Raw genomic sequence first — 58,073 nt, forward strand, 5'->3', positions numbered from 1 at the left:
CAAATCACAGTGGCTGTTTTTGCTCTTTCAGTAATGACTCTCTGTTCTTGTTCTTCTGGGCTTAGGGGTAGTAGCTAGCAATTTGCACATACATTTTGAAGTGCTCACCACTGGTACTGTTCCATGCCAATACACTAATACAGTAATTAATATCACATATGACCCCAGGTTAAAGCAAAACAAAGCTTAAGACCGAGACTGAAATTGGGTTATTTGTATTTTGGAATCATGTGCATCTTGAGAATGTAAAATGATATGCCCACTGAGAGAACAGCAAGGCGGTTCCTCAGAAAACAATTGGAATACGATGTAATGCAGCAGTTCTGCTAGGTATATGTGCAAAACTGAAAGCAGGTTCTTAGATACTTATTCACCCCATTCATGTGACATGATTTACACAAAAATGTAGAGGTAACCCAGGTATTTATCGATGGATCAATTTTGGTTTTGTGTTGCTTTAATAAAATACCTGACACTTGGGCCAATGAGATGATGACTTAGAGGGTAAAGTCACTTGCTCCCAAACTTAACAGAATACCACTAACTCTCCCCACCACCCCCCAGAACAAGGTTTCTCCGTGTAGCCTTGGCTGTCCTGGAACTCGCTCTGTAGACCAGGCTGGCTGTGATGAACTCAGAGATCCACCTGCCTCTGCCTCCCGAGTGCTGGGATTAAAGGCGTGCGCCACCACCGCCCTTTTAAGTTGTCCCCTGATCTCCACTCCACACATGCGGTGGCAAAGTGTTCACACACACGTAATAAATAAACACAAAATATCTGAAACTGGTATTTCATAGAGGAAATGTTTATTTTAGCTCATGGTTTTGGAGGCTAAGAAATCCAAAGTTCAGGCAGCTGTGCCTGCATGGCAGATGACAGCATTTAGTGGGGGCACAGGAAATAAGAGCAGCTTGTGCCCAACAGGCTAAACACATAATGTGTGTGGCTTCAATGACAACCTGCTCTTCTGAAACTCCTTAGTCTAGCAAGATTTAACCCACTCTTGAAACCCAAGTAGGCACTCCTCAAAGTTCTAATGCCTCTCAATACCATTCCTTTCATTGGGGGCCAGGCTTCTAGCACGTGAACCCTTGGGGGACAGGATATCTAAATCATAATGAAAGGATCAGTAAATGTGCTGCCTAGTAGGATATTCTTCCTTTAAACGGAGGAAATTCTGATTTAGGCTATAAGAAGAATCAGCCCTTAGGACATTATTCTAAAGTGAAATATGCCATCACAAAAAGACAAATACTGTATGCTTTCAATTACAGTGGGTAGAGTAGTTAAAACCCACAGGCAGAAAGCAAGACCGCAGTGGTCAGGGGATGGGGCACGAAGAGGGAGGTGCTCTAGTTTCATTCCTGTGGCTCTGACAGAATACCTTGATAAAAATCAACTGACGTTAGGTCAAACCCAGGTCCTCAGTCATGCTTTCTTGCCAAGCACCTATATGTTCTGAGTTATCAGCTTAGTCCTCCATGTTCTTAGCAGGTCTTTGTTGGGGAAAGAAATTTGGCATGCTGATCTTAAAATTCCTATAGAAATCCAAAGGCTACAGAATGATCAAACTAACACACACACACACACACACACACACACACACACCAGTAGACCTAATGCTATAGCTCTCATATAGAGAGCCAAGGCAATCAATACAGTGATACAGCAGCCAAGTAGATCAACAGAATACAACAGAGTCCAGAAACAGAATCTAAACTAGCTTCTGCCAAGGTCCAAGGTAGCTCAGCGGAAGAACTGTTCTCAGCCCATGGGTATTCTTCAAAACACACTTCCTAGTGACCCAGCGCTTGCTGGACTTCCCCTGGTGCTCAGGTCATAAGGGTTTTCTTTTGGACAAAGAATGCAGCACTTAAGGTCCTAGGGATTAGGACAAAGATGGTGGGGAGGGGGCGTTTTGAGGTGACTGGAGATAAGCGTGAACTGGGAACCACGAGACCATTCACCGATGCCTCCTGTTAATGGAAAGTTCAGATGTCCCCAGTGTTCACGTGAGACCTGAAACCAGCGGCCATTCCATCACTGTTAACACACCTACCAATCCTTAGGCACCACCTACCTTTACAACTCTGGAACAACCTTCACCGTGCATGGTTCCCAAGGTGGGTCTTACCAAACTTTCCTTTAGAAAAAGAGATTGCTTGCTTTCATGCAGCTCATGTGGTGCTGCCTGTTACTCTGCCAAGACAGCTTTTGTCCAGTCCATCTGACCACGCTTCATCCTTCACACTCAAGGACTCAGTGACTCTGAACCTTTCCAACTTTTACTTCCTGAAAGCAGCAGATGATGAGTCATGCTTTCAGAGACTGAGCATCCAAATTATGGTCTCCAGGCTGTGTGCTCAGTTCGGTGGTAGAGTGCTCACTTAGAATGTGAGGCCTTGACTTAAAAATCATAGAACACAAAGTTCTCAACTTAGTTCCTTATATGCCTTTACTGATTGAGAATTAACTTCCCTACTGATCTAGACCCACTGGAGAATTATAAAGGAAGTCCACTCTTTGAAGAAGTCTAGATGAAGTTAAGAATTTGAACAGTGAGATCAAGTCATTATGAGTGAGGGTCCAGTTTGACTTTCATAAACCCTGATATGGACCAATTCAGCCAATATACATACCGTCTCTTCAGTTGGTCAATAAAACGTTCCCTCTTGTCTTTGACTAACATTCTGACTTTCCAGGGCCCTGACAACAACGTCCCAATGTCAGCAGGAAATAATTACAAAAGAGAAAACACCACCCTTGTTTTCCCCCCTGGAGTGTTAGATCAAAAGGGAATTTCTTGTCATAGGGAACCTGAGATAAAGTAATAACTGGTCCCCATTCTCATTTCCGAGTTCCTTCAGGATAAGGAACTCTGTCAGCCATCACAGGGCTTTTGGCCCTTGTGCTTCTGCTAGTTACTTTTGGCTCTTATATCACTGATGTCTTAACTAAATGATTCCTGTCTGGGTACCACTAAACTGAGGATAGAATCCCAGTATCCACCCCTGCACCCATGACACACTTGCAGATGGCAAAAACTGAGTAAGGGGAAGCTCACTTTGCCATTGATAATGAGAAAACTCTTACGTTCTGATCCAATTAGTCTCTGATATGATCTACTACCCTGGTGATAAAGTCTTTTACCAAAGATTGGAGATGATATACAACTCAAGGGGGGTAGGAAAGGACCAAGCAAATGCCATTAACAGGCTGCTCAGTCTTTTCTCAGAGATCAGATCTCAATTTCAGTTTCCTAAGACTTAAGCAAGCAGTTTCTGGGAGGGCCATGAACAAAAGACATAGTCCTTGCTCTAGCTCCCTTTCTGCACGTACTGACTACTCAAAGTTCAGTAGTTTACTGTCTGGGACCCCTCACCAACTTAGAGCTATGTGCATGAGTCAAGGACAGAGCGTGGACCACTGAGCCAGCCCCCACAGTCAGTACATGCTAGGCCAACCAGCCCCCATGGCAGCTCAAGGACAAAGCGTGGGACTTATCCTGGACAGCACCCAAAATGATAATTGTAAACCCCAACCAGTAAATTCAAAGGTTACATACCCTCACCCAATTAAAAGAGAACAGAGATTTTCAAAAATAAAAATAAACCACCCATGCCAAACCCCCAATCCTCCCAACTGCCCAGAAGGGCTTGTGGTTTTTGCCTTTAAATAGCTAGCCTCACAAAGAAAGAGCAATCCTCCCTGCCTCACTGTATTGGGTGTAGGAACGAGTTCCCTGTCTAGGCTTGTATCTATAAAATAAATCATGCTGTTGCATTCTGGACATCCACGGTCTATGGTGGTATTTTATTTGTACTTAAATGTGATTTTAATTGTATGTTTAAATAAAGTTGCCCAGGGGTCAGAGCTATTAGAGCCATAGCAAGAGCGTGGTGGTGGTGGTGGTGGTGGTGGTGGTGGTGGTGGTGGTGGTGGTGGTGGTGGTGGTGGTGGTGGTGGTGGCAGCACACGCCTTTAATCCCAGCACTTGGTAGACAGAGCTAGGTAAATCTCTGTGTTCAGGGATACAGTCAGCATTGGAGACACACGCCTTTAAGACCTGGAGGGCTGTACTTACAGGCAGTGACAAGGCAGTCACGTATTTGGGTTTACAACCAATGAGAAGGCAGAACAGAAAGACTATATCAAGACAAACACACAGGAAGTGGGTCTCTTTCAGAGAGGTAGGACCACCACAGGAGGAAGGGTAAGGCTTTAGCTCTGAGCTCTTGGCTTTCTCTTTTACATTGGTTCTGTGTTTCTTATTTAATAAGACAGTTGGTTACATCTACAACGGGCTTCAGTGGTCTCTTTGGGGTCATGATCTGGGCATAACAATACTCACACCCAGATAAGAGCTTTCCTAGAAATTGGGCACTTCCCTTTGTATTTCACTGGCTGCAATTTTGTCACTTAACATTTGCTGCAAGAAATAGTTGTGCTCACAGCTATCAAGATCAAGATAAGGGAAGGGAGGGTTTCAGGGCACTGGCAATCTCTTCCCAATGATTAGCCTAATCTAAGTGAGCTTTCACTTCCATAACATATCCAGCATGTTGCTATCTTCCAGTTGTATCCACTTGAGCGGCAAAATGTTCTGTCAGTGAGTGCTGTATTGAACAGGAATACGAAATGAGATCAATTAATCCTACAGTGTGTTTACTGGGAATCTTGACAGAAATAACTAGAAGCAAGCATCCTCAAGATAACCCTCCCACAGAATAGCAAGGAGGAGAAAAAAATCATTTCTCAGTAAAAGTCTTAAGAAACACCCTATCAGTTAGTGATCAAGATCAATCAACTCAGATTTGATGTAAGAACTGTCATCACAGAATTGTAGTTTGAGCTCTCTAACTCTGGCCTCCATTTCTTTTCTGCTGGTTTCTATATGGCATGAGGCAAGGATTCAGTTTCATTCTTTTGTATTTGGACATCTTTTTCCAATCTCATAAACTTGGCCATTCTTTGTTAAAATCATTTTACTGGGTATTTTGACATCTGGACTTACATCACTATCTGAGGTTCTTTTGCTTCACTTCATGACTAACTAGGGTGAGCAGCTTTCCTAGAGGCCTTAAAGCAATACAGCCAACTAAGCGTTGTTTATAACCTTCAAAATGGTGAGCCAAAGTAAATCTTTCCTTTTTATTCTCAGGTATTTTGTCATGAAAAATGATCAAACTGAATCACTTTCTAACTTCCTTTTTGGATTACATATTAGCAATGTGTAGGAACAGCTGACTTTTACCTTTTATTAGAGTGATTAATTCACTTAATGGCTCTACCAGTTTCTTTTAATTTATGATTTCCTAAGTGAGATTATGTAAGTTGTAGGGTTTTTTTTCTTCCTTTCAAATTTGAATGAATTATCTTTCTTTTCCTTAATTGCTCTAAATATAGCTGGTACCTTTTAGGCAAGAAAAAAGTTAATCTACCTGGAATTTTTAACAGATTTTTGAAATGTACTTAGGAATGTAGACTTACCTCTTTCAAAATCTAATGTCACAGAAAGTATACTCTAGTCTCTAAAGAATGAATGCAACCACATAAGCATCCCCATGGCAATGGTAATCAGACTGGTCTTAAACTACAGTTTAAGTGAACCTCTTGCCTCCACCTCCTGAGTGCCCAAGCCCACAGGCACTTGCCATTGCATCTAGCAGGCCAACAGCATTTTAATGTATACACTAGTATATGAAAGAACACCTGTATTTGTTTTACATTGAGTTCTTCCATCCATCCATCCATCCATCCATCCATCCATCCATCCATCCATCCATCCATCCATCCATCTGTTTGATGCCTATGCAGCCTTTGTTGTCCCAAAATACTGAAGACCAGGTTGGCCTTGAACATGAGGCAATCTTCCTGCCTTAAGAGCTGGGATTATATAAGGAAGAACGATGATGCTTCGCTGTCCTATCTTTATTCAGTTTTTAAAAACTGAAGAAGGGGCAGTAAGATGGCCCAGTAGATAGAGGCACTTACCATAAAGTCAAATAACCTAGTTTGATCCCTAGAATTCATGTAAAGGTGGAAGGAAAGACTCCACAGAATTGTCCTCTGACCTCCACACGTGTGTTATGATGAATACACACTCACACAATGTTTTTCTAAAGTAAGAACTAAAAACAAATTAAGTTTTCAACTTTAAAATTTATTATACAAGATGCACAATGAAAGGATACATCTGAAATAAATTATAATAAACTTCAATAAAAACTGTTAAGCATAACCCTTTTTGTTTATTTATTTATTTACTTGTTTTCAGATAGTCTCAAGTAGCCAGCCTGGCCTCAAACTTACTATGTAGCTAATGGATGACCCTGAACTCCTGATCTTCCTGTCTCTGCCTCCAGGGCTGAGATCACAGATGTACACAATCACGCTCAACTTAGACAATATTATCTTTAGCAATATGGACATGTTCAAATGTTATTGGTGTTTGGCATTTTTAATAGGTATATAAGGCAGCATCTACTAATTAAAGTATCCAAATTACTGAATCTTAAAATCTTTTAAATATACATATTAATACAACTATACTAAAATCTAAAAACTCTTGAGCTAGGCATGTGCTTAGTGTACACTGGGCCCGGGGTTCCATCCTTACCATTACCTCACCAACAACCATAGCCTCTCTCTCTTTAGTTACCATTTTCTATTCCTCTCAAACAAGCTTTCCAACAGATGCTGTTCTGCAAGCAAAGGTTTTCATGTCCTACCAAATGTGAGTGAACAGAAGCAAATGGTTTCAACTTTAAGAAAGAAATGTATTTTTGGTATCAGTAATACAAAATTTACATTATAGTCATATATGCATATAAAAGTATTTATAGAATATAACCTAAATACAATGGTAGAAAGATCAAGAGTTGTCAAATACAAAAACTAGTCACTAATCCATTTGTTTTGCATGTAATTACAAAGTAAACAGTAAGTTTTAAATCTTTATTAACCCAAATTAGAATTATAAAAATCTGAAAATATTAATTTTTATATTCAGTACAGAACTGTATTTGAGGCCCCCTTGCAGATCACAATTTGAATTTTGGCAGATGAGAGAAAGGCATTAAAGGGAAACAAAGACAGAGATGGCAAAACTACAACAGATATAATTCTGGTCTGACACAGCAATCTACTAGGAACGGTCCAGTTAAAAGTGCTTCAGCTAACAACAACAAGTCCAATGCTGCTAAATTATTACTAAATGCCACAAAACATTAATTACCAAAATAGCTTAAGATCTGGCCAAACTTGAAACAATATTACTATTGTTACAGTGTTTTGCTCAAACAAACATCCAAGACTTATCAGTTATCTATAGGGACCAAGTAAAGACAAGTTGGCTCTCTTTATTTTTGAGAAAGGGTCTTACTATGTCACCAGATTGTGATTCCAGATGTGCATCACCATACCCACCTTAAAAATTTATCTTAGGGGTAAAAGTGGTACATGTACATAAATATCAGGAAATTTAAAATACTTTTACTATTTTAATCTTTTCTTGAGGATGCAAGATTTCATCTTGCATTAGTTATGTAGACAGATCTGAAGATAATTAAATAGGAATTGAATATAAAAATACTTGAAGCAATGGCATCATGATTTGGAACAACTGAAGTTTTCTACTGCTTGCTCCATTTTCTATGTAAAAGGCAGAAAAGAAAAGTAGTTAAGTTTCAATACTGAAAAAAGCTAAAAACATAATTTCATTTTTTAAAAAATAACCTTAAGAATATTAATTATTCATGTAAATATCTAGTAAGTTATTGGTACACATATAGACAATGTAAACAATAGTACTCTATACATAGCATGTACATATCCTAGTATACTAAATACACGCACCCCCTCCCCATATACTAGGTGGGTATATGGCAGGTTAACATTTTATAATTTATAGAAATGTAAAATGACTGGTAACATAAGTAGCCTCCAACATTTATTTTTAAAAATTAATATTCCTATACCTTCTATAAGGACCAAGTAAAGACAAGTTGGCTATTTTTGAGAAAGGGTCTTACTATGTCACCAGATTGTGATTCCAGATGTGCATTACCATACCCACCTTAAAAATTTATCTTAGGGGTAAAAGTCTATTTTAAAAGAAATTACTGCCAGGCAGTGGTGGTGCATGCCTTTAATTTTAGCACTCAGGAGGCAGATCTCAGCACTCGGGAGGCAGAGCTAGGTGGATCTGTGAGTTCGAGGCCAGCCTGGTCTACAGAGCAAGATCCAGGACAGGCACCAAAACTACATGGAGAAACCCTTTCTCAAAAAAAAGTTACATATCTACATTAAAATACACAAAATATTTTTCAGTTTTATTGATACTATGGAGCTATTGCTTATTATAAAGCCAACCTAGTGAAGTTCTAGACTTATGATACACGAAGCTTGTGAATCCATAATCTTCATTAAAAAAATGGTCTTTGAGACAGTTTTTTTTGTAGCCAAGCTGGCCTTGAACATGCTATAGAGCAGAAGATGATCCTTCTGTTTACACCCCAGATATTGGGATTACTAGTGTGTCACTGCACCTTGGTTGGTTTTTAAATTTCTATAAGTTAAAGGCTTCAGTCACTATATGGTGTTTAGTTAGCCAGGCATGGGGGTGCACACCTTTAATCCCAGCACTGGGGAGTCAAAAGTAGGTGGATCTTGAGTTTGAGTACCAGACAATTAGTGCTACATGGAGAGACCCTGTCTCAAAATAAACAACAAAAACAGTTTTAAGTCAAAACTTTACCTGGACAAGTGCCGTTTTGTCATAGTCCCTGCGATGCTCATAGATACACTGGCTGATTACTGCATACAAGTTTTCCAGTTGGACTATATTATACTCCTGACTTTTTTTAACAACAGTCCTCAAAAGATTCTAAAAGAAAACAAGGATTTAGATGTGCCAGATTAATTCCTTGCAACAAGATTTTTAATTCTGAATGCTTAGCGAACTGTTATAAAGGCAGCATGTGGGCAGACTAAGCCACTGCTGAGACATTTCCTTCATTCTGTGACACCAGCCTTGGCCCTGGGGAACTCGTATTATCCCCAAACTACAGCATAAGCTGCTCATTTCAACTATATGCACAAACTCCTCCAGACAAATAATAATAATAAAAAAAACTATTTATTTATGGTATGCTATGTGCATGCCTACTGCCCAGAGGCCAGAAGAGGGCGCTGGATCCCAGGGGACTGAAGTTAAAGGCATTGGTTAAGCCACCATATGGGTGCTAGGGATTAAACCTAGGTCCTGAAGAGCAGCCAGAGCTCTTAAAACTCTGAGCCAGCTCTCCAGTTCAGAAGAGCTTTTTCTGAAGGACAAGGAAGCTACAAGGAATCTGTAAGTAGCTAATCTACTACTAGCCTGCAATCCAGCGTGTGAGGAAGAGAAAAATGCCTAGTGAAAGCATTATGATTTCAGCTTAACATACTTTTAACCGTTTATGGTCCACAACAAGTGAGGGTGTAGGCTGAGAGAGAATCGCCAGAGCCTTCTCCACGCTGATGAGCTGCTGCTGTTCCACCTGGGAACGTCTAGCTCGAGTCATTCGCAGAATACACATTTCTAAAGTGAAAAATCAAACAATTATTATTTGGTTCACAACCATAACGCCTAGGGCAAATAATAACTACATTAATAACAGAATTGTGGAGGCTCACAAAAGTTTCCTAGTGAGATCTGAGCTTGCTTTACCCAGCAGGGCTGCATTAGAAGACTGCTTGACCAAGTGCATGGTTTCCAGGTGATTGAAGGGTCTACACTAGGCTGAGCTGGGGGAGGTCTTTTGCTCCACCCTTGGCATCCTGTAAATAGTCCTTTAAAAGAGACAGAGGGGTGGGTGGATAGGGATCCAGGCCCTCCTGCGGTTATCTAGTGTTTCTATCTATTTCTCCCCCTCTATCCTGATATCTGAATCTCTTATCCCTCACTCCTCAAGAGTATCCTTGGGTAAAATGTGGGAGTCAGTCTCCCACCTGCCTCCCACATGTACTTAGGACACAAGCACTGATTCTGGGTTAATCTTTTTGTTGTAAGATTATGACATGCCGAACTGTGGGTCAATAGCTGTGGAGTCCCCATGGTACTGGACTAGGCCCTCTGGATAGGCAAGATAGTTGTTTAGCTTGACCTGTTTAGGGGAACCCCAGGCAGTGGTATCAGGACCAGTCCCTGGTGCAGAGCTGGCTTTTAGGAGCCCCGTGCTTATGGTGGGGCACCTTGCACAGCCTTGGTGTGGGGCTTGGACCTGCCTCAACTGAATGTACCAGGCTCTGTTGACTCCCCATGGGAGACCTTGCCTTGGAGGAGGTGGGAATGGGTAGGGTTGGGGAGGGGGGGGGGGCGGGAGGAGGGAGGTGAGGGGAATCTGTGGTTGGTATATAAAATGAATAGAAAAATCTCTTAATAATAATTAAAAAGAAAAAGAAAAGATTATGACATGCCATTTACATTAAAAAAAAAAAAAAAAAAAAACCAAACAGCATATAGGTATAAGAAATATTTAGCTGGGCGTGGTAGTGCCTGCCTTTAATCCCAGTACTCAGGAGGCAGAAGCAGATGATCTTTGAAACCATTCTGGTCTACAAAATAAGTTCTAAGCAAGCTACTTAGTAAAACTTTGTCTTAAAGCAAACAAATAAATCCCGCCAGAACCAAAACAATATAAGAAGTATTCTTCAAATTGAATATTCAGGGCATTCTGCAACAAGTACCTTGAAACGCGTTGGATGGCATCACTCTCTCTCAACAATTAACAGGATACTGATTACTAAAGAAGTTAATATTAAGCTGGGCACTGGTGGTATAATCTCTTATTTGAGCAATTTTTTTTTAGGACCTTGAGCACCGAGTTGACTCATTTAGTATTCCTTTTGTAGCATAATGCTGGGAAGAAACAGTGTATGCATCTTTGGTTCCCTCTTTCCTCATCCCCTCCCTTTATGCACGGCTTCTCTTCTCTTGTGCAGTAGTTTGCTCTAACACTGTGGTTGCACTCAATTTCATGAAATTTTTTGAGATTTTATTTGTATTATATGTATACATGGGTGTTTTGGTTTACTAGCTGAAAGGGTAAGTAAGTTAATGCTATTTTTCTACTTAGGTAACATTTGTCCTTTTGAAAGACATCAAAAAACAATGAATTGGTATGTATGGCTTGTTTAGGAATTGAGTTTTAAGTGAGACTTACCTTTTGATTCATTTTCATCAGCAATGTCTACAACCTGAAAGCTAGAATCATCTCCATTGCAACCAACTCTTTCTTTTCTCAATTCTGTACACTCTGTAGTGTGATTAGATTCTTCATGTTCATTCTCAGTATTAGAGGTACTTGAGTTATGTTTCAAGTCCACGTTGCTTTCAGAGGCATGTTGCTTCTCCTTTTCTTCCATGGAAGACTCTCCTATATTTCCAAGCTCAGTGGGTTCTGCACTTGTATGTTGACTTTCCTCTGTATCACTGATTTGATTATTCATAGCAGTTTGGCTATTGTCTTTTGCTTGTGAAAGTTTCCTTCGCTTTATTCTGTTACCTACATGCCACTTTGACTTATTACGAACTTTCCTCTTCAACTGAGCTTTAAGGAATGTAACAAAAGAAAAAAAGATAAAGAACATCTAACAATTTTCTAAATTTTAAGGAAGAGTTTAAAAAGAGAAAAAAAAATCAAGAACCACAGTACTTTCATATGGTTGGAATACAGACAAAGTAAAGTACCGTGACAAGATAGAGAAGTGGCCTGGTGGCAGGGGCACATGCCTTTAATCCCAGGAGAGGCAGTGTGAGTTCAAGACCAGCCAGGGACACACAGAGAAATCCTAAAACCAAAACCAAACCAACAACATAACAGCTGAGCAGCAATATGTGATATAAACTGAATACCTGAGAGGCAACACTTAAAATAACCTACACTCACACTGCTAAGACATACCGTCCACATTCGTAAGCATGTTATGCATACTAATTCATTGGAATTTCACTTCTGTACAAAGAATTTCACTATTCTGTCTAAGGTGACACAGTAAAACCATGCTTCATTTGTCTTGGGAAGAAACTCAGCAGAAGTTACAATGGGAGAATACAGGGTAAACCTGAAAGACTACTACAGAAACAGACTTAATAGGCCTCGGAAGATAGCTGAGTGTTTGGGTGGTAAGAGCAGAACTTCAGCACAACGCCAAGGCTTTGTAGCTGAGCAACTCTCTGTATTTGCCAAAATGTATATGGAAAAGAGAAGGATCTGGTTATTTTACAGTTTAGTTGCTTGATATCAGCGAAATAGATGTAATTTACTGCATTAATAAAGCAAAGTGCAAGACAAAGGACACGGGGAGTGGATGGAAGAACTTCACAAATGAAGATTACTCAAGAGTCCTTACCAGGAGTGCTGCAAGCCACAGGAGTACAAGGTGCCTTTAGCTTTTCATTCTGCTCTTGATCCGACCTTTTCTCACCAGCAGGAGTAGAGTTTTGCTTTGGCATGACGTGGTAATAAGATGGTGCATATTTGGAGGAGCTACAACCTTAGACAGGATTTGGAAATTATGTCCAGAACTCAAAATCATGCAAAGAATGAAAGGATTTATCCAAAGCATCATCTTCAGATGCTCAAGCATTTCCCTACCTCTTTTCTTCCTAGATTCCTGAATTTCTTCACAAAGCTGCTCAAAGTCTTCATCAAGCTCTTCTTTAATTATTGCATAGGCAGTGTCTCTTAAAGCACAGGCTCTATGCCTAATAAGACGATCTGAGAAATTAGGAAATATAATTCTTAGTATTTTTCCAAAAGTAGACTTAATACTTTGGGTAAAGATAGTAATCATTACAATTCCTTAACTTCATACAACGAATACTAGAACTTTTATATTCTGGTTTGGGTGATAACTTAAAGATTTGGATATCTGATTCAATATAGCAGACAACACCCAAAACATTTTATTGCTGTGCTCTATTAAGATTCCACACCCCTAATCCCAGCACTCAGGAGGCAGAGGCAGGTGGATTTCTGTGAGTTCGAGGCCAGCCTGGGCTATAGAGTGAGTTCCAGGAAAGGCTCCAAAGCTACGAAGAAACCCTGTCTCAAAAAACCAAAACCAAACTAAACCAAACCGGAAAAAAAAAAAAAAGATTCCCCCATAATATATCAGAAAAAGGGAGAGGGATATATAGTTCAGTGTGCTTTCAATTATTTTAAGGAACTCTTCAAATATACTTTTAATGCCAGCATAGGAGACTGAAAAGGTGAAGCAGGTCACTCTTAACTGCAGCCAGGTCAAGTTAACCTGAGCTACACCATATTAATATTAACATGGGACTAGCATTCTTTAATCCCAACCCTGGGAAAGCAGAGGTAGGCAGATCTCTGAGTTTTAGGCCAACAAGGGCTACACTGTTAGACCCTGTAACAAACTACCCCCAAAAAGAACAAAAGAAACTTTTTATAGTTACCTACATAAAGCATTCTAATTTGTAAGTATCACCTTTTAGAGGTCTAATGATAGTCCAATTAACTCTCTCTATATAGGGACTTATGTACGTATACACACACACACACACACACACACACACACATCTTTGGACACACACTTTTAATATTACTATTACTATTAGGCAAGCATTATACTCTATTATTTATGTAATATAAATGTATCCAAGCATAATAGCACATGCCTGTTATCCCAGAACTTGAGAGGCAGAGACAGGATTACCCTAACTTTGAGGCCAGTCAGGGCTATCCCAAAACAGCAAAAAAGGTATGTTTTAACTAAAAGAACATTTTGAGAGGCTTGAGAGATGGCTCAGTTAAGAGCACTGACTGCTCTTCTAAAGGACCCAGGTTCAATTCCCAGAACCTACATGGCAGTTCACAACTGTCTGTAACTCCAGTTCCAGGGGATTAGACACCCTCATACAGATATACATGTAGGCAAAACACCAATGCACATAAAATAAGGGTAAATAAATCATTAAAAGAAAACTAAAAAAAAAAAAAAAAAAAAAAAAAGCTTTTAAATCTTAAAAAGGAATACTTTGAAATCCATTCTATTAGTGTTTATCTTTCCACTTTCAGAAAGCATAAACAAGCTATTTTGTCTCATTAGAGTAGTGGTTCTCAATCTGGTGGGTCACAACCTCCCCCCCTCCAACCCACAGGGGGTTGCATATCAGATATCCTGCATATCAAATATTTACATTACAACTCATAACAATAGCAAAATTACAGTTATGAAGCAGCCATGAAATAATTTTATGGTTAGGGTTCACAACATGAGGAACTGTATTAAAGGCTAAGAACCATTACATTAAAGGATATATTATGTGGTTAATATTTGGGGACTTCAGTGGAAAAAAAAAAAAAACAGGCATTCAAATTCTACCATTATCCTTTCCTGGCACTGTGACCCCAAGCAAAGTTTTTTTTTTTTGGTGGCTGCAGAGACAGCTGTGGGTGCTGGGAACCGAACTCTTATATTTTTGGTTGTGAGCCTAGCCTTTAACGGCTGAGCCATCTCTCCAGCCTGCAAGCAAAGCTTTAATCTTCCTAAACCATACCTTTCTCAGTTGTAGAATGGGATAAGGCTACTGTGAGAATTACATGGTATTTTTAAAATGTAAAATATTAATATAACACCTGACTTTAAAAACCAACCAACCAACCAACCAATCAACCATCAACTCTCATTAAATGTTAGTAGCCCCCACACCACCCCCTGAAAAGGAATTCACTAATGCTCACCTCCAGGATCTCTATCTGGATTGTATTCTAAAGCATTACTACAGATTAGATCAATATCCCTCAAATAGTCTTTCACAGTCAGATACTTATGTAAATCAATTTTACTGATTACAGATGAAAGGTCCATTGGTTGCTTTATTACAGTGACATAATCAGGCACCTAAAATTCAAGCAAATGACCAAATCACTTAGTACAGAGGAAATAGTATAAATAAGGGTACCATATTTATATGAATACTTTCATTCTATTTTAACCTATTTCTGCATTATATTTACTCCTATTCTTGGTCAGTTATATTCTCCACTAATATCCACCATTTCTTTCCTTATGCAACTGTCACCCATCCTTCAATGTTGACTTAGAAAGAACTCTGCAAACTATTGTGACACAAGCCTGTAATTCCAGCACTCAGGACACTAAAACAGGAGGATGTTGAGTTCCACAGTAGCCTAGACTACACGGCAAATTCCAGGCCAGCTTGGACTACAAAGTAAGTCCCTGTTTCAAAAACCAAAAAGCCTGACTCTAAGCTAAATTTTCATTCTATAAATAATGGTAATACCATGTGGAATTAAAACATTCTCAAATTCCTTTTGTCTAGCTGCATATAAAAGCTAACTGTTAATTCTCTGCAACAAAGGAAATATATTAGACAGTTCTTAAAGTCTATATATACTCAGGACATTAGTTCATATGTCCATATAGAGAAAACAAGTTCAGGACAGCAGGACACCTACATGAACTATTCAAACTTTCTGCTTTTCTATCATTACGGCTTAAACATATTTCATCCAAAGAGGAAACTAGTACCTCATCAGGGTCAACAGGCTTGGTAAAGACTCGGAATCGCTTATCAATAGCAAGCCTATGTGTGACATTTCTTAAGAAAATCCTGAGTTCTCTAAACGTGTCTTCTTCTTGTTCCTCCAGCTGTTTAACTTCTTCTGCTGTCAGCGGTCTTGGTTCGGGTGGTGGTGCCACTGGGAGCACCTCCAAGGCCTGCAGAACTTCACAAGGATGGAAGAGTTTAGTTAACAGCCTCCCAAAAATGGGGGGAAACAAGTGACTCAATGCAAACAGAACAAGGCCTGAGGGTTATTTTCCTTACAACTGATAGGAAACCAAACATTTAGAAAAATACTGCCACAATCTCTATCCCTACACGCACTCCAGAAAAATTTGCAAACTTGAAAATAAATTATTCCTAAAACAAGAATATTGTAACTACAAAGTCTTTAGTTTATGGACTAATGAAAAAATATGTGATGCTCCAAATATATCAAATTTTAATTTCTTTTAAGGAAGTAAGACAATGAATACACAGGATTAAAAGAAATAAGAAAGGGGACTGGAGGTAGCCCCATGACCTGAGTTCCAGGAGTGACCTATGCATGCACACACACAATAAACAAATAAAAAATAAATTAAGCCGGGCAGTGGTAGCCCATGCTTTAATCCTAACATTCAGGAGCAGAGGCAGGCAGATCTCCATGAGTTTGAGGCCAACCTGGTCTACAGAATGAGTTCTAGGACAGTCAAGGCCACACAGATAAAGGCTGTCTTGAGAAACCAAAAAAGAAAAGAGGAGGAGGAAGAGGAGAAATGAGGGGAGCCCTTTCTTAAGAGCTCAGCAGTTAAGAGCATCTGTCGATCCTGCAGAGGACCTGGGTTCACTGTCAGCACTGATATCCGTAACTCTAGTCCCAAGTTAAGTAGCTCTTTAAGCAGCAATGAGGGATAAAGATAGAAGCTTTACAAGAACCAGAAGTGAAACTGTGATGCTGTGTGTATTTTAAGGATAGTTTTTGTTTTGTTTTAACAGAGAGGTGGTGGTAGTACAGGGAAGAACACAGTACTAGAGGTGGAGAGGTGGCTCAGTGGTTAAGACCACATCCTGATCTCACAGGGGATCTGCACTCAGTTCCTAGAACTCAAATCAGGCAGCTCAAACTGCTTAAAACTCCAGCTCCAAGGGATTCAACCACCCTATTTTGGCCTTCACTGGCACCAGCTCTCATGTGTGTATACCTCCAGACAATTAAAAATAAATCTTTAAGAGAGAAAACATAGTTCCCAAAATGAGCCTGGAAGGGCAGGTTGGGGCTATTCTATGAAACATCTTATGTGCCTTAAGTTTTAGTCCATTTTACCAGGAAGAAATAGTAAACATGTCACCCTCATAACTGAGGGTTTGAGTTTGTGCTATCAGGTAGATGTCAATTATATTAGCTATTATTTAGTTCCATTTTCTTAAAAATTATTGTCTATTAGCTAAGATAACTAACCTGCTTTCTTTTTTGACACAGGAGGCTTTGCAGCTTGTTTTAAAATTAAGTCTTCAAAAAATTTGGTCCGTTCTTCTTTATCTGGCAACTGGACATTAAAAATTTCTCCATAATCATGGGTAAACAACTCTTGTACCTTAAAAAAAAGTAACACATACATAATATACATATATGCAAACACACAATGTACATTACTACACTTAATCCAACAGTATGTTAAACACATATTTCTAATAAAAAAATGAAATATAAGTCTTTTAAAGGAGACAGAGGCCCGAGAGATGGCTCAGTAGTTAAGAGCAATTGCAGCTCTTTCTGAGGACCCAGGTCTGATTCCCAGCATCACCATGGCAGCTCACAACCATCTGTACCTCCAGTTCCAAGGGACCCAATGCCCTCTCCTGGCCTCTTTAGGCACTGCACACATGTGGCACACAAACATGCAAGCAGGCAGGACACCCATACATACAGAATTAAGTACGGATATACGTGTGCTAGATTGGTAACTAAACATCAGATCATCTTTAGAATTCAAGAATCCAACTAGAATATAGTAACTGTTGTTATAATTTATATAAATGGCTTACTGAGGTTACTCAATTAACTCTCACAACCTAAAGTAAGATGTTAAGACATGAAAAGGGAATCAATGTTCTAAAAGAATACTGACTCAAAAACAACTATTGCTGAAAAGTGGAGGAATGAAAAATGGTTCAACAATTGTGGGAAACAACATGGTTTTACAAAAAAATTACTATGTGATCAAACAATTCCACTTCTAGGTATACATTCAAAAGAAATGAAAGGGACAATGTAAAGATATCTATACACCAATAACTGATGGCATTATTCACAAAAGCCAATATTTGTAGACAATAGAAATGTCACTAGGTGTGGTGGTATGTGTCTTTGATCCTAGTACTCTGTGAATAGGACAGCTTGGTCTACATAGGAATTCCAGCCCAGCTAGGGCTGCCTAGTAAGAAAGCCAATGGTTCTAGAATTGTCCAAGAGTTCCTTCCAGTTCTTCTTGGCACTAATTCAGAGCACATCATTTCCATCTTTCAAATTCACGTACAAATTTAATTATTACCTTTATCAGCCTAATCCCACTGCAGTGTCATGTGGGGATTCATAAAATTTTCTATTTCACTGATGACATTATTTGCAGTCCATGATGAGTTATGAGAATCCAATAGTGTTCATCTATGACATAGCTATCCTACTTGTGAGCACTTTTCTTTTTTAGGTCATAGGGATTGAAGCCAGGGACTTGGGTATGTTGTATTCAAGTGCTCTATCACAGATAAGCCCAGCACTTACACCATCAAGGGTAAAAAATGAAACACTATTCTTATACACATTATGGTCTAATCATATGAATCAATGAACAAGAAAGTTCAAAGCTGAATGATTTATTTATACCCATACAAATTATTCATTTACAAATAAACAATTTTGCCAGGTGGTGGCATCACATGCCTTCAATTCCAGCACCCAGAAGACAGGTGGTCTCTTAAGTTCCAGGTCAGCCTGATCTACAGAGCAAGTACCAGAACAGCCAGGGCTACACAGAGAAACCTTGCCTTGAAAAAAAAACAAAAAACAGAAAAAAACAAAAAACAGTTCCTCATTCTGTGCCACACCCTTACAAAATGTACTGAAATATATTTCACTGAATTTACGACACAAAAATGGGAGTTTGAACAGAAGTACCCTCTATGAATGAACAATAATACTGCTCCCAGAAGATAAAGCAGTAAAATGAAAATCTCAGTGCCAGACACACAATATCTCCCTACAAATTATTTATTGGTCAGGGAGGCCTCAAAGGAACAAAAACAAACAAAACCCCACAAACCGTGGCCATTGCTCTTGGTTTGGTTTGTGTACCATAACTAGATGATAAGACTCTACTGCTGAAGACATCACTCAATTAAGTAAACATAAGACATCAATGTCAAAAGACAACAACCTGAACACTCTTAGGAAACTCTACTTACTGGCTATCTTACATAGTGCCAGAAGGTGCTATACAGGCAGCTAAGGGAGAAAACCATAAATAGTCTTCTTATCCAGCACTGGACCAACTACAACACTGACCTGATAGCAAGATGTACCCACTGACACAATAGTGACATGATGGTTATGGGGTTAACCCAGTAATATCTGAGTGGATAGAAGATCTGCTCTACAGAAGAGATTTAGTGTCTGGTATTGTAAACCTGATCAAAAGCCTAGAATTGAAAAGATCATAGGCCTTAGTGGGGAACTTACTATTGTTTTGCTAAACAGCTATGTTGTCAAACTGCATTCTAAACATTCATGTCTATACCTATAGATTTATACAGCTCTCAACTTCAGTCAGAGAAGCTTTATACGGTGGGTAGATCTTAATGCACAGATTCATACCTAGTCCAAGTGCTGACTGTAAGCAACTGAGTATTCAGCTACAGATGGGTCATCATTCAATGCTCAGGGAACCGGAAAGAAGAGGAAGTGCAAAGAGCCTGCATATGGGGAGAACTATGAAATGCTATTTTGGGGCATGATATAGCAGTTGCACACAACAACTCAAATAGATGTGGTCACCTGCTCATCGAGCAAGAATGAGGGAGGTACCTCTGAGGCTCTCCCTATTGGATAAACTATTAGCACTGGATGGCTGTTGAGGGTCATCTTCTTTTGAGAAGGCCAGTGGAAGGCTGCTCATGCCTTAGTGGATGGTCACACATCCACGTATACATGAACATCAATAATTAGGCTTAGAGGGTCAAGTCATGAAATTGAGAAGTAGATGAGGTAGGTGGCAGGTAATAATAGGTGGATATCATCAATATACATTGCATAAATGCATGAAACTTTCAAAGAATAAGAAATAGTTAAAAAAAACCCAAAAAAATTTTTGCTAGAACTATAGCTCAGTGGTAGAGTATGTGGTTAGCATGTACTAGGCACTCTTTGATGACTGGCACTCCCTCCCCCCAAGGGAAAAAAAACAAAACAACAACAACAAAAACAAACCCCAAATTCATACTTGTTGCCAAAAGTGTAATTTCATTAACTTCAATGCTTCTCACCAAGAGACAGAAACAGGCAGATTTCTGAGTTCAAAACCAGCCTGGTCTACAGTTCTAAGACAGCCAGAACTACAAAGGGAGACACTGTCTCCAAAAAAAAAAAAAAAGAGAGAGAGAGAGAGAGAGAGAGAGAGAGAAACAGAAAAAAAAAAAAAAAAACCAACCAAAATAGTTAACCTATCACCAGGGATTGAACTTATAACTCATTACAAGATAACAAACAAGAACATGCAACTCATAAAGGAAGATTAGTTAAATACTGATTAATTCAGAAGACACATTGAAGGCCAGTGGTGGTGGCACATGCCTTTAATCTCAACACTTGGAAGGCAGAGGCATGTGGATCTCTGTGAGTTCCAAGCCAGCCAGGGTTATACAAAATAACCATCTTGAAAAACAATAACAAAAAAAGAAGACACAGAGGGGCTGGAGAGATGACTCAGAGGTTAAGAGCACTGGCTGCTCTTCCAGAGGTCCTAAGTTCAATTCTCAGCAACCACATGGTGGCTCACAACCATCTATAATGAGATCTGGTGCCCTCTTCTGGCAAACAGGCATATTGTATACATAATAAATAAATCTTAAAAAAAAAAAAAAAGACACGGGGGGGCGGGGGTAGGGGGGTGCTGGAGAAATGGCTCAGTGGTTAAGAACACTGGCTGCTCTTCCAGAGGTCCTAAGTTCAATTCCCAGCAACCACATGGTGGGTCACAACCATCTGTAATGAGATCTGTTGCCCGCTTCTGGTTTGCAGGAATAATTGCAAACAGAACACTGTATACATAATAAATAAATAAATCTTAAAAAGAAAAGAAAAGAAAAAGCACGTTGGAATGTAAATATAGCAAAACAGTTTGTCATATAACACTATTTCTGTAACAGAAAAAATATGTATCTCCTTACCAGACATGTTCATTCTTAACAGTGAGCACACAACACAAACAGCTAACAATGGTGTGTCTGATAAGACTATTTCTTATGTTTCATTTACTTCAGTAGCACTAGAAATTTTACAGTGTTTTTATTTTGGCATAAGAAAACTTAAAGAATAGCAAATCCCCCCCATAAATTACCTCTTCAGGCAAAGCAGAATATGGTTTGTCAGAAGTGGCAAGTAGTAAAACTGGAGCAAATGAAGGTATATTCTGTAATAATGTCATAAATGTGGCTTTGAGTGTTGGTCCAACTATTTCCCACCACAAGTGGATATGTGGGACATAGACTATGCTGGGTGCTGTTCTCTTAGCTTCACGAATCGTCTAATAAAACAAAAAATACTTGGTTTTAAAGTCAGCATATTAGTAATACTAGTACCCAAACAACTTCCCAGAATTTTCACATAAAACCTTCAAATTTTTCGAATGCTTCTTTCGAAAAAACTCTCACAACTCTTTAAAAATGTTTAATAAGAGGTCATTTAGGGAAAAACAATTTATTCAAGCACCTAGGAAACAGGCCAAGAAAACTACAAGACTATTCTGCTGTATAACCAAGGTTAAACAAGTATACAAATATAAAATAGTTTTAAATTCACCAATTAAATCAAACATATCAACAACAGAAACACTTGATAAACAAATAGAATATTTGTGGACTGACTAAGGAACAGTCATTGTCGTAAGAACTTCAATTCTCATCGGGCGGTGGTGGCGCACGCCTTTAATCCCAGCACTCGGGAGGCAGAGCCAGGCGGATCTCTGTGAGTTCGAGGCCAGCCTGGACTACCAAGTGAGCTCCAGGAAAGGCGCAAAGCTACACAGAGAAACCCTGTCTCGAAAAACCAAAAAAACAAAACAAAACAAAACAAAACAAAAAAAAAACTTCAATTCTCACAACAGCCAAATTATATCACACCTTGCAAACAGGAAAAAATGAAGTAGAGAAATCTAATAACTCACCCAAGGATGTGAGAAATAAAATATATACTATTTAATAACTAACCAATTATACAGCTCTATTTTGTAAGCTTTAAGTCAGTTTTTTTTTTTTTTTTTAAGTTGAAGTTCAAAACCAGAGTCAACTCTGAACTTTATCTCTGAATGACTGCTTTATAACTTGTTGGCTGGAAAACAACTTACCTGGGAACATGTCTCTTCAGGAGATGTAGTACTGATGCCAAAAAGAACAGGAATGTCTAATGTATATACAGTAAATTTTTCCAAAGCATGGATGACAGCTGGTGCCAAGTGAGAACTCTGTCCAAATCCTGGTTCTCCCACTATTAATAATCTTGGTCGAAAAGACATAGGTTGGTAACAGGCATTTCTGAAAAAAATTAATAAGCTGTATTTTGGGGAAAAATGTAAATGTTTCCCTTAAATTACAAGTCTTCAGAAGTCTTGCTCATTTGGCTAGCTGATTATAACATGGCTGGGTTTCTCACAATGACTGTGCCAAATTTAAGAATACTTTTACATCATGACAGCTACAACACATTTTGAATTTTCTTCTTTTTTAAGACAGGGTTTCACTATATAGCTCTAGCTGTCTTAGAACTCGATAATACAGATGAAGCTGGACTCAAACTATTAAGAAATCCATCTAACCCTGTCTCCCAAGCGTGGGATTAAAGGTGTATGCCAACACACCTAGTCAAAATTTGTTATTTAAAAAAATTTATGTGCATGAGTACTGAATGCATGTTTGCACCACTTGGATACAGTGGAGGCCAGAAGATGTTGTGTCCCCTGGAACTGGAATTACAGATGGTTATGAGCTGCTATGTGAGTGCTGGGAATTGAACCTAGGTCCTCTGGAAGGGCAGCCAGTGCTCTTAACTGCTTAGCCATCTCTTCATCATCTATCAAATTTTGATATTCTTTAATGTGTGCACATGCGTGGTGCAGGCTAGAGGACACCCTCAGGTGCCATCCTCAGGAACACTAACTACCTCCAGTGAGACTGAGTCTCTCTCTTACTGGTTTGGAGTTCAGCAATTAGGTTAACCTAGGTGGCTAGTGAGTCCCAGGGATCCTGGCTCCCCAGTACTGGAATTACAAGGACACACCACCATTCTCTACAGTAGGTTTTCATGTTCAAAATGCAAGCACTTAACCAACTGAACCCTCTTGCTAGCTCTGATTTTAACTTAAATAAAAAGCTGATTGGCTAGCATTTTTTACCTTGTCAAACAAATTTCACTTATTTTTATGAAATTTACATACCAAAACATTCATTTGCAGAGAGAACATACCTATTTAAATGAAGAAAATTTAAATTTTCTTTTGCCTGATTAAAGGGTTTTTGAGAAAGTCCATTTTCATACACCGATGGTATATCATCATCACTGTATGCCAAATCACTTTCTAGCAAAGGGCAAGAAACATCTACAAAATAATAATAATAATAATAATAATAATAATAATAATAATGTCCATTAGTAATATTTCTTTGTCATACTTTCTTTCTTTCAATGGTCAATCAAGTTTTATACCTGAATTTAAAGGTTTGCTGGTTCCAACTTCTACATGTGGAAATACTTTCTGTAAGGCTTCTAAGATCATATGAACAGTATTTTGCAGCAGTGGTTTCACAATGGCAGACAGTGCCTGTCCAGGTGATGTCACAGCTCTCTGGGAAGCTGGTATTATCTTCTGCATAGCAGTCTCAAAATCCTTAGCTGAGATATTAATTGAAGAGAGGTCCAACTGTAGCTTCTCACTGGTGGTATAGATCTGTGGGTACCGTCGACGCAGGGCACATAAAGCAGCTTCGGCACATATTGACTTAATATCTGCACCACAGTATCCTATCCCAATCAACCAAGCAGGGGGAAAAAAAGCAAAACTCTCAAGAAAAATTTAAAAATTAAGTCTTATATTAGTAAAATATTTACAAGGAACTAAAATTTCTATAAAGTGAACTTAAATGGCTTCACCATATTAGTAACTTGTGAATGAAACATGCAAGCACTAAGTATGGGATAAAGGTTAAAAGCAAGAATTCTGTTGTTTTTCTTTGTTTGTTTTGAGACAGGATCTCACTGTAGTTCTGGTTGGTCTGAACTCTCCATGTAGGACCAAGCTGGCCTCAAACTCACAGAGATCTACCTGCCTTTGCATCGGGAATGATGGGATTAAAGATGTGTGCCACCACATCTGGCCAAAATCAGAGGAAGCTCAGATTCTAGTTTGTCATTTACTGTGTGATCTTTCAAGACTCACTTATGCTCTGCAGGGGATTCTTCACCTGTCAAATAACAATACTGTCTAATTCACAGGGCTGTCACTATTTTCATGTCTAATTTGCTTTCAAATTCCTTCAATGATCAATTGGTTCATTTTTAAAAAGATTTATTTTAATATATCTATTTAATTATGTGGAAGGTGTGTGCATTTATATGAGTGCAGATGCCCATGGAGGCCAGAAAGGGGTGTTATATTCCTTGGAGCTGGAGCTATAGAGTGAGCCACCTGACTAAGGTTCTGGAAATAAAACTAGAGACCTCTGAAAGAGCAGTATGTACTTGTACCAACTGAGCTATTTCTCTAGCCCTCAATTTTCTCATCTTTATATTTTAATTTTTTGAGACAAAGTACCATTACATACACATAGCTGACCTGACACTCACTATACTTAAGATGGCCTTAAACTCAAGCCAACCTTGCCTCAGTCTCCCAAGTGCTAGGGATACAGGGCTATGTTGCTACACTTGGACAACTATCTGTACTTTAATGTCTAGGATCTTGGAGGTTAACACATGCCACAAAGGAGATAAAAACAAATGAACCATGCTCTCTACAGATCAGCTTCCTTCCTTCCTTGCAGTCAAGGATGACCATAAACTTGCAGTATACCTTCATCTCCCACTGCTATCACTGCATGTGTGTGAACCAGCATCTAGCTAAACCTGTTGCTTTGTTGCGTGTGAATATGGATATGTAGAGGTCAGAGGATAACTTTGTGGAGCCAAGTTATTCTCTCCCATCTTCAGGTGTGCTCCAGGGACTGAACCCAGGTCACCAGGCTTGAGCTGCAAGCAACTTTATCCACTAGGCCATCTCACCAGCCTTTTAAATCTAAACTTTAAGGCAAGACCCAACTTGCTTCATCTTTGAAATGAACACAGCATTTTTCACCTGTGTTCAAAACAATATTTACCAACACAGTTTTCTGCTAGTTCTTCTAAGAATATGTCCAGTGGTTTTGGATTCCAATCTCTTGTATGAATCTTCAGAATCTCTTTTCGAGCCTGTGGGGGGAGTGGTGGTGGTGGAATAAAACCTTCAATTTTAATTTTTTACATCTATAATCAAGTTACTCCAATAAGAAATGCTTCAATTTAAATTACTTTTAATTATTTAAAATTTCAAAGTAACCAAAACTTAATATAAATAGAAGTATGAGGCCATGAAAACGAGGAGAAAGATGCACCTGTAGGCATTTAACAAAATTAAGCAGATTTCCATTTAATGTGCCCAAGTTATATTCATCACTTTAAGTAAATTTAAAAATTAAGAAGTATGTTCATCCTGGAGTACATTAAGAATTAAGAGTACTGACAGCTCTACTCAGTTTCATTGTTAATACATATTTTTTAATTTAATTATATCTGTGAGTAGGTATGTGCACCTGAGTATAGCTGCTTTTGGATTCAAGAAGAGGGTGTTGGATTCCCCAGCTGGAGTTACAGGTGGTCCCGAGCTACCTGATGTGGGTGCTGGGGACCTAACTTGGGTCCTCTGACAAAGATGTAAGTAAGCACTCTTAACCTTGAGCCATCCCTCCAGCCAGCTCTATTCATATTTTATTACATACTTCTCAAAAGCATTACATTAAGTGCCTTTAGCCTAACTGCAGTACAATGGTGTTCAGGAAGAAGACAAAGCTAACAGGCTGGCTAGGGACTCATTAAGCTACTGAAGTTTAACTGACAACATCAAGGATATACAATATCAATTTTATTATATTATAAAATTATTTATAACAATTTTAAGAGCAGTTGGGGAGGGAGACATGCTTAAATAGATTACCTCTATTGACTTATTTTGAACAATCGTGATACAAAAACTAAAGTCTTCAACTTCTTATTCTATCAGAACTTGTTATTGGGAGTGGAAAACAGCTCAGTGGATCAAGGCACTTGTAATCAAACTTGATGAGCTGAGTTCTACCCACCAGACCCACAAAGCACAGGGAGAAAACTGACTCTAAGTTGTTTTCTGACCTCTACACCTGCACTGTGGCACAAACACTCCCTGCCTATCCCCCTACCCCTGCCATATAAAGGGATGTAATTGTACAAAACTGTTAAAAATAAAAAGTATTTAAAATTTCCTTACATCTTTATCAGGTAGACTGAAAAGGAATTCTCTGTCAAATCGACCAGGCCTTCGTAAAGCAGGGTCTATGGAATCTAGTCTGTTCGTAGCACCAATGACCACAATTTCTCCTCTGCTGTCCAAACCATCCATAAGAGCTAACAGTGTTGAAACAATAGAACTAAACATAAAAATAAGAAAATAAATTAGTAGTACTATGAACAAAGAGTCTATCATCACTCAGTAATATTTTTTTGAAAAGGTTTAATGTATAAACGTGCAAATGAATTTTCTTATAGAACCTAGCTATTTTTCAATGGAAAAAGAATCAAAACACAGGGTGTGGAGGTCCACAAAGGTTTCCTAGTGAGATCTGAGCTTGCTTTACCCAGCAGAGCTGCACTAGAGGACTGCTTGACCATGTGTGGGTTACCAGGTATTCGGAAGGGGTCTGCACTTGGATGTGTGGTATGCTTTGATCTAGCAAGGAGAGGTCTTTTGCCCTGCCCCTTGGCGTTCCTTAATTTAAAAAAAAAAAAAAAGGCCATTAGAAGAGACAGAAGGGACCAGTGGATAAGGATCCAGGCCCTCCTGAGGCTCTTCTGTGTTTCTATCTGTTTCTCTCCCCTCTATCCTTCTATCTAAATCTCTTATCCCTCACTCCTCAGGAGTACCCTGGGGAGAAAGTACCACAACAGGGAAACTGGAGAGATGGCTCAAGGGGTTAAGAACCCTTGCTGAGAAAGAGGATCTGAGTTCCAATTCTCCAGCACCCATATAAAAGCCAGGTACCACTGAGTATGTTTACTACCTCAGCATGGTGAAGCAAAAGACAAGTAAATCACCAAAGTTCACTGGCTCACCAGTCAGCCTAACCAAGCAGTGAGCTTCAGGTTCAGTGAGAGGACCTGTCTCAAAACTAATGTGGGGTGAGGAGATGGCTCAGTAGTTAAAGTGCTTGCTTTGCAAGAACAAAGTTGGAGTTTAGATCCCCAGAACACACTTAATTGCCAAGCTGAGTGTGGCAAACTTGCCTGTAATTTCTGTCTCATAAGGTTAAGACATGAGATCTCCACAAATTGGTTAGTAACTAGCCAAACTGGTGAGGTCTAGGTTAAAATGACCTTGCTTCAATAAATAAGGTGAAAGAGCATTCAAGATGATTTGCAACATTAACTTCAAACTTCCATATGCATCCCCAAACAGCTTGTCTACACACATGCACTTACTTGAGCACACACGTGCAAACACTCAAAACAAAATACAAAAACTGTGAAATGGAAAGTGAAAGAGGAATAACTCAACATGAGTGCACACAAGCACCCATGTGCTCATATACACCAATTTTAAAAATAAAAACAAATACACTGAAATCAAGGGATGGTGTGTGCGCTGTTCAGGTGTGCAGTGTTTACCAAATATGTGCAAGGCTGTGTTCAATCCCCAGGACCGGGGGTTGGGGGTGGGGGGTGTGGGGGTCGGGGTGGGACTGAAATAAACTGACAATATAAATAATCTTCAGAGCCACAAATGGACCCCAGATGTAATTTATACAGCATATATCACAGGGAAACTTGAAAGTTCCAAATCAAACACTATAACATGAAAAAAAATTAGTACTTTTATAGAGGACAAATTACCTAAAAATTATAAAACATACTCACATGTACATTGGCAAACCAAGTAGACTATACATACACACATGTACATAGACACATACACACAATATACATGAAACACTTGAAAATTATTTAAAATAATCATCAATCATTTGGGTGGTGGTAGCACATGCCTTTAATTCTAACACTCAGGAGGCAGAGGCAGGCCAGTCTCTGTGAGTTTGAGGCCAGCCTGGTCTACAGAGCGAGTTCTAGGACAGCCTAGACTGTTAAACAGAGAAACCAGGTCTCAAACCCTCCCCCAAAGAAAAACAAAATCCAGATAATTTGATATTCAAGACAGTTTAAAGCATCAATACAGATAATGACTTGGTTCTAACAAGGAATTGATTATTGAAAAGCATAGGAAGCTGTTGGTGTAGCTCAGTGGTAGTATCTCCTAAAAGGATAAGTACAGCCTCTGACACATCATTCCATTTAAGTACTTCATGAAAGTAACTTCCACTTTACCCCAAAGTGAGTAACAATACTCCTGTATTATCTAATACCCAATATTTTTCAGTTCCCCCACATCTTTCGCTATAGTGAGAATCAAGCCTCTTACCTTGTGAATGTTAGGCAAGCTCCACATCGATGAGCTATACCCCAAACCCCTAAAAGAATATTTCATGCTTGACTTGTTCAACATAAGATCTGTAAGATCCACACACCTCATCTGTACCTCAAATCCATACATAATAGTTCCCACTGTACATTCTCCTCCTCCACACCATTTATTTGTTGAAAAATAAAGTCATTTGTGACCTAAAATTTGCTTCCTATGTTCTGGATTGGGCTGACTGCTTGCTGATGGGGTCATTTCAACTAGTCTTTTATTTTTCATATTCTCTTGTAAACCAATACCGAGACCCCAGTAGCCCTGGCTGTCCTGGAACTCACTCTGCAGACCAGGCTGGCCTCGAAATCAGAGATCCACCTGTCTGTGCCTCTTGAGTGCTGGGATTAAAGGTGTACACTACCATGTGCAGCTCAGTTTTTTTCCTTATCTTTAAAATGAGGTTTGGTATTCTTATCTTAAACCAGTAGAATCACTCTAGAAGAATTAGTTGGTTGCCGGGCGGTGGTGGCGCACGCCTTTAATCCCAGCACTCGGGAGGCAGAGCCAGGCGGATCTCTGTGAGTTCAAGGCCAGCCTGGGCTACCAAGTGAGTTCCAGGAAAGGTGCAAAGCTACACAGAGAAACCCTGTCTCGAAAAACCAAAAAAAAAAAAAAAAAAAAAAAAAAAAAAAGAATTAGTTGGCAACATTTAAGATATATTTAAATATCGAGCATAAAACTTGAGAAAGAAAAAACTAATTCTTAGGTCTCAGTTATAGACAAGCTAGAACTACAGATAACTGGTTATGTCAGCCACATTCTATACCACAGCCTTGTTCTGATCAATGGCCTGTGAATATATGTTTGGATCATAAGTTAAATCTTCTGTAACCAAGATCTTAAAACTACTGATAGTAACCTGATTCTCAGAACAAGTCCACTTTCTAAAACATACATATATGTATTTGGGTTTCTTTCACCATTTAATACTTATCTTTGTATAACATCAACACAACTCAATCAAGTTTTACCTGTGAATCTGATCTTGCCTGCTAGATCGTACTGGAGCCAGACCATCGATTTCATCAAAGAAAATAATTGCTGGGCGCATTTGATAAGCCTGAAAGAGGGTTCAGCAGTCCTGAGTTATCACAAAGAGCTTCAAACAGATTTAATACAAAGCATTTCAATCTATTTTCATTCAAATTTGTTATGAATATAGTTTATAAATTGGAATATATACCTTTTCAATCTATTTTCATTCAACCTTGCTTACCACAATTTGCCATTTATAATTACTTATAAGACAAATATAAATTCCAAAAACTGTTTTTAGAACTATACATACATACATCCATTATATTAACATAATTTTATTTGCATTTTCAACTGAAAACAGCCAAAATATTCCAGTAGTATAGTTACTGGACACAGAGAAAAATTTCATTATTGACCATGGAAACATATAATAGAGGACAGTGTTAAATAGAAAAATATTACTCAATAAAATGCCAAACTTAAAAAAAAAATAATCAGAGCTGTGTACTGCATACAAGGAGTGGGATCAGTCCAAGAGAGAATTTTCAAGATGTGAACTCCCAGCTTCCTGTCTCTGCCACCTTGCCTGCCACCTGCTGCTGTGCCTCCCCACCATGATGGACTCTTATCCCTTGAGAACCGTAAGCCCAAATAAACCTTCATCCATTTAAAAAAAATAAAATTAAATTATCCTTATACATTTGAATCTGCAGATTAAAATCTGTATAGGTAAATTTTAATATCATACCTGATCAAATAGCAATCGTAGCTGCCTTTCAGATTCTCCAACCCATTTACTCAGACAATCAGCACCTTTCCTCATGAAAAAGGCCACTCTTTTATCCCCTTGACTGCACTCATTGGCAAGTGCTCTAGCAACCAAGGTTTTTCCAGTTCCAGGTGGACCATAAAACAAACAACCTCTGTAAAACATGTTCAACATTTTTAGTATTAAAGGGTAGATACTGAAACAAAAATTAAGAACCAATTTCATAACCACTTTAATTAGTTAATTAAAAATATTAAACCACTGAAATAGTTTCATTATACAAAGTATAGGTTTAAACTCTGGAAGTTAATACCAATACAATATAATTAATACAGAAACTAAATAAATCCCTTTATTTGAAACATTGTCCTTCACTACTAGATCATTCACATATGTATATTACATTACCTTGCATATGTAATTATACAATACAATCATATAATTCTCTCTTGATTTTTATGTGGAGGGGATAGTATTTCAAGGAGGAATATACAGAAAACTGGTGTGTATTGGCTTACAAAATTACTAGTAATTACATGTGTGAGAAGAGGATAACTATGGAGCTGGTTCTCTCCTTCCACCTTTACAATGGTTTTAGGGATCAAACTTAGGTTGCCAGGCTTGTGATTAAGAGCACTTGATGCTCTTCCAGAATACCAGAGTTTGGTTCCCAGCATCCAAGCCTGGTGGATCACAACCAGTCTGTAACTCCAGCTCGTGACTGAATGACTTCTAGCCTCCACAGACACCCCACACAGGTGGCACACACTCACACATGCACATAAATAGAGAATAATGTTAATAAAGGAACCAGCAACTAGCACTTTAAAAGGAGTTAGTCAGCAAAAAGTTTAAGAGGACAGGGGGAATGGCTTAGCAAGTAAAAGCACTGGCTACATAAGCTTGAGCATCTTAGTTCAAATCCGCAGAACACATGCAAAAGCTGGTTGTGGTTCTGTGTACACCTGCAATTCCAGCGCTGTGGGGGATGGGTACAAGGACTGCTGGAGCTTCTGGCTGGCAGCCTAGCTCCTAGCTTCAGATTCAGTGAGAGGTAGTCTCAAGAGAATAAGGTGGCAAGTATGACAGCAGACACCTGACACCTGCCTCCGGCCTCCACACGCTTGCACGTGCATCCGCACCCACACACCCACTCGCTCACACACATCTCTTACACATACATAATTTAAGTAAAAATGTAAAGCTCTAAGAAGCCAGAGAGGCAACAGCAGCACAGCACACATTACGGCTACAGTAAAGACAGATTTAGGTTACCTTGGGGGTTGAATTTTAAACTTTTCAAAGACTTCTGGATAAAGTAAGGGAAAGACTACCATCTCTTTTAGTGCTGCAATATGACTGGAGAGGCCACCAACACTATCAAATCGTACCTGGAATGAAACAGGACACAGGTCTGAGTTAAAATTAAAACACCGCCCTATATCTTCATAACATTATCCCACAATCAACTGATTAAGACTTATAGTATTCCCAAGATTTTTTTTTTTTAATGTTTATTTTCTATGAGTCACCATGTGGATTCTGGGAATCAAATTCAGGTCCTCTGCAAGAGCAACAATGCTCTAAAGGCTGAGCCATCTCTCCAACTCCCCAAAGATTTTTGTTTTTAAAATGTATACAAAGATTTAAGTTTCCGATAAAAAAAAAAAAATCAGTTTTTTTCTTTTAACTTAGAACAAAAGTAAAGTGAACGAAATTACACTTGAGGTAAAGCGCAATCTTTAAAATACTCACTGAAGAATCTAGCTGCATTGGATCAACATCAGCAAGGTTTGCTCCAATTTTCATTCGGTCTTTATAAATCCCTCTTATTTCATCTTTCCGAAAATTTAGTGGAAGGCACCTATTTAAAAAAAACTCATGTGTGCGTGCATACACACAAATATATAAAGACACACATCAAATCACCCTCCTCCCTAAATTCTATATTACAATATTATTTTTCTTATTAAAAAATGTTTGGCCGGGCGTTGGTGGCCCACATCTTTAGTCCCAGCACTCGGGAGGCAGAGCCAGGCGGATCTCTGTGAGTTCGAGGCCAGCCTGGGCTACAGAGCGAGTTCCAGGACAGGCACCAAAAGCTACACAGAGAAACCCTGTCTCGAAAACTAACTAACTAACTAACTAACTAACTAACTAACTAACAAACAGGTTTGGGGTTAGGGGAAATGGCTCAGTGGGGTAAAGTGCTTGCTGCCAATGTGGAGGACAAGAGCTAGCAATCTCCCAAATACATAAAATCTGGGTAGAAATAGCAGGACAAATGTAATCTTGGGGTCCTAGAAGTAGAGATAAGGAATCCTGGGGCTAGATAGTTAGCCAGACTAGTCCCACGACTGAGCCCCAGTTCAGTGAGAGACGCTGCCTCAAAGTGGAGAGTGACTAGGCAACACACCCAGTGTCAACCTTCAGATTCTAATGAACACATGGAACTGGAGTAACAGACCACTTGTGAGCCATCACGGGGTTGCTACAGGGCTTGGTGGTAGGTGCCTGCAATCCCAGCACTTGGAAAACCAGGGGTTCAAGATCCTAAACTACACAGAGCAAGTTCTACACCAGTCTGAGCTATGTCAGGCCTTGTCTCAAGAACAATAAACAACCAACAATCAACCAACTAACCCAACCTTCCTGTTTCAAACATTATTTTCTGCTCTGAAAATACTTTATTATTAGAGTCCAATATTGTATTCATTCCTACCCACCTAGCTATGAGAACAATCTTGAATTGGCTAGCATGTGGACTTAAACTACAATTGAAAATAATCAAATATTTCAATTTCAATGTAGAATTTTCCAATAAGTTAAAAAAAATACATTTAAAATGAAAAAAAAAAAAGTCATTCCCTCAAGCCAATGTTCACCAAGCCAACATTAAATAAAGTCTATTACAATCCCCTTTACCATCTTGGTGTCTGTAGAGGCATGCTAGGAACATGACTTCTAAAGGGCTGTGGTACAAGACCATTTTGGTTGGCTGTAAGCAAGGGCTCCAGAACCAAAAAGAACACATGGCTCTTTTTAAAATTGAAGGTGTTTATGCCTGAGATGAAACTGAATTTCTACTTAGGCAAGAGATGTGCTAATGTGTATAAAGCAAAAAACACAGCGAGTCCTGGAGTCAAATCTTGGGTAAGGTAACTTGGGCTTATGTAAACACAGTGGCATGATTCCTGCCAAAACTGAAGCAACCTTCTTGCAAAGGCCAGTGGACACAGCTTCTGTGTGGTGCTGTACCCTCACAGATTTAAACTAATATTTAAACTTATAAAAAGAATGTAAGTAAATGTGAATTTGTGCTTTTGGGGCAAAAAAATAAAAAAGCTTAATAGACTGGTCCAGAAAAAACTATAGTCGCATGTTCTAGCCTACCATTTGTTTTAACTACAGAGATTTCTAGTAAGGCAAAAGTTTGCTTTGTGTTAATCTCTGGTGCAACCCTTTAATCAGCTAAACTGTACTTATTCCTAACTTATTGTTCTTTCTCATCACCCATAAAAAGGTGTCTGAGGACTGGCAACATGGCTTATGAGTTATGTCAAGCCTGACAACTTGTGTTTAATTTCTGGAACCCACACAAGTGGAAGGAGAAACCAACTAAGTCAACTCCTTTGGCCTCCACAGGCACACCAGGGCAGGCAGGTGTCCCGCCAATGATAAAAGCATAATTGTAAGGAAAAATTATTTTCAAAATGTATTTGGTAGTTTTAAAACTCATCTATCACACCTCTTCTCCCCCCAATTTTTTGTTTGCTTACCACATAGCCCAGGCTGGCCCTAGAACTCTTAAGCCCCAAAGTGCTGAAATTAAAGGTGTGAGCCACCACACCAGGGTCAGAGCTCACCTGTTAATAGCTCTATTTCGGTTCCTTTTTCTTCTCCTCTCGAAGTGCTCATCTTCAGAAGAGGAAGAGGAAGTAGAGTCACTACTGTGGATTGCATGCCTTCGCCTAAACAGAGAGATGGAAATCATGATGAGGGAAACAGAAAAAGGGCAGAGGACATAAGGATCAGAAATATCTAATGATCTAAAAAGACATATAAACAACATATTCTTCTAAAACAATGAAGTAAGCTTTGTTGGCTGAATCTTTAAGAGGTAAAAGATACAGCCAAGAGAAAGGGAAGAAAAACAAGAAGTTGTTAGAGCTGACTGTCAAATGCTCATTAAGATTAAACATAATGTAGACAGTGACTTTTTAAGTCTTGAGACAGGGTCTCTGTGTAGTCCTGAGATGAAGCTCACTATGTGGACCAGGTGGACCAGAAAGGCAGAGATCAACCTGCCTATGTTTCCCAAGTGCTGGGAGTAAAGGCATGTGGCAACATGCCTGGCTGAACATGCATATTCAATATTATATAAAGTTTTACATGAGAAATTACCTGTTTTTGAAATGACAAGTAATTTTTTTTTTTAAGGAAAGATAATCTGTAATGAAAGAAAAAGCTACCAAGAAAGAAGGGTAAATAAGATTGCGCACTGTGTAAGGGTGCCCATCACCAAGGCTGACTCCCTGAGTTTTAATTCCTGGGACTCATAAAATGAGAGAAATGACTTCCTCAAATTGTTCTGACCTTCATATGTGCATAAACATATACTGGCACATACTAAATAAACATACTAAATGTTTTTAAATGCTGTGAGGTCTAAGAGTATACCTTAGTAGTAGGATATTTACTTTTCTCACATGAAGCCCTGAGAAATAAAAGAATAAGATGGTGTCAGGCATAGTGGAGCACACCTTTAACCCAGGTACTTGGGAGACAGAGGAAGGCTGATATTTGTGAGTTCAAGGCCAGCCTGGTCTACATAGTGAGTTCCAGGACAATCAGAACCACACAGTGAGACCCTGTCTTCAAAACATAAAAAACAAAAAAAGAATTAAGGTGACCTTTTATTTATAGTGCATTGTCAACTTTATCAACTGTTAAGCATAGTATGAAACTCCAGTTACTTACAAAACATTAAGAATGTGATTAAGTTCTGAGTCAATAACAATGGGTCAAGACTACAAATACACAGGAAGAATGCCTTTGGACAGTTGCAAAAACTCACAGAAAGAAAAACAATAACAAAGAAAATATGGCTGAGAAAACTTTAATGATTCTATTGGCTTAGGAACTACAATGTTCTCTTGAGTTAGAATATAATCACTAAGCACATATTTTCAAAGACACAAAAGGTTCACAATCTTTTATAAAAGTATCTATACAGATGGGCAGCAGGGGCTCATGCCTTTAGTCCCAGAACTTGGGAGGCAGAGCAAGGCGGATCTCTGAGTTAGAGGTCAGCCTGGTCTACAGAGCAAGATCCAGGACAGGCACCAAAACTACACAGAGAAACCCTGTCTCGAAAAACCAAAAAAGTATCTATACAATCCAGATCTAGACTTTATCTTTAAAAACTTGGGCTGGCTCGGAAGGCAGAGGCAGGCAGATCTCTGTGAGTTCGAGGCCAGCCTGGGCTACAGAGTGAGTTCCAGGAAAGCCACAAAGCTACACAGAGAAACCCTGTCTCGAAAAACCAACCAACTAACCAACCAACTAACCAACCAACCACAACAAAAAACTTGGGCTGGAGTGCCTTAAGAGGTTAAGAGCACTTGTTGCTCTTCCAGAGGACCTGGGGTCAATTCTCAGTGCTCACATAGTGGCTCAAAACTGTCTGTAACTAAGTCCCAGGGGATCTGACACCCTCTGTTTTCCACAGGCATTGCACAAAAGGTGAACAGATATCCGGTTCAGGCAAAACACCCATACACACCAAATAAATAAACCTCTATGAACTCAGCAAAGGAAACGCGACCTGAAATAGCACAGAGCAATTTATGTTCTCTACACCACTCACTATGATTGTTCATAGATTTTAAGAGGAATGCTAACATCTTTGACTACGCAGTGCTGGCTCAGGTAGCTGGAGATGGTTGGATGAAAAATCCCTTGCAAACAGCTCCAAATAAAATCTGAAATTTCAAACACAAATGGTTTCTAGGGTTTTGAGTAAGGGTTGGTAAAGCCAGAATAAATGAGAAAACAACCCTCTACTGATCTATATACCCAAGATCATTTCTATGATCATCGTGCAGCCAAAATTACCTAGTACAAGCCTGCATACTTAGTATTACCATCAACACTCTAAAATATTCCCACTATGTGTAAACTTACTATATAGTAATAGAATCAAGACACATTTCACAATTTGAAGAAATGTCTATATTACTGACTGTTTCCCATATACCCAACATGACATTTATTTCCTACCACCTACTGCCCCAACTAGTGAGTGTTGAACCCAGAGCCTTACATGTGTTAAGCAAATGCGCTACCACTGAGATATACCAACCAGCCTTCTCATTTATTCTTTTTTCTTTCGAGACAGGGTTTCTCTGTAGTTTTGGTGCCTGTCCCGGATCTCACTCTGTAGACCAGGCAGGCCTCGAACTCACAGAGATACGCCTGCCTCTGCCTCCCAAGTGCTGGGATTAAAGGCGTGCACCACCACCACCTGTAGCTAGAGTTTTCCTGCCTTGCCCACAGTCAGGACAAATCTTTGTCACCCGCCAGTCCCACAGCCACTCAGACCCAACCAAGTAAACACAGAGACTTACATTGCTTACAAACTGTATGGCCGTGGCAGGCTTCTTGCTAACTGTTCTTATAGCTTAAATTGACCATTTCCATAAATCTATACCTTGCCACATGGCTGGTGGCTTACTGGCGTCTTCACATGCTGCTGGTCATGGTGGCGGCTGCAGTGTCTCTCTATGTCAGCCTTCCACTTCCCAGAATTCTCCTCTCTCCTTGTCCCACCTACTTCCTGCCTGGCCACTGGCCAACCAGTGTTTTATTTATTGACCAATCAGAGCAATTTGACATACAGACCATCCCACAGCAACCACCCTCTCATTTATTCTTTTTTTTTTTAAAGATTTATTTATTTATTATGTATACAGTGTTCTGTCTGCACACACCCCTGCAGGCCAGAAGAGGGCACCAGATCTCACTACAGATGGTTGTGAGCCCCCATGTGGTTGCTGGGAATTGAACTCAGGACCTTTGGAAGAACAAGCAGTGCTCTTAACCTCTGAGCCATCTCTCCAGCCCCCTCATTTATTCTTAACTAAAATTCTGGACAACATACATTATTAATAGGCTCATTTTACAGTCAGGGTCAGTGAGGTTCAATTGGCTCAAAATATCAGAATAAGTCAATGATGTTCAATTCCCAGCAACCACATGGTGGCTCACAACCATCTGTGATGAGATCTGATACCCTCTTCTGGCCTGCAGTCATACATGCTGCACACAAAATAAATAAATAAATCTTTGGAGGGGGTGGAGCCTAGATTGAGGAAATAGGGATGTCTTTGAAGAATGTATCTTTTTTTTTATTTTTTGGAAACAGAGTCTTTGCCAGGAGGTGGTAGAGCATGCCTTTAATCCCAGCACTTGGGAGGCAGAGGGAGGTGGTGGATCTCTGTGAGTTCGAGGCCAACCTGATCTAGAGAGAGTTCCAGGACAGGCTCCCTCCCACCAAGAAAAGAGAGAGAGAAAGAAACATGGTCTTGCTAAGTTGACTAGGCTAGCCTTGAACTTGCTCTGTAGCCCAGACAGGTCTTACATTGTCAGTCTTCATGCCTCAATATCGAGCTGAGATTAGAGGACCAAACCACTAGGTCCAGCTTTTAACAACACTCTAAAGAGTTCATGAGAATACTGAAAATCAGGATGATATAAGAAGAACCTCAGAATGTCTACTTCTGATTCTGACAAATAAGAAGGCCTAAGGACACAGGTATACTTATTTTTCCTAAAAGAAATGACTCTTCAACACTTAAAAGTTTCTGTTTTCCATGACCAGTACATGACCAGATCCTTTACAGATTCTCTGAGAATTGTTTAAATAGCTGAAAAACTTTGATTTCAGTCATATTTCCAAAAAATATTTTCAAGTTATTTCACATACCCGTATCATTCTTGTCTTTCCTATTTACCAGTCACATAATAGTGTCCCAACTTTGGTTATCCAATTTATCAGAAAACCTTATTACTACTAGGATGGGAAAAGAAGTGTAAGTTACCTCTGTAAACTTCAATCTAAAAGAAAACAACTGTTGGGACATAGAAAGAAAGAAATCCTCTAGTAAAAAAAACTTTTTTTTCCCTCTAAAACATAAGAGAAACAAACTATAAAACATCTAGAAAAAGGTGGCCAGTATCATGATCAAGTCTAGAAGTTATATAACTTAGAATATTTAACGTGGTGGGAGATTATGCTTGTGGCAGTATATAAAGAAAGACTACAATCTAAATGTGAAATTTAAATGAAATAATCTTTGTAAAATACTTAACAGAGCCTAAACTACAATATATACTAAGTCAAAGTACATCTATTATTTAATATGGTACAATGGAATAAACTCTCTTACCAAGTAGTTACTAATACTTTCTATTAATGAAAGCAAAATCAAAAACGGTCACTAGCAAGGGAACTAGAGCACTAAATGCAGAGCAGAGCTCTCCCATGTATGGAATTCTAGAATTCCATCCTAATACACTCAATCCAAAGACTCTAGAATCTTGTCATAACATATCCAATTATGTTATCACAGATCAATCACTATTTCAGAACCTAACCTGTTCATTCGTTTACAATATGGACTTCTTGGTCCTGTAGAAGATAATCGGTATCTTGGTCTTGCAGGAGAAGCTGGGCCACTATAAAATATGTTGGGCTTTCTTTGGTGTCGAGGTTCTAGAAAAAGAAATGAGCATACATAATATAAAATATATATAAAAAAAATTTTGTCCTTTAAATACTTACAAATGTGCTGCCTTCCATGAAAGTGCTAGTAAGCATCTAAAGAGTATTTTACTAATGTCATTTATCTATAGGGTTGATATTAAAAATATGTAATGGGGGCTGGGGACAGCTCAGCAGTAAAGAGCACTTGCTTTGAGAAGACCTGAGTTCCATTCTCAGTAACCACACTGAGAGACTTATAACCACCACCTGTAACTTCAATTACAGGGGTCCAACACCCCTTTTGGCCTTCATGAACACTTGCATGCAGGTGCTGCACACAAACAAGTATAAAGTATGTACAGGACAACCAACTAAAATACACACTAGCTACATGCAATCATTATGATTATACATGTATAACAGATATTGTCTTCCTGAGCATAAAAGCTCACAAGTTGAGCTTTTTGAGGTATGGTGTTAACAGAAATCATCCTATCTTTATAAACAGAAGATTTAAAAAGATAAGACAAAAATCTCAAAATAGCTCAGTTATTTGTTTTGTTCAAGGCAACATTTAACTCTTTATAAATGACAATGGGATAAACTACCCTTTGACATCTAATTTAGAATCGGTAACAACAACAAACAAACCAGGGCTGGTGAAATGAATCAGCAGGTAAGGGCACTTGTTACAAAGACTGATGACGTATGATCCCCAAGACCCACACAGCTGAGATAACTGATTGCACCCCCATGTGCCTTGTGGCGTGCACGCACACGCGCGCGCGCGCGCGCACATACACACACACACACACACACACACACACACACACACACACACACACCCCTACAAATCTTTCTCCTGAAAGACCATTTGTAGTACTTACTTTCCAAAGGTGCTTGGTAGTGCACAGTTGCTTTTCTCTGCCTAAGATAGTATCGTTTTTGATTATCTTCTTCTCCATCTTCATCATCTTCATCTTCATCATCTTCTTCATCTTCACCATCCTCATCCTCATCATCCTCTTGCTCTTCACCCTCTTCAGATGACTCTACAATTAATATACAGGTCAGGGTAACTGCCACCAAACTAACAAACTGAGCTCCATGCCCAGGACCCACAAAGTCAGAGAACCGAGTCCTGCAAATTGTCCTCTGACCTCCACTCCACATACACTCACCACCTCCACCCAAAATAAACGTAATAAAAAAATTTTTAAAAAAGAGATACATCCAATACACTCACCAAAAGGCTGACATTTTTTTTTAAACACAAGGAGTTGGTAGCGAAAGGGATCTTTTAAAACTTTATCTACTTTTTTATTATTCATAGAAAGAATTTCAACATTAAGACTTTTTCAAAATTGAAGTAAAAATTATAGAATTAAAACTTAGAAGCTCGGTGTGGAAGCACATGCCTTTAATTCCAGTATTCAGGAGGCAGAGGCCAGCAGTTCTGTCTGAGTTTGAGGCACTCCACCCTTGTCTACACAGCAAGTACCAAGCCAGCCAAGGCACAAAGTGAGACATTGTCTCAAAAAACAAAACAAAAAAAGGAAGCCAAGAAGTTTGAAAAATATTGCTCGTAAATACCACATTAAAGTTTACAATGCTCTCAGAAATCTCAATATAAGCCAATTTTACCTAAAACTTTCAAGTTAATGTCGAATACTGATAGGTTTTATTTAATACCCTCAGAAACAAAAATTTGCCTTTTAAAACTTAATTCTCTAGCTATGGGAATTACATAAGTCTAACAAATACATTTATGATAAGGGTGAGATAGCTTCCACCAATTTTTTAAATATATTTCTGAAAACTGTTTTAAATCAAGAAAAAAAATAAGTTATTAATCTCAAATGTAGTAGTAAAATTAACTTGAATTGCTGGATGGTGGTGGTGCGTGAGTTTAATCTCAGCACTCTGGAGGCAGAAGCAGGAAGATCTTTGAGTCTAAGGCCAGTCTGGTCTACAGAGTGAGTTCCAGGACAGTCAGGGTTACAGAGAAAAATCCTGTCTCAAAAAGCCAAAACCAAAACCAAACCAAACCAAAACCAAACCACAACAAAAAAGAATAAATTAATAACTTTAGTTATTTTAATTAAAATATAGTGATATATGATAAACTATCTATAGTTTTATTATACAAGCAAACCAATTTTTTTTACCTTAACACTGTTGATTTCAGTTACTTTCTCTAACAAAACACACTATCCTGTTTTGAACTTTCCCTGGTCTATACCTCTCTTAAATTATAACCACTGCAAATTACAATAAATGTCACAGAAACTGAATAAGAAAGCTATTTCTTAGTAAGTTAAAAATGCTTAAATTTGAAGCCAGAAAACAGAAGATTGAAAACAAACTAACCCACACTGCCATCTTGGTTATCAGTTGTTTCTTCATCAGCTTGTTGAATAGCCTTTCGTTTTCCTCTTGTGTACATACTAAGATTGCTCTACAAATGTTTAAACAAAAGCCATTAACATTTAGTGTATGTTCACACCCAAATTAAAACCCTTTAATTATTCTTAAAATGAAGACATAACTATAGATTTATAATTCTAGTAGTAACTTATAAATAATCTAAAAAATGCTGGACAAAATGATTAATTACTACCCATAAATGAATGCATTAAATGGGAGATTGAGTCACCCACCACCTAATGAAAAATATTTTTACCTCTTCTGGTTCATTAAACACTCCCAAGCCTTCAAGTTTTTTCATTCGCTGTCTACGCATCTTTTTCATGTCGTCCATCTTTTGAAGTACAGCTTCAGCAGTGCTTTAAAAATATTAACAAAAATATTTCAGTGGGCTGGAGAGATGGCTCAGTGGTTAAGAGCACCGACTGCTCTTCTAGAGGTCCTGAGTTCAATTCCCAGCAACCACATGGTGGCTCACAACCACTTGTAATGAGATCTGGTGCCCTCTTCTGGCCTGCAGCGACACATGCAGGCAGAATACTGTATACATAATAAATAAAAATAAATCTTTAAAAAAAAATTTCAGTAAGAAGCACTGACTTACTTGGTAAAATATTCAAACACTTCTTTCCATTAATTTAAACACACACATAGAGAATAAAGGTTACCAATAGCCATTCTCCTGTATGTTTCACATAAATCAAATAGATTACAATGTTCAGGATAGTGTCAGGGGTGTAGCTCAATGGTAGTGCACTTCCCTGGCATACACAAAATAGATATTCAATCCTTAAAATCTAGAGACAGAAAGGGGGGGAGGAGGCCATGGTGGTGGCACACACCTTTGGTCCTAGTAGGAGGCACAGGCAGGCAGATCTCTGAGTCCAAGGTCAGCCAGCTACATAGTTGGGGGTGGTGGTGGTGGTGGTAATAGTAAAAATTCACAATCTTTCTCTAGTAGAGTTTGTTTCAGATACATAGTTTTGATCTTAAGCATTTTCACTTACTTTGTTATAAGCTTGTCAAACAGCACAGACTGGTTCACAGTACTGTAACGACTTCTAATCCTACAACTTCTTCGAACTTCAACATCTCCATTCTGTTCATGCAAATGTTCTGTACTTTGAGCAATGTTTCTATTCCTCAATGAGTGAGTAATTGGAATAGCTTTGTCTTCACAGATATGTACAGAAAAAGATTTCAAATAAGTATTAGCAAAACAACTTGAAAATGCACAGGACAGCTACTTTCATGTAGCAAAATTATACCATCTTAAACTTGTTCTTTTAGAAAAAATTTTAAGTTATAACATATACCTATAGTATGATCTACCCCACTTCAGAGAAGATGTCATATAAAGACTTGTATCAGAAAGTTTAAAGTAGTTTGTAAGAGCTTCAAACTGAAAACAACTCACATCTATTAAGAGGATGAGGTACAGCCAGGTGTAGCAGAGCATACCTGCAATCCCCACCATCAAGAAACTCAGGAAGTCCTGAGTTTTTAAAAGATCAACCTGGGTAATAAATCATGGTATAGTCATACAACAGAATCCTACCTAGCTACAAAAGTAGCAACATGGACAAATACTTAAAATCAATTTTGCTGAGTGAAAGAAATGATATAAAATATCCTGTATGATTTCACTTACATAAACCTCTGGGTAATGCGAACTAATCTACAGCAACAGAAAACAAGCCTGCTGGTGGTGGTGCACACCTTTAATGCTAGCACTTAGGAGGCAGAGGAAGGTGGATCTCTGTGAATTCCAGGACAGTCTGGTCTACAGAGAGAGTACCAGGACAGCCAGGACTACACAGAGAAACCCTGTCTTGGGGGTTAGGGGTGGGGTGGGAAGAAGACTGGTGATTACTTGGGAATCTAAGGGCAAGGCAGGAACTGTGAGAGCTAAGACAGATTACGTGAGTGTCCTAGTCACTGTTCTATTGCTGAGAAGAGACACCACAACCAAGGCAACTCTTACACCATTATCATCATGGCCTGCAGCATGATGGCATGCAGGCAGTTGCTGAAGCAGTAGCTAAGAGCATCATCCCATTCAGCAGGCAGAGAGAGGGAGACACTAGGCAGGCTTGGACTTCTGAAACCTCAAAGCCTCGTGTCACACCTCTTTCAATTAAGGCCACACCTCCTAATCCTATCAGAGTTCTACCCCCTGCTGATTTAGCATGATATGAGCCTATAGGGCCACTCTTATTCAAACCACCACAGTATTTAAGAAACTTTTAGAGGTAAAGGTTATTTTTACTCTATTAGTACATGATGGCTTCTTTTACATACTATGTCAAATCTAACAAAGTATACATTTTATGCACAGGTAATATATGTGCTTCAATAAACCTATAAACATTATGAATCACATGTTTTAAATAGCTGAGATGCTTGGGCTGATTAAAAGTGTGGTGGTGCACACTTTTAATCCCAGCACTTGGGAGGCAGGTGGATCTCTGTGAGTTCGAGGCCAGCCTGGTCTACAGGATAGCTAGGGCTATACAGAGAAACCCCCTCTTGAAAAACCAAAAAATAAAATAAAATAAAAATTTAAAAATTAAAAATTAAAAAAAAGCTGAAACACTATTAGCACAACTTACCTTCTTTGCACTCTTCTTTTTTATCAGCCTGCTGTCGAGCCAATTGCCTATATGAAAAATATATTAAATGAGCTGAAAATAAAATTGACAAGACGTTTAAAAGCCTACATTCTATACAACAAACTAATGTGGAAAGTCAAGAAAGTAAGAAACTTAGACGCTTGAAAATGAAACAAAAGTTTGTTTTAAATTCAATGGCTAATTCATTTATTTTTGTTTTTTTAAGATGGGGTCTCACATTGTAGCCCAGGCTAGATGTGAAATAATGGCAATACTCCGGCCTTAGCCTTCATTTTTATTTATTATGTGTTTGTGCATGTGGAGTCCAGAAGGTGTCGGATACTCTGGAGGTGAAGATACAGACTACTGTGTGACATCTTACAGAGCTGCTGGGAACTAAATTTGGGTCCACCAAAGAGCAGGAAGCACTATTAGCTGCTAAGCAAACTCTCCAGCCCCATCCTGACTCAGCATTCTAAGTGCTGGGATTACAGCTGTGAACTATCACACCGGCTATTACCTCTTAGCCAAGAAGAAAAATCAAGTCAAAGTATCTCACTTGAAACGAGAAGTGAAATTCTGGGACTAAGTCTTTAAGTACAGTTGAAAGAAACATAGCAATCTCATAACCTTGAGGAATTTGTAATTCTAAAGAGAATTAATGGCCCTTAAGATATGTTAATTGTTTTCTATGAACAGTTGATTGCTTGAAACTAATCCCAGCATTTGAGAAACTGGGTCAAGAGGATCACCATGGTCTACAGGATAGCAAAGACACTAAAACTAAAACTAAGCAAAGACACACAGATCCCTGGGTTCAAGGTCAGCCTGGTCTATGTACGAGGCTGTCTCAATAAGTAAACAAACAAAAAAATAAATACAAAGGGCTAACCATGAGTCCAAGGCCAGCTTTGAATGCACAAAAATTCAAGACTAGGCTTAGGTAAAGAATTGTCTGAAACTAAACATCCTCTCCACACCCAAAAATGATACAGAGAATCTACTGAATTGGAGAAAAAAAAAAAAATCCAAGCCTGAAAAACAGGATTTCATCATCTTTCAAAACATATATTATTAACTTAAATTTATTGACACTGTTCTCAATAAGAACAGATATTATTCTTTAAAATGAAACAAGGACTAGGAATACAGTTCAGTGGTAAAGCACTTCCTAGTTGTGTCTAATATCTTGGGATCTATTTTCAGCATATAAATAAATAAATAAATAATTTAGAAAATTTTCCCATTTGACACAGTGCCTGCTGCACGAGCACCCTGAGTTTGGATTCCCAGTACCCATCTAAAAAGTGGGAATAGCAGCACAGCTCTAATAATACCAGCTCCGGGGGATGGGATATGGGGGTAAGAAATGTGGGTGGAGGTGGGCTAAAACAGGCAGATCTCCAGAGACTAGCTGAAATGATGAGCTTCAGGCTCACTGAGAATTCCTACCTGAAAATAAGGTAGACAGTTACGGAAGAAGACACCTGATATGTACCTCAGGCCTACAAAAATGTACGCACACTCCTACACACATATGCATATACCCAAACCTGAACTCATACCACACAAACATAAAAGTTAAAAAAATAAAAGGAAATTTTCCAAAATGATTCACCGATAGATACGTCCTTTGAAAATTGTTAAGTAGCATCAATTCCTTACATTTCTTGGGACACAGGTAAGAACCAAAGGGAAAATAAAGGCTTTTAATTTAAAGCAGGGCCAACAAGATGTCTCAGTGGGGAAAAGCACCTGCCACTGAGGCTGTTGACCTCATTTTTATCCCTGGAATCAACATAGCAGAAGGAAAAATTCCTGACAGTTGACCTCTGCATGTACACACCCTCACTCAATAAATAAGCATAAAGAAAAAAAGAGGTTTGAGCAATTCATTGAAGAGTTAGTTTTTAGGCTCATAATTTTTTCTTTTCAAGGAGCTCTACCCATCAAACTATGTAAAATACTTCAAATAAAGTAATTAAAGTAGTAATTTTCTTTTTTGTTGTTATTGTACTGGACCAGATGGGCTTTTAATTTTACAGAAATAACTTTTTTTGTGAAGTTGCTAGATAGCCAATATATTATTATCAGCCATTCTGTGCCTATCAAATCTACTAGACACTGTAGCATGAAAGCAGCCATAGATAGTATGAATGTTTAGAGTTGTGTGCCAATGAAATTTGTAAAACCAGGTGGCTAGACTTCAACTCCTGTGAATCTGAGTAAAGCCATTAATCTTTTCTGCCTAGAAAACTGCACATACAAGTTAAAACATTATTTCACAAGTCTCATGTATTCCCTGCAGATCACTGGTGTGAACTCTGGACCCTAATCAAGAGCATCATGATCAAAGAAATATATAGATCCACCATCATTGGATGGCTACTCAAACTTTCTACATTTTCCAACAACATTGATTATCTGATCTTTCAGATGCAAGTACAACACATGTAAAGCACTAAATACATATAGAAAGTAAAGTGAAAAATAAAGCAAGCTTTTTTTTTTTTTAAAAATTACTATTTTAAAGCCATTTTGAATTAGTGGTCACACATCTTGCATTACCTTGTGAAATGTCTGCCATTAGTATGTTTCTCTGTTCTTTCCATATTCTTATCAAAACTAGAATCGGAAGAAATCTGTGCTTTTTTCCTCAAAGATCTTAAAGAATGCGTATGGTGGTAGATTTCAACTCCTTTAACTGAGGATCCATCCTTTAAGAAAAAGTAAGAATGCCGTTATAAATTTTACTTTAGTTAAGACCAACTTTAAGTCCTAAGAATTTTCTCTGATTACAAGTTAATAACGATTGCTTCTAGTGCAGGGTGATTTTTTTACACCTCCCCCAGAAACAATAAATCAAAATAAACAATGTTTTCATTACAAGGAACAGTAAAGGTTATGAAACTGCAAATGTAGGATTTACTGCCAGGCATGGTGGGTGGAGAATGCCTGCAATCCCAGTACTTGGGATGATGGGAGATGGGAGGCAGTAGGCTCAGAAGTTCAACCATCCTCAGTTACACAGAGTGTGAGGCTGAGCAGGGATACCCACACAAAAGAATATATAAGGTCAGCTAGATGGTGCAGTGTTAAAGGAATTTGCTTCCAAGCCTGAAGACCTGAATTAAAAATCCTAGGACCCATATTGTGGAAGGAGAGAACAGACTCTTGCAAGCTGTCCTGATTTCCTCATGTACACACACACACACACACACACACACACACCTACACACCTAAATTAAAATGTATATGTATATATCAAAAGGTACTACCAATAGAGTGAAAAGGCAACCCAGTGAATGGGAGAAAATACATCTACTATATAAAAACAACTAATATTTCTTTTTATAAGATTTATTGAGCAGGCTGGGCAGTGATGGCACACATTTCTAATCCCAGCCCTTGAGAGGCAGAAGCCAGGCTGGTCTATATGCCAGTCAGGGCTGTTACATAGAGAAACCCTGTCTCGAAAAACCAAAAATAAATAAAATAAATTTATTATTCTTGCTTGCATGTGCCTGGTACCTGTGGAGGTCAGAAGAGGGGGTTAGCTCTCCTGGAACTAGATTTACAGAGAGTTGTGAGCCATCATGTGGGTGCTGGGAATTTAACCCAGGTGCTCTACAAGAGCAACAACTGCTCTAAATCGCTGACCTAAACTACTAATATTTCAACAATAACATTTTTTTTTTCGAGACAGGGTTTCTCTGTGTAGCTTTGGAGCCTGTCCTGGAACTCACTCTGTATCCCAGGCTGGCCTCGAACTCACAGAGATCCGCCTGCCTCTGCCTCCTGAGTGCTGGGATTAAAGGCGTGCACCACCACCACCGCCCGGCTAACAATAAAATTTTTATGAGCAAAGGAATGCAGTAGATATTTCTCCAAAGGAAATACAGAAGATAGCCAATATATGGAAATATGGTTAACATGAATTAAATTAAAGCCATGATGATATATCATCTTACTCTTATTAGAATATTTATTCCTGGGGGCTGGAGAGATGGCTCAGAGGTTAAGAGCACTGACTGCTCTTCCAAAGGTCCTGAGTTCAATTCCTAGCAACCACATGGTGGCTCACAACCATCTGTAATGAGATCTGGTGCCCTCTTCTGGCCTGCAGGGGTACATGCAGACAGAACACTGTATACATAATAAATAAATCTTAAAAAAAAAAAAAAAAAAAAGAATATTTATTCCTCCCACAACCCCCCTCCCCCAAAGCTAGGTATGGTGGTGGTGCACATCTTTAATCCCAACCCACTGGAGACAGAAACAAGCATATCCCCAAGTTCAAGGTCAGCTTGGTCCAGGACAGCCAGGGGTATACAAAAAACCCTGTCAAGAAAAACAAACAAAAAAGAATTTGAAAAATGGTATCAAAATAGGAACATATACATTGCTTGTGAGACTAAATGGTATGGTGGCTCCTTACTAATCAGAGAATTACTATATAACCCAGATTTTAAAAGATACCACTTCTGGGTAGACATCCAAGGAAATGAAAGCAGGGGCCCAGGCAGATCCTACACATCCATGTTCACAACACAATATTACAGCAGCCAAAAAGTGGGGTCCAGCCAACCATCCATTCACAGAAGAGTAGATGAACACAGTGTGGGGCTGTCAAGATGGCTTAGGAAGGCACTTGCCATGAAACCTGATTACCTGAGTTCAATCCTCAGGGCCCACACTGTAAAAGATGAAAAGTGACTGACTTGCCTCCCCAACAAAAAAATAATGTAACATTTTAAGTTGTTAAAAATGCAATAGAATATTATCATGCCTTTAAAAAGAATGAAAGTTTAGAGAGATGGCTCAACAAATAAGAGCAACTGTTCACTCTTCCTCAGGACCCGGATTGATTCCCAACATCCATATGGTGGCTCACAACTGTTAATAGTTCCAGGAGATCTGATACTCTCTTCTTTCAACAGACAGCAGGCATACATGTGGTACACAGATACACAAGCAAGCTATTAGTACTATAACCTTTAATTGGTCATCCAAATTCTGGATTTGCTGACTATAATCTAACTAATCTCATGAAATCCCTATTCTAACTCTTTAGGGCTTCCTAATATTGTAACTTCTAAACCTAAAATTAAGAGCCCTTTCTGGCTCAAACTCCATGAAGACTTGTATCATGTTACCCAACTTCACAAAGTGCCACTCACCATTCCATGTCAAAATCTCCCTACTCACACTTTTAGCACCTCATCAAAACTAAATGGTTTTTACTCTTATTTACTAAAAAAGTTTCAAGTAACCCAAGCTGACCTTGATATGAAGCAGAAGATGAATTTGAACTTTTAGTCTTCTGGCCTCTACCTGTTAGGCATAGGTATACACCACTATACCAGGCTCTTAATATAATTAAAAACAAATTTTCCGTATGTAGAGTATGGAGTGCTTTCCCAGATGTTTTTTTTTTCCTTTTATTTTATTTTACAATACCATTCAGTTCTACATATCAGCCACGGGTTCCCCTATTCTCCCCCCTCCCACACCCTCCCCTTCCCCCCAGCCCACCCCCCATTCCCACCTCCTCCAGGGCAAAGCCTCACCCAAGGACTGCGATCAACCTGGTAGACTCAGTCCAGGCAGGTCCAGTCCCCTCCTCCCAGATTGAGCCAAGCGTCCCTGCATAAGCTCCAGGTTTCAAACAGTCAACTCATGCAATGAGCACAGGACTCGGTCCCACTGCCTAGTTGCCTCTCAAACTGATCAAGCCAATCAACTGTCTCACCTATTCAGAGGGCCTGATCCAGCTGGGGGCCCCTCAGCCTTTGGTTCATAGTCCAGATGTTTAAATAAACAAAATTTTAAAAAAAAAACAGCGCGCGTACGCACGCGCACACACACACCCCTCTACATACTGCAGTATCAATAAAACCCTGTCTCAAAAAACAAACAGCTGGGTGTGGGTAGCACATGCCTTTAATCCTAGCACTAGGAAGGCAGGGGCAGGTGAACATCTATGAGTTCCAGGCCAGCCTGGTATGCATAGGGAACTCTTAGCTAGACAAGGCTACATAGTAAGACCCTGTCTCAAAACATACAGACTGTGAGATTGAGTTTGGTGCTGGAGTGCTTGCCTAGCTTACTCAAAACCCTACAAAAGTGTAGGTGAACACAACCCAAACTTCATGTACAACCACCCCCATACACACATGTTCTACTACCTATCCTTAACTGACTCTTCAGAATAAAAGACCCCAAGTTTACAGAAATCAAAGAGTTACAGACTTGTCAAAGTTCAGAAATAGATAATGGTTAGTCTGACTCTAAGAGGAAAAGGAAACCACAGAAAATGCATCCAACTCATGAAAATAAAAGTTAAAAAAAAAATCCAGTTAAACAGTACCATACTATTCAGTGAACTCATACAAGTTAAGAAAAAACAAGACACAAATCTTAACAGAGATAACATTCAAAATGTCAAAGTAGCTGGGCATGGAGGGCTGCAGTAATGCTATCTCAAAAACAAACCTATTTCTAGCTTGGGCTGCGCAGAATGGATCTCAAGAAATGTGTCCCCCAGGCACTCAAAGAAATCTGGAAATTTGGCATGAAGGAGATGGGGACTCCAGATGCGCACACTGGTAACAGATTCAAAAATAAGGAAGTGCCAGGGGGTGGGGTGGGGTGGGGTAGGGGGTTGGCCCATGCCTTTAGTCCCAGCACTGGGGAGGCAGAGACAGGTGGATCTCTGTGAGTTCAAGGCCAGCCTGGTCTACAGAGTGAGTTCCTGAACAGGCTCCAAAGCTACACAGAGAGAAACCCTGTCTCGAAGAAAACAAAAACCAAAAAGTGGGGGGGGGGGGAAGCTCCATATCATATCCATATTTGTCCAGAAAATGTAATGAGGGTAAGGACTCAAACTCTACACATTGATAACTTAATGTCTGCTACCACACTAAAAAAAATCTACAGTCAATGCAGATGAGAACTAACCTGCTGAAAGTCAAATAAAATTACAGAACTGCCTAAAAAACAAAAAAAGGTATGATGCAGTTATGGGTCACTCTCAGTACCTTCAGAATTTAAAGGTCAGTCTCCAATATTAAAACAGAAAAAAATCAAATTAATGAATTATAATGAATCAATTTAACCACCTGAAAAAGTTCCATCTCTACCATCTGTTGTTAAATATGAGACCAGGAATTAGGAAATTTTCAAATACCAGGGTACTAGGGAGTTAAGTCTTTGAAACACATTTGATTTAAAGGAGGGATTGTACATAAAGCCCCCATATTAGAAAACTTTTCAAATATAAAGCTACTTTATTCTTGGTAATTTACAGAAGGGATACTTTACTTCAAAAAGATAAAATGTGGCCAGGTGGTGGTGGTGGTGGTGGTGGTGGTGGTGGTGGTGGTGGTGGTGCACACCTTTAATCCCAGCACTCCACAGGCATATCTCTGAGTTCAAGGACAGCCTGGTCTACATGAGTTCCAAGATAGCCAGAGCTACACAAAGCAACCCTGTCTCAAAAAAAACAAGATAAGATGTGTACAGTAAAGTCTGGCCCAGAGACTATCCTCTCCCCTACAACAGGTTGCTGTATGTACTTCAAGGGCTCAACCTCCATATGGTATGTATGGCATGTACATCATGCCTACCTAACTTCTTTACGAATAATGACAACCCAAACCAAATGCTGCACCTACTATGTGCCATGTTCTGTCCTAGAGTACAGTGCCAACAGAAAAACAAAAACAAAAAAAATATAAGCCCCTATGGAGTTACATTTGATTTAGGGAGAAATATAAATAAGAAAAGTTGCAAGATGATAGATATCCTAGAAGGTTGTAATCGCCAGAACAGGGGACAGAATAAAAGATCACGTAAGGAGGACTGCTTTGTAATTTTGAGTAAGAAATGTTTACCCTACCCAGATCTCCGCCCATTCCTGCACCTGAGAAACAAATCCTGAAGTCAAGATTTTTCAATTTAGAACGATTTCAGAGCTTAAAAAAAAAAAGACTATAGCTTCATCCCAGTCCCCACGGAAATCACAGAAATCTACGAGGACAGGAATACAAGATTAACATTGTCTCAACTAAATGGAAACTTCTGTGTCGCTCTCAAACCCCCAGCACTTCCTCCCAGCCTTTCTGACTTCCAGGCTCCTGACCAGCTTCTCCCGTCCAATTTTTCCTACTCCCATACCGATCCTCGCAGCAACCAGGCCATCACTACCTGCGGGGTAACTTTAGTGTGGCTTCCTTAAGCTCAACCTTCTTGGCGAACGCTGTTCCCTTCCACCACTGCCCAAGTGGGGAGATGTCTTTCCCTCTGGACACTGTCCTTCAAAAGTCGCACTGGTCCTTGAGATAGGCCAGGAGCATTTGTTGCGAGCTCTCTATCCTTTGCAACATCCCCTGGAGATACTGTAACTACAGCCTGAAGTACCCGAACAGGAAAAGACCCGGGAGGAGAACTTTTTCTACCCCTTTTCTGTTTCTCTTTGTGGAGCCCCACGTCTTTATCTGTCACACGGATGTCATCACTACCGACCCTCGGAGGCTTGTCAGGAGACTGGAGGGAAGTCTACCCGAGACGTTGGTGTTCGGGCCTCCACATTATGCAACCTGATGTTGTACTTCGCCGAGGTCTTGTTATGGAACCTCCCTGGACCGTAAATGGAGGTCAGTGGAGGCTGAGTTCCCGTCCTGTGCTCGCACACCCCACAAAACGTCCCCGTGCCTGCGCTGGAGCAGTCAGCACCCTCGAGGGGACGCACTCCCCTGACCAGGGACGCGACCCCGGGGACGGAGAAATGGGGAGGGGAGCGGCCCCCAAACCACCTCGGCTCGGCCGGACGCGGCGCTTCAGCTCTGGCGCCCGGGGCCTCGGCTTCCTCTAGCGTTGACCGAGGTGGCGACCAACTGCTCAGCCCGCTTTCTCCGGCACCTCGGCCGGTCCGCGACGCCCCACCACCCCTGCGCGGCGCGCGGGTCCCCCCCTCTCAGGCCGCCGGCGCGGCTCCTACCCCAAGGGCCCCCAAGGGTGCCGGGCCCAGGCCGGTACTCACGCCCGCCGCCGCCGCCGCCGCCGCCGCCGCTGTGGGGACCAGAGATTTCTCCGCGCCTCGGGTCGCGCCGGACCGCCTCCGGCCGCTGTCCTGCAGGCTGAGGAACTCGCTGGACAGGTCCAAAGAGTCGGTGGAGCGACTGTGCAGCTCCAGGCTGCTGCGGAGAACCACCATCGTGTCGCGCTGCAGGAGCCGGAACCCGTTGTGAGGCGAGGGCCGCCCGGAGCCCCGGAGGTTCGCCTCGCAGGCGCTGCCGCGCTCTGAATTCTGGCGCCACAAACTGCGCGCCCAGCGGCCTCAGCGCGCGCGCGCGGGATCCCTCCGCCGGCCCCGCCCCCGCCCCGCCGGCCCCGCCCCGGCCCCGCCCCCGCCGCTGCCGGCCCGCCCCCGCCGCCACCCCGGACCGACAAACCGGAGACTCTTCCCTCCCCTCTGAAGAGCGCGGGAGCCTATGCCGACGGGAGCTGGGGCGCCAGCGGAGAGTGGCGAGGACCTAACAGGAACTTGCGACTTCTTTCTTCCTTCTATAGTTCCGGCTCACCGCCTTGGAGTGGAGGGAGACGGAAGCGAGCGGTGCAGCGTCTTGTTTGGAATTTTGGCGCGTGATGCGGAGGGGGCCCCCTTTGGCCACCTGCCGGCTGCTTCCCGCCATCCAGGCTTCAAACGCACACACAAACAAGTCCTTAAACCGCTTCAAGCCCTTTGCCTTTGACAGGTTTGACTTTGGGACTGAAGAGGTTTTTGTTGATGAACGAAGGACAATAAATTAACTGCCGGAAGGAAAGAAAAACCTAGGGGTCCTTAAAGAGTTAAAAGTGCTGACAATAGCTATTGGGATAAGCCGGAGTCATACAATACATACCAGGGATAGAACTGTAAAATCCTAAGCTTATAAAAACTTGTTGTAAACTGTTAAAGATAAGCCATGTAAGTTAATGGTCAGTCACCTTATAAATGACCGAATTCCTTAATGTTTGTAGCCTAAGTACCATTGTAATTCATCTAAAGAGACAAAACTTTAGCCTTCTGTATATGTCAAGGTTAAACCTAAAGCAAGTAACTAAAAACAAGTTTTGTTTTAATTTTAAAATCAGGAATCCTTAAGAGATTAGATAATGGCCCTCAAAGAGATCTGCTGAATATGGCATTTAAGGTGTTTAATGAAAAATGCTTCCTCCAACTGACAAAAATACCAGCTTCTGGTAGCAGCCCTGAGGCTCTCCCGGAAGAAGATGGGCAGCAACAGACTCCACCCGAACCTGCTTCAAGTGTAGTTTCTCTGACCACCAGGCAAAACCCGCCCCATGCTTCACCCGGCACCGCTGTCCATACTGTGGACACTGGTTGACTGCTCTACTCTGCCTGGGAAAAGTAGTTCTGGTCCCCAAAATTCCTCTGAAAGGCTTAACGCTGCCGCTCTGAGTGGTGGGAGACTGAGGATCTGCCGCAAACGAAGGCATCAAGATCACATTGGAAGCCGGGCGGTGGTGGCGCACGCCTTTAATCCCAGCACTCGGGAGGCAGAGCCAGGCGGATCTCTGTGAGTTCAAGGCCAACCTGGGCTACCAAGTGAGTTCCAGGAAAGGCGCAAAGCTACACAAGAGAAACCCTGTCTTGAAAAAACCAACAAAAAAAAAAAAAAAAAAGATCACATTGGAGTAGCCCGGGATAGCTGTCCAGGTAGCAAGTAAATCTTTGACATTCTTGATTGACAGAAAGGCCATTTGGCATTAAAAAAAAAAAAAGCCTTTCAAAACAAGTGATGTATAAATATCCCACTTTGATAGGAACAGATATCATCGAGCTTCTGACCTTTCCAGCTCTGGCCCATTTTGATTAGAGGTACTCTCTTTCTTTTCTTTTTTCTTTTCTTTTTTGCTTTCCAAGACCTGGTTTCTTTGTGTAGCCCTGGTGCTGGGATTAAAGGCGTGCACCACTGAGGCCCAGTGATACTCTCTTTCTTCATAAACACTTTGTTTTCTCTTTTTACTGTTATCCCCATGTCCCTGGCCCAATTCTTTGTTCTGAGATAGAAGAAACTGGAAATCCTAATGGGCATCTGTTGGACCCCGATACCCATCTATAACACTGCTGCTTTCCATCCCTTGAGTGCTACATCTCCCGCCACCTGCATCCTAATTAAAAAGGATTTATGCCAGTTCTAATGCTTAGCCTTTGCTCAGAGAGATATGAGAATGATGATAATTTCAAAGTGATGCAGTGCTTTGTATAGGGTACTCAGTCACATGGTACCAACACAGAAACTCGAGCTGTAATTGACTTAACGAAACATTAACAGTTCCTCACAGCTATGTCAGGAAGATGGATTTACACCTCCCTTCTTCCTCCTCCCCTGAAACCAACCCCCGCCCCCCATTAAAGTGACGGCTTAGGAAAGCTAAACACTGCTAAGAAGTTTCACTGTTTGTTCTTGGCAACACTTAGGATAGGCCCTGACCTTCCCCAGAACATTTACTAAAAAGATCTTAAGCTGGATGGTGGTGGCACACACCTTTGATCCCAGCACTCGGGAGGCAGAGGCAGATGGATCTCTGTGAGTTCGAGGCCAGCCTGGTCTACAGAGCGAGTTGTGTGCAAAGCTACACAGAGAAACCATGTCTTGAAACCCGCCCCCTCCCCCCCCAACCAAAAAAAAATCTTATAATTGTCAATATGTATCTTTGGCAATTCAGAATTCTCTTTGAAGGACCCTAGAACCGTTCCTTTGAAATGGAACCATCAGGAAGGGATATGGTTAAGTCTTGAAGTCTATATGGAAGGACTATACTTCAAATAACTGTGATTTATGTGATTATGTGCCAGTAACTACTTATAGCGGGGAAAATTGGTAAAGCCGTTGTATCTGGCATGAACATCAGAGTGTCAGGATTGTTTTTAGGGGCACCTAAGCCCTGAGGACTCAGTGTAACCAACAATTACTAAGTGCTTTATATACCCAGACTCAATCCTTGTAGCAGACCTATTTAGATAATAGCATTGTTAACTTGATTTTACAGATGTGAAACTGAGGCACAGGGAATAGGGTGGTGGAGAAGTAACTCTGCTCAAGGGCACACACCTATTAACTGGTGGAGCCTGCTAGTTCAGTTCAAAAATCTAGGTATGTTGATGTACGCCTGTAATTCTAACGCTCGGGTGGTAGCCAGTGTGGGCTATGTGAGGCCCTGTCTCAGCAGCACCCCCTTTGTACACACAGCCCCAAATAATCAGAGGACAATCACAGATTAGGCAGATGTGGAATGGACAGTAGTGACTACAAAAGAGAGACATACATACTCTGTATGCATCTAGGCTGGAGGAGAGGACCCAAGGAAGTACACACTTGAAACTGGTCCTTATCTGTCTCCTTGAGGAAGGCTTGTCTTGTCTATGACAAGGCAGATCCGTTTGCTGGCATGGCAAGTGTGGGATGGTGTGCAGTCGCTGGGCAGACAGGCAAACCCCAGAACATGGTGTGTGTGTGTGTGTGTGTGTGTGTGTGTGTGTGTGTGTGTGTATGGCTGGTGTGTGTGGCAGTCACCACATTGTGAAGGTACACTAGGGTGGAGTCTGAGAAGTAGGGGTGATTCGCACAGCACCTAGGACAGGAGCACTAGGAAGGGAGGAAAGAGGCGAGAAGGTCACTATGTCACACACACACACACACACACACACACACACACACACACACCCGGCCACCCACAACTGTATGCAGGCCTCCCCAAGCTCTGGTTTCTCAATCCAGGGGGTTGAAGAAGGGCTAAACCTTCACGGTCACAGCAGGACCAAATTCTGGGCCTGTGTCCAGAGCTGACTCCATTCCATAGTTAAGATGACCGTACAACCAGCCATGGTGCCTTCCTGGAGACTGCAGGGAGCCTCTTTCTGAGAAAGCGTAACTAACTCCATGCTCACTTTTTACTAAACAAGAACAGTTTCGTGACTTTTTTTTTCACAGAGCCTCTTTTGAAGTGAATATTCAAGCTGAAGGAATAAATTGGTAACAGACACAAACACGTGTTTAGGTTTTTTTGGTTGTTTTGTTTTGTTTAGGATTTATGGGTTTTGGAAGGCAGCTACAGTCACCAGTATACCACCAGCACAGCACTTTATGGGTTTGGGGACTGTGAGGTTGAGAGTCTGTGGGTGGCCTATAAACCAGTCTTAAGAATTACAGTTTTTTTTATTGGTAGGGAAGTTCCCCGAGCAGTTACATATGTTCATCGCAACCATAGGAAACTAAGAAGTCTAAAGTTTTTTTTCTATGTCCTTAATTCACTTTGAATAAACACTGTTTTGACAATTTGGTGTCTTTCCTTCTGCAAATAAGTACAATTAATACAGAATGCTATCCAGATTCTTTAATCCTTTTTTTTTTTTTTTCTAAGAAAAATTCTTGTGTAGCTCTGGCTGGTCTGGTACTATGTAGTCCAGGCTGGTTTTGCACTCAAAGCAATCCTCTTGCTTCAGTCTCCTGCATGCAGGGATTATAGGTGCCCAGCACCACACCTGCTTAAAACTTTTTTACTTACTAGATCAGTCTGTCTATATATACAAATACATATATAAATATCTAAAATTTAAAGAAATTAAATAATAATATGGTGAGATTAGTTTTTTTTTTTTTCTTCTTTCTGGGTTCCTGCTCAGAGTTCTAAAGCTTCAGCTTTCACGCCCAAGCGTCTATTATTTTAGAGACGCTTCTGGTTCCACACAGCTGTGCAGCGAGAGCTCCTGCAGATTCCCGCAGTGGGTCTGATTCCAGAGTGTTAGACCTGGCTTTGATCTGCGGTTTGTGACTACCACCTCTCGTGTCGTACCTT

At 40.1% G+C, this 58,073-nt stretch overlaps 1 protein-coding gene across 1 annotated transcript; it reads right to left on the reverse strand.

The window, feature by feature from the left end:
• Positions 1-6,143: 6,143 nt before the first annotated feature.
• Atad2 (ATPase family AAA domain containing 2) lies at positions 6,144-53,533 on the reverse strand. The gene is made up of 28 exons (XM_028871889.2): positions 53,251-53,533; positions 46,776-46,924; positions 44,208-44,254; positions 42,603-42,768; positions 41,852-41,954; positions 41,539-41,626; positions 40,056-40,220; positions 39,060-39,177; positions 34,268-34,372; positions 32,157-32,265; positions 31,677-31,792; positions 30,381-30,555; positions 29,626-29,714; positions 26,399-26,558; positions 25,218-25,308; positions 23,551-23,865; positions 23,311-23,443; positions 22,196-22,382; positions 21,191-21,376; positions 17,038-17,173; positions 15,563-15,759; positions 14,752-14,911; positions 12,640-12,762; positions 12,395-12,538; positions 11,206-11,592; positions 9,448-9,581; positions 8,760-8,888; positions 6,144-7,654 (listed from the first exon to the last, which is right to left on the reverse strand). Exons 1-28 carry the CDS (start codon positions 53,422-53,424, stop codon positions 7,610-7,612), a joined length of 4,131 nt encoding a protein of 1,376 aa, XP_028727722.1. The 5' UTR covers positions 53,425-53,533; the 3' UTR covers positions 6,144-7,609.
• Positions 53,534-58,073: the final 4,540 nt, after the last annotated feature.

Source organism: Peromyscus leucopus, chromosome 20, assembly GCF_004664715.2.
Source record: "Peromyscus leucopus breed LL Stock chromosome 20, UCI_PerLeu_2.1, whole genome shotgun sequence".
Classification (NCBI taxonomy): Eukaryota; Metazoa; Chordata; class Mammalia; order Rodentia; family Cricetidae; genus Peromyscus; species Peromyscus leucopus.

Coding starts and splice junctions, on each gene's coding strand:
- Atad2 (XM_028871889.2), bottom strand. CDS start 53,424: ATGGTGGTTCTCCGCAGCAGCCTGGAGCTGCACAGTCGCTCCACCGAC. Junction 40,221..41,538: donor TAACCAAGATGGCAGTGTGG/GTTAGTTTGTTT, acceptor TATTAATTGTAG/AGTCATCTGAAGAGGGTGAA. Junction 31,793..32,156: donor CAATGCAGCTAGATTCTTCA/GTGAGTATTTTA, acceptor GTTTCATTCCAG/GTACGATTTGATAGTGTTGG.